The sequence below is a fragment of the Arachis ipaensis genome, chromosome B1 (genome assembly GCF_059453495.1).
Source record: "Arachis ipaensis isolate K30076 ecotype BB chromosome B1, ASM5945349v1, whole genome shotgun sequence".
Taxonomy (NCBI): Eukaryota; Viridiplantae; Streptophyta; class Magnoliopsida; order Fabales; family Fabaceae; genus Arachis; species Arachis ipaensis.
Window position 1 is genome coordinate 122,656,226 of NC_142436.1, and position 72,089 is coordinate 122,728,314.

Genomic DNA, 72,089 nt, shown 5'->3' on the forward strand with positions numbered 1-72,089 from the left:
AGTACCACTAACGTTGAAGTTAACGTGAACCATCTTGGGCTAGGAATGTTAGTGAAAAAGGTGATCGTCACTAACGTTCTCGAACCCACATTTTTACTTAACGTTAACGCCACTAACGTGCTAGCTAAAGTCCATGCCTACTTCACACTTTCTCTGCAAGTAAAGCTAAGCCCACTGAAGATTCCAAACTACTTCAAACTCAAGATCCAAAGGCCCATATCCAAAGACTTGAAGAGCCAACTAGAAGATCAGAAGAGTAGTATATATAGGAGTAGTTTTGAACTAGAGAGAGCTTTGGGGGGAATTGAGAGAACTACTCTCTGTATAATTTTACTTTCTCTACAACTTCTAGTTTTACTTTCAGAATGTATTTTCCATTTTTGCTTTCCATTCCCAGAGCCATGAACAACTAAACCCTTTTCATTGGGTTAGGGAGCTCTGTTGTAATTTGATGGATGATGAGACGCAGAAGCTGGTGAATTAAAAATTATTAAATGGTTACGTTGCAAGTATAGTTCTTAACTCACCGAAAATCTGCCTATCAATTTAGAAATATGTCACAGAGAATTAAATTAAAAATTACTGGGAGTTTTAAGTCCCAGGTCGTCTCCCAACGAGTTGCAGAAAAGTGTGCTACCTTATTAATCAGATGTTCCAAGAAGTTGAGCTAAGTAAATTGGAATGTAAATTGAGGAAATTTAAATAATATTAATAAAAGCCTTGACTGGGAGTTGATTGGTTGGAATTTCTACTATTGATGGAATGATTGTAAGATTAATTTATAATTAATGATTGTTCTGTTTGGTTATCCTTTACTAGGTAAGGGAAAGTCAAACAAGTTGGAATGCCAGATCTGTTCACAAGTTGCAACCCACTTAGTTCAAAGGGATTGGCGTTGGTGATAGGATAGCAATCTAACATTTAACCCAATTACAAATTTTTCCTTCAATCCTTCCAACTCAAGAGTTCCTTTTAATCAACTCCCCATCAAGTAAGGAAACTACTCACGCATTGTAAATAAAAAATCCATAGCGCATGAAAGGGAATTAAAAGAAGACATAATTATTGGAATTGAAATTGAATTAAAAAGAAATAATCCTTGCATTAAATAATCATAAAAGTATCTGAATGACAAAATTAAACGAGGCAAAGAACATGGAAGAATTAAACCAAGTTAAGAAAACAAACTAGAATGATGAAGTCTTGATGAGGAAAATAACTCTTCTCAATGTTCCAATGCTAAGACCAATTAAAATTCTAAAAACCTAGAGAGAAAAACCTAAGAGAGTAAAACTAAATCTAAAAACTGTCTCTAAATGAATGTGTTATTTGTTTCTGCATGTTCTCTGACTCTAGTCTGCTGTTCCGGGCCAAAAACTGGGCCGAAAAAGGGTCCAAAATCACCCCCAACGAATTCTGCAGATTATGCAGATCGCACATGTCACGCGATCGCGTCATCCATGCGGACGCGTCATTCGCGTTTTTTCCTTGCCACGCGTTCGCGTCGTCCACGCTACCGCGTCGCATGAGCTTTTCCAACCCGCGCGGCCGCGTGAGCCATGCGGCCGCGTCGCTGCAATTTGCTCTCCTTCGCGCGGTCGCATGAGCAATGCGACCGTGTCACTTCTCGCTGGTTATCTCCTCAAATTCTTGTATTCCTTCCATTTTTGCTAGCTTCCTTTCTAATCTCCAACTCATTTATGCCCTGTAAAGTCTGAAACACTCAACACACAGATCATGGCATCGAATGGAATAAAGGAGAATTAAAAATAAATAATTAAAGTCTCTAGGAAGCAGTTTTCAAACATGTAATAAATTCAGGAAGGAAATCTAAATGCATGCTAATTTAATGAATAAGTGGGTAAGGATCATGATAAAACCACACAATTAAACACAACATAAACCATAAAATAGTGGTTTATCAATGGATCAATAATAGTTTTCGTTATTCTTCTTCTTTCTTTTCTCTTGATTTTACTAGAAAGCTTTCAATCTTTATCCAATTGGATAGTTGTCTTGAAAAAGAATCTATTCATACTTGGATCTCTTCGGAACCTTGGAAGAGGAATGAAGAGATCATGCTAGAATTGCTTTCTCATGTTGGACCAAATTGGGGTTTGGATGGATATGGTGACATATAATCCTCCCAATACTTTGATTTGGAAATACATATAGTATAATCAGTGACCATACTTCATCTCTTCTCATGAGCAATTAGACCAAGGAATTGGCTATTGATCAAGGTTTGAGAGATTGGGTTGCCAAGGAATTGGAATCCAATCACTTAAGATTGCCAAGGAGATCAATGAATGCATTGATTGAGGAAGAGATGAGAATAAACTTGATCCGGAGAATACAACATCTCCTGAGCCCAATGAATTCCCTATTTCTGATCTTACCCATTCTCTTTACTTTTTGCCATTTACTTTCATGCTCATCTTCCCCATTCCCCATTTAAGATTCTGCAATTTACTTTCCGTCATTTACATTCAGTTCTTAATTTCCAGCAATTGCATTTTCTGCCATTTACTTTTCCGCCATTAAATTTCCTGCAATCCTCCAATTAAATTCTGCTTAGCTCAACTAGAACATTCCTCCAATTAAAGTTGCTTGACCAATCAATCCCTGTGGGATTCGACCTCACTCTATTGTGAGTTTTTACTTGATGACAATTCGGTATACTTGCCGAGGGAAAATTGTTGAGAGACAAGTTTCCGTGCATCAAGTTTATGGCGTCGTTGCCGGGGATTGATTTTGTATCAACAATAATTAAATTGGTGGATAACTAGATTGAGCATTTTTCTTTTGTTTGATTTAAATTCTGTTTGAGTAATTTACTTTCAGTTTTAGTTATTTCCTTCCCTTTACCCCTACCCGTTAGTGGTGTTCTCGTAGTTGTTACAATTTAGTTCACTAACCCACTAACTGTTTGATATATTGCATCACTCACACTAACAGCATTTTTTTTAACAAAGAATACTCTCTATCTCCCTTTTGCTTTGGCCTTGTTGGTTGTATGACAGGTAGAAGAAGTGGGGCTTCAACTTCTTTTGATTCTGAACCTGAGAGGACCTTCCTTAGATTAAGGAGGGAAGCAAGAGGAAAGAGAGTTGTTGGTGCTGAGGAAGAGGAAGAGTACTTTGAACCAGACATGGATGAGAATATGGAGAACCATCATGAAGAAGAGGCTCACAACCATGGCAGAGAAGGCCTAGTGCATCATGCTGGACAAGAGAGAAGAGTTCTAGGCTCTTATATCAATCCAAACCCAGGAAACTGTGGAAGTAGCATTCAAAAGCCAACCATACATGCCAATAACTTCGAATTAAAGCCACAGCTCATCACCCTTGTTCAGAACAACTGTTCATTCGGAGAAAGTGTCCAAGAAGACCCCAATCAACATCTAACCACATTCCTGAGGATATGTGATACTGTGAAGTCTAATGGTGTTCATTCTGACACCTATAGACTGCTTTTGTTTCCCTTCTCACTCAAGGACAAAACATCCAAATGGTTGGAATCCTTCCCGAAGGAGAGTTTAACAACCTGGGAAGATGTGGTAAACAAATTCTTGGCAAGATTCTATCCTCCTCAACGAATCAACAGGTTGAGAGCCGAGGTACAGACCTTCAGGCAACAAGATGGTGAGACTCTATATGAAGCATGGGAGAGGTTTAAGGACTCGACAAGAAGGTGCCCACCAGATATGTTCAACGAATGGGTGCAGTTACACATCTTCTATGAGGGTCTTTCTTACGAATCAAAGAAGGCAGTAGACCACTCATCTGGGGGATCTCTGAACAAGAAGAAGATCATTGAAGAAACCATAGATGTCATTGAGACTGTAGCCGAGAATGACTACTTCTATGCTTCTGAAAGAGGCAACACTAGAGGAGTAATAGAGCTGAATAATGTGGATGCACTGCTGGCCCAGAACAAGCTGATTGCCAAGCAGCTGGCTGACCTTACCAAAAAGATGGAGAGGAACTAAGTAGCAGCAATCACCACCTCATCAGCAACTCAAGAAGGAGTAACTGTAGAGGCAGAGGGTGATCAGGAACAAGCCAACTACATTGGAAACTCACCTAGGCAGACCCATGATCCATATTCCAAAACTTATAATCCTGGTTGGAGGAACCACCCAAACTTTGGGTGGAGAAATCAACAAGATCAAGGCCAAGATCAGAGACGCCACAACCCCAACAGCAATGCAGCTCACCAACATTCCACACAGAGATCATATCAGCACCCACCTAATAATACACCTCAACATCCATACCAAAGCCAAAATGGCCCTTCTCATCACTCCAACTCCAACTCATCAACGTCTGAGGATAGACTCTCAAGGATTGAGACCTTACTTGAAGGCATATGTAAGGAACTCTAAGAGAACAAGGTGTTCAAGGAGGAGGTGCGAGCTAATCTCAAAAACCAGGGAGACACCATTCAGAGGCTAGAATTTCAAGTGGGATACCTCTCTGAGAAGATTTCCAAACCCACTGACAGCTTCCCAAGTGACACAGAGAAAAACCCGAGAGGTGAAGCAAAGAAAGTAAGATGGGAAGACTGCAAGATGGTCACTACAAGTGATAAGGGGACTGAGGAAGAGCCGAACAAACCATTAGAACAACCTGGAGGTACCTCAGCAAAGAAACAAGAAGAGGGTCACCAAGAAACCAAAATTACACAAAAAGAGATGCTGAAACTCTATGCACCTTTTCCCCAAAAACTCAAGGGTGGTGTATTAAAGAGAATATACTCAAAGTTCCTTGATATGTTTGCATCTCTCCATGTGAACATACCATTCATCAAGGCTCTCCAACAAATGCCATCATACATTATGTGTATGAAAGAGCTGCTGACCAGGAAAGGCTCACTCAAAGGAGAGCAAACAATAGTGATGAATAAGGAGTGCAGTGCTCTCATTCAACCAGAGTTGCCTACAAAAAGAAAAGACCCAGGGAGTTTTCACATCTCCTGTGCCATAGGAGACACACTAATTGATAAGAGACTCTGTGATCTAGGAGCAAGCATCAACTTAATGCCTTTATCCCTTATGAAGAAGTTGCAGATCAATGAGCTAATGCCCACAGATGTAGTCATCAGGCTGGCTGACAAAACTCAAAAACAAGCAGTAGGAGTGGTGGAAAATGTGTTAGTAAAGGTTGGGAACTACTTTCTTCCTACAGACTTTGTCATATTGGAAATGGAAGAGAGTCACCTTCACCCAATCATATTGGGAAGACCATTCCTAGCTACAGCCAGAGTGCTCATAGATGTGGAGCGAGGAGAGCTAATACTGAGGATACATGACAAACAACTCGCATTCAATGTCTTCAAACCCTCACAAGAAGCAGATCAGGAAAACAAGAACCCAAGGGGAGAGCACAATAAAGCACTGGTGGAAGAAACAAGCATCGAAGCACAAGCTGTACACCTGGGAATCCCTTTGGTTGATGAACAAGACAGTCAGCAGTTGTCACAGCAAAAGGAAAACCAGGAGGAACCTAAACCACCAGAGTCATATGAGACCAGCAACAGAATTTCCTTGGAAAAAGAGGTCACAAAGAGCAGGGCAACATCAAAAGGAACAAAGAAGAAGGCACCAAGGAGGTGGAGGAACAAGAAGATCCCTACAGAGGACTTCTCTCCAGGAGATAAAGTGATCTCAGCTTATTTCCCAGTCTTCCCACCTCATCTCCCCACCATCCCATCTTAGCTACCTAAAGTTTTCACCATCAACAGAATTCTCTCCCTAGAACATGTAGAGATCCTTGATGAAGCCAATGGAGATAGATTTACTGCGAGGGGAGAAGATTTGAAGCATTACCAACAACCCTGACAAAGGAAGAACGTCAAGCTAGTGACGTTAAAGAAGCGCTTCATGGGAGGCAACCCATGTTTTATATGCTTTAAAGTAGTTAATAATGCAAGGTTCATGAATTCCAAATTAACATTGACATATACTTGACTGAATCCTTTTATGCAGCACATAGTGAAGAACAAGTTTGGTGTTCAAGGCATACTAAGAGCCTGAATGCAATTCATATCATGTCACTCTTAGAGCCTTGAACAAAACTTTGTATACCACATAGCCACAAACTAAGTTTGGTGTCACCAACGTTGCATACATGGACAATTAAATAGTCAGTTGGTTTGCATTCATGAATAGCACTTAATTAGTTAGAAACAAAAACTTTAAAAAGTAGTTATCCCAATTTTTTATTTTGCCGCCACTATCCACAATTTCATTAATCACATTCCTTGTGTTTTGTAGGAAAATTGATGGGGCAATTGAAGGAGGAAGGGTTCGGCCACTTCAAAAGAAGAGGACTATACACGTGTCTTCAAGGGGAATGCATTGGGAAATGTTGCCATGCAACATTGAAAGAATGACACGCTTGGAAATCGAACCAACCCCATCATAAATTTGATGATCCTTGTGCTCATCCCATGCTAAACCCCATCCGTTCATCATACACCCACTCCATCAATCCACACCTTTCATTCACTCACCACCTCCCTATATAAGGAGTTCCTAGTCCGTACTCCCCTTCACATTCCAACACCCACTTCTTCAAGCTTTTCACTCTCAAAACACAATTCTCCAAGCTACACCCTATCCAAACCCAATCAAATTTCACCAGCAACTCATACTCCTCACCACCTTTACATATCAACTCCTATTCATGGCATCATCAAGCTCTAAAAGAAGAAAGGGAAAGGAGCCTATGGAGCAACGCCCTTTCGATGAGAAGAAATTTAGAACCTTTCACCATGCATTACAATTCGGGTGGATGGTTGATAAGGAGATCATCTATGAGCTAGGCTTTCAAGTCAGAAAAATTGAGTGCCCCGAAATCACACAGAAGGTGGAAAAGAGGAGATGGGAGCTCCTCACTGATCCGGTCATAAAAGTAAATGCAACTCTTGTAAAAGAGTTTTATGCAAATGTAGTCAGGTATGATAAGGCTGATGAATCCTATACAAGCTTTGTAAGAGGGGTGATCGTGGATTTCAGTCCCATGAGCGTCATGAGGGCATTGAAACTACGAACCATACCATTTGCAGAAGAAAGCTATCACTCCAAAATAGATAGCAGTCCCAACTATGACTAGATTATGCAAGATATTTGCATACAAGGAGCTGATTGGGTACGAGATCCCCAGGGGAAGCCCAAGTTCATCAAGAGAGGGGACCTCACCTCTGAAGCGAAAAGGTGGTTCAAAATTGTAAGGAGATCCATCCTCCCTACCGGGAATAACTCAGAGATGAATCTTAAGAGAGCAACAATGGTGCAATGTATACTTAAAGGGGGAGAGATCAAGGTTCGTGAACTCATAGCCCAAGGCATTAGGAAGATGGCTGAGAAAAGTAATTCTGGAGGAAGGTTAGGCTACCCCAGCACCATTTTCCGTCTATGTGACAGGGCTGGGGTGGTGTTCAAGGATGAGGACCCTGAGTGGATAAAAGTAGGCATCCCAATTACTGTTTGACGGATGCATGCTGTTGCATCTCCCCTACCTCAACGGAAGCCAAGAAAGAGGCCAGCCCATCAAGTGGTAGAAGGACAAAACCTAGAGGAGCAAGCCCCTTTAGACATGCACCAACTACATGAAGCCATTGAGGGCTTATCTAGACAATACTTGGAAAATCAAGGGGCACAGAAAGAGCTGCAACTACAGTTGGTGGACCGTCAAGAAGAATCACTCTCTAGATGGATGAATCAACAGGGGGAGTGGCAAAAACAAATGATGGAGCAGCAATTGGAACAAGGGAAATAATGGGGTGAATCCTTCCACAGGATAGAGCAAAGGAAGGATCAACAACAAGAAGCCATCCAAAAGCTAATCAACATCCAAGCACATCAAGGTGCACACATACATGAAATGCATCAGAAACAATTGGAACAGGCAGAACTCTTTGACGACAGAGCATTTGCAGAGGGAGTTTACATGAACGAGACTGGACATCATGTAAACACTCAAGCCAGGCTCGGGTACTTAGTTAGACAACTGCCTGTACTACATCCGGAAATCACAAGATATGAAGAAGTAAAGGATGAATTAGCGCGAGAAGAAAGAGAGAGGATAGAAAAGAGTCATGAATCAGTAAGGAAGGCACTTGAGGAGTGGAAGAAAGCCAGACTGGCACGGATACAAGGAAGCACAAGTGGACACAAAGAGGACAAACAAGAGGGAGAGCATGAGCACTCCCATGAGTAAAAGGTGGTGAAGTTCCCTCTTTGTCCCATCTTTTTCAAGTTTTAAATAAGGAAAATCATGTATGAAATAGAACATGCTTCCATGGTAATTTAGGATTTTAAATTCTGGCTTTAAGTTTTTACTGCTTAGGTCTATGCTAGCTGTGCCAAATGATCTGCTGCATATTCACCTTGCTTACTTGTATGCTTGTCTTTTAAGTCAAATAAAAAGAGATGTTATGAAAGACCAGAGTGATGTTCAATTTGTGGATTAAAGTTCTTAAGCTTGTGGTGTAGTAATTACTTAGCTAAGTTGGTTCACCAACAAGGTAGGAAGGCAACTATCTGTCCTGAATCATATGCTTGAAACACACCCCATGAGACTAGCTAAATAACAATATCCTAATTAGAAAAAGAGAAAGAAAAAAATAAAAGTTGAGAAATAAAGAAAAAGAATAAGAAATAAGGCTAGGCACCAAGGGTTGAATTTTAAGGCATGTGTCTGTGGTGCTCTTGTGCAAAGGATATACTTGGATGAATAAGCTCTCAGGGGTGCCTTATCACTTGGTAACTTGGGTTAACTAACCTGGGATTATCAGCTCAAAGTCCACTATCAAGAGTAACCTTTGCTACAGAACGCTTAGTGACCCAAAGAGGTACTGGACACCAAGGTCTCAAGTAAGAAAATAACAAACCATGTGCCTGTGGTGTGTATGTATGGGGGAAAGAGACTTGAGGGAGTAAGTCCTTAGGGGTGTCTTAACACCCAGCACCTTGGACCAACTGGTTCGGGAGTGCTGGCTGAAAGCTTATCTTAAAGAGTCGCCCCCTTACAAAGCACCTAGTCTAAAGAACACAATTAAACCCTAAAAAGAAAAAGGGATCAATAAATAAAAGTCTCATAGGGTGCAATCAAGTGAGTATTCCAGGGCATGGTAAAGGTCTGAAAGCCAATAAAGGAATGAACCTAAGTTGCTATGCATGAAACCCCATAAAACCAAGGACATGACTTCCACAATAATGATTCATTTTTCTTGTCATTTCATTCATCATTCTTATGTTTCAGTACTTGCTTAGGGACAAACAAGCTTTAAGTTTGGTGTTGTGATGCCAGGGCATTTTGGCCAGTTTCACTGACCTTTTCTTTACTGTTTTAGGGTAGTTTCATACATTTTCTTAGTTAATAAGCAAGTCTTGGGTAGATAATCACTTACATCTTGATTCAACCAAACATTATGAATTTCATGTGATTTTATGAGAATTATGCATGAATTGAATGACAAATTGGATAATGCATGTCTCATAACTTGGATTAGAGCTTTGATGCACTTTATTTGCTTGATTTCAGGACAAAGGAAGCAAGGAAGAGTCACGTTAGCAGCCACGTTAATCTAATTAACGTGACCTCTAACATGGAATGGGAATAAACTTGCAATGTTAATGAGAAAAGTGATTCCCAATAACGCTTTCGAGACCATCATGGCCCACGTTAATTGTCACGTTAATTACATTAACGTGGTAGTTAACGTGGAGAAAAAGGGAGCACCAGCGTTAGTGGTAAAAGTAAACACCACTAACGCTCCAAATTGGCAATTAGCCACGTTAAGAGTCACGTTAACCTAGTTAACGTGAACTCTAACGTGGAAAGCAAAACCATGCCAACGTTAGCGACACTCACCTTTGTCACTAACATTGGACTAAGCCCAATTGGCCACGTTAAGAGTCACGTTAACTACATTAACGTGAACTCTAACGTGGAGGAGCAAGGAATCGCCAACGTTAGTGACACTCACCTTTGTCACTAACGTTGGACCAAGCCACTATGAGCCACGTTGGCTGCCACGTTAATTGCATTAACGTGGAAGCTAATGTGGAGGAAGGAATGATGAGCCAACGTTAGTGACACTCACCTTTGTCACTAACGTTGGAGATGGCTATCACCACAACGTTAGTGGCCACGTTAAGACAATTAACGTGAGGCACTAACGTGAGAAGGGGCGTTTGGAGCATTAGTGAGAAAGGTAAGTGTCACTAACGCTCTCGAGGCTAAGCCATGCCCACGTTAAGAGCCACGTTAGTTATACTAACGTGGACTCTAACGTGAGAAAAGGGGGGCTAAGAGCAACGTTATTGGAAAAGGTAAACACCAATAATGCTTGCGATGGACTAAGAGGCAACGTTAGTGGTCACGTTAGTGCTACTAACGTTGAAGTTAACGTGAACCATCTTGGGCTAGGAATGTTAGTGAAAAAGGTGATCGTCACTAACGTTCTTGAACCCACATTTTCACTTAACGTTAACGCCACTAACGTGCTAGCTAAAGTCCATGCCTACTTCACACTTTCTCTGCAAGTAAAGTTGAGCCCACTGAAGATTCCAAACTGCTTCAAACTCAAGATCCAAAGGCTCATATCCAAAGACTTGAAGAGCCAACTAGAAGATCAGAAGAGTAGTATATATAGGAGTAGTTTTGAACTAGAGAGAGAGCTTTGGGGGGAATTGAGAGAACTACTCTCTGTATAATTTTACTTTCTCTGCAACTTCTAGTTTTACTTTCAGAATGTATTTTTCATTTTTGCTTTCCATTCCCAGAGCCATGAACAACTAAACCCCTTTCATTGGGTTAGGGAGCTCTGTTGTAATTTGATGGATCAATAATAGTTTTCATTATTCTTCTTCTTTCTTTTCTCTTGATTTTACTAGAAAGCTTTCAATCTTCATCCAATTGGGTAGTTGTCTTGAAAAAGAATCTATTCATACTTGGATCTCTTCGGAACCTTGGAAGAGGAATGAAGAGATCATGCTAGAATTGCTTTCTCATGTTGGACCAAATTGGGGTGGATGGATATGGTGACATATAATCCTCCCAATACTTTGATTTGAAAATACATGTGGTATAATCAGTGACCATACTTCATCTCTTCTCATGAGCAATTAGACCAAGGAATTGGCTATTGATCAAGGTTTGAGAGATTGGGTTGCCAAGGAATTGGAATCCAATCACTTAAGATTCCCAAGGAGATCACTGAATGCATTGATTGAGGAATAGATGAGAATGAACTTGATCCGGAGAATACAACATCTCCTGAGCCCAATGAATTCCCCATTTCTGATCTTACCCATTCTCTTTACTTTTTGCCATTTACTTTCATGCTCATCTTCCCCATTCCCCATTTAAGATTCTGCAATTTACTTTCCGTCATTTACATTCAGTTCTTAATTTCCAGCAATTACATTTTCTGCCATTTACTTTCCCGCCATTAAATTTCCTGCAATCCTCCAATTAAATTTTGCTTAGCTCAACTAGAACATTCCTCCAATTAAAGTTTCTTGACCAATCAATCCTTGTGGGGTTCGACCTCACTCTATTGTGAGTTTTTACTTGACGACAATTCGGTATACTTGCCGAGGGAAAATTGTTGAGAGACAAGTTTCCGTGCATCAACAGTGCGACGAACAGAGGCGGCGGCTGTGCCAGGCTTCCAGCAACGGCAATGAGGATGTGCGGCGGTGGCTTCTCCTTCCCAGTCTTGGCCGCGCTTGTCACCCTCTCTCATGGCTCGTTTCGATCTCTCTCTCCCTCAACCTGATTCGGCGGCTTCATGGTGGCAGGGATGGCAGGACGCGACGGCGGCAGTGGCGCCAGGCCGGCGATGCCCTTCCTTCCTCTCCTTCCCTTGCGTGACAACCCTCAAGGCATGACACGACGGCGCGGCAAGATGGAACGGCGGCGTTGAGCTGGACGGCGGCGGTAGTGAGGCCCCAGCCATCATCGCCCCTCCTCTCTTCCCCACTTCTTTGTTCTGCTACTGTTTCTGTGTATTGGTTTGAGGAAAGGGAGAAGTGTTTGTGTTGCTGCTGCTGGGTTGGGTGAGAAAGGAACCGGGTCACTGGGTTTCAGGGTTAGGGTTTCATTTTCAAAAATTAGGGTTAGTGGCATTTTAGTAATTTCAAATAAAAATAAGAACAATATGGTAATGAAAACCCAAATTAAATCCAACACTAATTATATATAGAAAAATACTATTTGCTCATCAATTTTACAAATTATTTTCAATAAAATGTTTGAATCCAAAAATTAGAAATAATATACTTAATTTCTTTATTTTTCCAAAATAGTAGTATTAAATATTTAAAATATTAATTATTTAATCCAAATCATATAAAATCCTTATTATTCCACAACTTACCAACCTTATAATTTGAATATAGAAAATAATTCAATAATTGTAAAATTGGATAATAATCTTAATTTATTTCAAATTCAATTAATCGAAATTTGCTTTAATTTTTTTTAATAAAAATTTTCTGAAATTAAAACTACAGAATTACTGAATTTGAAATTAGTTCAAGATAGCATTTTTTCAAAAGTTCTGGGTCTTATAATTCGCCATTTTGATTATATTATTATTATTGTTAGTTAGTATTAAAAATAATACCAGTACTATTAATATTATTATATTATTATTAGATTATTATTATTAATATTTTTATTGTTGTTGTTATTATTATTATTATTAAAATGCAACGTGCGTTTTATATTGTTCAAAAACAAACAAAAAAATAAAAAATAAAAAAGCAAAACGTAATTTATAATTTATACTGATATTATAACAGTGTAAATACAGTATAAATATCTCTTTTATGGTGTAATATCAATAATTTTTTCATATATAAAAAAAAAAAAAACCTCAAAATGGGTGTAATGCAGCTGTATATGAGCCAGAAGGGTTTGGTGACTTTTATAGTTTTATAGACAGATTTTGAATTTTTAAAATTAATTTTTTTATTGCAAAAAAAATTGTAGTAAAAAAAATAGTAAATTAATATTATCCTGCACATTTCGCGAGACTAAATCCATCAAATCATTCTGATAAAATAATCTTCTTGTTTGGACAATTCATGACATTTTTTTTAGCTCTTTATGAAAAATTATGAAACACGAAAACTCTACTAAGTTATTATATGTGTATTGGATATATTTTAAATTCGATATTCATTTGACATTTGTGCAATATGCCTGTTTAATTATATTATATTAATAAAAAAAAATTTAAATTCGCTTAAACACACTTAAATAATATAACATGTATTATCAGTATATTTAGTTTTATTTTTAACATATATTTTTAAAATAAAATTATAAATATTATATAATTAAAAAATAAAAATTATTTTAAATAATTTATATAATTAAAAATACATTAAAAATATTTAAAAAATTAATTTATATTTTAATATTAATAAAATATTAAGATATTATTACAATTTGTCTAAATAATACTTTATATTTTATATATATTACATGTCTTTATGTCTTCATGTCATATTATATCCTATATTAAAATTATTTTTTATTAGGATCGAAAAGTCCTTAAAAAAAAATTTTCAAAATCTTCAGGTTTGGAATTGAGAAGTCCTTTAAAAAATAAAAAACCTTCTAAACTCATATACATTAATTGACCAAGCTCCATTTTGGGACTTATGTCAATTTTTTGGCCTAAAAGTATTTTAATTATTTTTTTTACAATTATTGGCTAATCAAAATATTTCTAAACATTTTTATATATAATTATTGACGAGAAAAAATATTTTTAAAGACACCTAATAATAGAATGAACGAATCTTTTACTAAATTAATGTGATTTAACAATTGTAAAAGATAAACTCGAATGAATAATAGGTTGGAGGTGATGAAGAACTCTCTATCACTATTGATCAATAAATTATTTTTCTCACATTTAGGAACCACTCATACATCATACAATAAGATTATCACTTTATTACGGCAGGACTAAATGACTTAATTAACACGTGTATATATATATATAGAATAAAACTTCGCAAGAAAATTAAGAACAAATGGAAGATTGGATGTTTTTCGTCAAAATTATTCAAAAACTCCTTATTATGCTTATATAATATTATTTTTGCTAGTTTTTTGTTTATCTGTTATTGTTTTTTTTTTTAGTAAATAATTATTTTGATTTTCGAAAGATTTTGATGTTGACAAAATGACCTTCTTAAATGATAATAATAAAATAATCTCAAAAAATATGTTCTATTTGATAAAATAATTCAAGTATTCATTCAATTGTTACAATTTTTGTAAAATTATTAAATTACACTTACTTTCTCTATAAAATTACTATCCTACTTTTTCTCTCTCTCCATTCTTTTTTTATCACCATCACCCATGGTCAATCCGTTCTCTCCCCCTTTATTTTATCATCACTCACCACAAATACTCGCCCCTTTTCATCACTATTATCTAATACCAATTTTGTCACCTCTAATCTATTCTATTCTGCTACCACTATCTCATTATCATCATTTTGCACCATAATCACCATTCTACAATCTTATCACGGCCACACCTCTTTAATTACTGTCATCACCTTCATTGAATACCACCTTTATCTTCATTTTAAAAAATTTTTGTTATTTTTCTTTATTTGTTTTGTCATTATTTTTTTTCTCTTAATCTTCAATTTGTTTTTTTTCTTTCGATTTCTATTTTTTGAATTTTTATTATTAATAATGATGATAATTTTGGATGTAGGACAGTGATGAAAGAGTTAGAGTTAAGTATTTCATAGTATAAATTGAAGGTGACGATAGTGGTGGGTGGGAGGCTGCGAGGGGGTACTCGCTCGAGTGGGATGTGATAATAATAAAGACAATAATAATGCCAATGGATGAAGGTGCGACAGGTGAGATGAATTGGTGACAATGGGATGGAGTGTGATGGTATTGGTAGTGGTAGTAATGATAAATGATGATAATGATTTCAATCGTGGGTGAGCGGTGGTGGATGGTAGGACCGTCAAAATAGGTTAAATTTATCGGACTAACCCGTTTACTCGTTTAAACGGAGGACCTTTGCCTCTGAAATTAAACTCGTTTAAATTTCATGCTAAACGGGTTGAGCCCAATTAAAATGACGTACTAAACGAGCAGTCCGTTTATTTTTTTTTACATTTTTTTTTAAAGTAGTACTTTTAGTCAATATTTTCCTTTATGCGATTTGAAAATCTGACTTATCAACTAAAAAAATACTGTTTATTTAAGATTTTTGACCTAAAAATAATTTTTTAAAAAAAAAGGCCAGCCCATTTAATTTATGGGATAGACCATAAGTAGTCTAAATTAAAAAATTATGGCCTATAAATAAAACAGAGTTAAACAAACCAACTCATTTAACCCACGTACTTAAACGAGTTGGACCTAATTATAATTATTAATTCATTAGTCCATTAACATTCATATATGTTCTAAATCTGATGTTTTATTATTCTAAAATAACTGAAAACACAACAAAATAGAGTACAATGTTAAAAAATAGTTTTTAATAACAAATTTTTACGACCACTGCTTTGTAATTATAAATTATTTAATTTTTTGTAATAAATATATTTATTATTATTATTATTATTATAAGCTATAAGACTTTTGTGATTATTAAAAAAATTTTACCGATTATAATTGTTACTAAAATTTCCTAACTGAAAAAATAAGATAATTAATATTTAATTACTGATAAATATATTAATAATTATTTTTATTACTAAAGGTAAAATAAATTACCACAATGCAAGTATCACTACAACAAACATCGTTAAAATCGACGGCTTAGCCGTCGATAATATTAAAAATCAACGGCAAAATGGACGGCGGTGGTGATCGCTATTAAGCTTGTCGATTTTTCAGAATTTGAATAAAATCGACAGCTAGCCTGGCCGTCGATAATAATTTAATAAAATCGACATTATTTCCGTCTATAATATGAGTTTGAAAATTTTAATTACTCACTAAAATCGACAACCCTGCCGTCGATATTATTATAAAAAATCGACGACATTTTTGTCGATATTTGATTCAATATAATCGACAACATTGCCATCGATATTATTATATAAAATCGACGCCGTTTCTGTTGATATTTGATTTAATAAAATCGACACAGTTGCCGTCGATTTAATTATTTAAATACCGACAAAAAGCGACAACGCTACCGTCGATTTTAATAGCTATATTTTTTAATTATTTTTTCTATTTAAAAAATAGTAATCAATTCATACAAACAAACTTTTAAATATAGAAATAAAATTTTTAGAATATTAGATAACAGGTTGATTGATCGAAACCAAGAGGAAACAAGGGTTCTTGTGAACTAACTCTATTGGTTGGTTGATCGAGCTGTTCGACACTTCGAATCTAAGTCACAAACATCAAACAAATGAAACACACACACACACAGAGTGCAGCATTGACATCACTGCTCCATCGCATTGTTGTCCTCTGATTGCCGTTGGGAAACAGAGACTTTGATCTTTTGTGGTAATGTAAGAGATGGGTCCTTCTGAAGGGCCAAAGGAGATTTGACCAACCTGATGCCCTGCTCCAACTCCTTTGCTGCCTCCTTTTGTATCTTTTCTTTCTTGCCCTTCATTCTATTAAAAATTTGACAAAATGTCAGCAAATAACAAAATGGGAGGGCATTGTAAGGCTTCCTCATACATGTAAAAGTGGAACTGATGAATTACCTATTCTTATGGTGCCTCTCCTCCCTGGTGAATCTGATCTTTTCAATCTTTGGAATGGCCTTGAGGACGTTCTCCGCAAGATTCCTGTCATATCTCTCTGGCCTGTTTTGCTTTCTCTCAAACTCAAAGGTTGAATCCTAAAGAAATATATAACAGACATGAAGCTCTTTCAAACCACAATTATGAACGACACATACACGTAGGCCAAAAGAAAGGAAATATAAAGTTTCATTTACCTGAGTCATATCCTTTCTATGCACTCGCCTATACGCCTTGGTCCATTTTACTTTCCGAGGATTCCTCTTCATTTTGAAGTTCTTGTGGCATTTAGATCTACAAAATTAGAAAATCTGCAAGAGAAGTTTGTCATAAATCTGCACCATATATAGCATGTAAACCGGGGCTATAAGCCTATAACCAACCATACATACCTACCTGTCACTCTAGAGCATTTCATGAGCAACCGATAGAGTATAAATCAATCTTAACTGCTATCATAAGTATAAGTATAGGACAATCCCTACTAGAAAACTAATGTCGAAACTTGGGAATAGATGGAGTAAATGAATTTCTAGATTTGTTAGTTAATGAAGCAATGAGCAAAGTAGTACTTCAGTATTGTTGAGAAGGCAACAAAGGTTCTCAGATTTTTAGAGGAAACAAAGTATGTCGAAAAAGCAGCAAAATTAATGGCTTACCAATGGTACTACTCCCACTACATCCATATCAAGTTTTGGTCCAACCTCCATACTGAAATCCAAGATCATCGGCATAAGTCCCAGCAACAAGGATTCTCTTTGCTTTCCTATCTAATGGAAGAAAGGGTTTGCTAATATCTTTTCCATTTTTCAACAGAACCAAGGACTTTCGAACTGCTTCGCGTGCTAGATCTCTATGTTGCTAAACAATGAGGGTAAACAGAGTTAGAACTAATTTTTTAACTATTTCTCACTTGACTTTATTTAAATATAGACATAGTTAAGCAGCAATAGTTTACACAATTACCTGCAATGATGTTGATATTTGAATCATGAAATAAAAATCAACTTAGAAAGGGTCAAAGAGATTATTTTCTTACCTTGCATCCAACCATATCTAGCAAAGATCTGTCACTAAAAGGAAATTCAAAAAGACCAGCGGCAAACTTCACTCTCAAAATTCGCTCAACAGCATCATCAATTCTGCTTATTGGTACTTCCCCAGATTTAACAAGAGAGGTCAAATCTTCAATAAATGGTTCAAATTGTAAACCCACCATTACCTGTATGTAATCTTAAATAAATGAACAATTTCAAGTCTTTAGATTTGTTTACATTAGAATATGTATGTTAGCATCTTAGTTTAAGTGGTTTTTTATTGGTAGATTAAAATAACTTCTGAGATCACTTATGCTGAGATAACAAACAATTTTATAGTGAATTCTATGGTTTTAAATGATAGTTTTTTTTTCTTTTAATAACTCAATTTTTTATTTTGAAAAATAGTTTTTTATATGCATTTATTAGCTTATGAAAAACTCATTCTTTCTTTTCAATCTATAAAACTTGCATTTATAGCTTGTGAAGAGTAAAAAAAATTAACTGATATTGACTGAAAACAATTGATTCTCTAATATTGAATAGAAAAATATTTTTTGAACATCTATTTATCTGTAGAGTGTAGACAGTAGTCTTAATACATAATATAATTGACTACTATTTTAATTTGGGGTAAAATCTTTGTTTTAATACTATTGTAATTATTCTTATTATTTCATTTTCTAGTCTTACGTTATGCAGATATATATTGCAACCCTATAAATTAAAAAGATGTGCCAATGAGGTTGGTTTAGTCTTACTCTATGGCTTGTTATTAACTAATTCTATTATGATGCGTACATGGTTTTATAAAGTTGATGACACATATATAGAGGATATTTAATGAATACATCTGGACAAATGAATGCAAAGTTTCTATTATGGTTTGGAATCCTTTAGTGAAGAGTAAAAAATAGTTTTAAGTAGATGACACTCAAGGAAAGAAAAATAAAGCATAATAAAATTCAGTAGTTATTTTACAATTGAATCTCTATATCACCTAAAATGAAGAAAATCACAAGGTTTGTTCTTCAGTATAGAAATGCCAAAGTAGAAATGAACTAGCAATGAAGTTACAGTGAACAAAAATAGAAATGCGAATATAAAACTGAGGAGGAATGATTTTATCATTTACCTTGATAACTTCGTCGAGCAGTTTGATATCCAAAATGTTTGGCATGAAACCTGCATCAAAAATTGGAATACAGTCAACAGCTGAGAAGAGAATCAATAGCTTGAAATTAATATAAAAAAGCAAAACAGTTAAAAAAAGAACGAGTGCATTTATGAACTTTGCAAAAGATTCATACCTGGATTGTCTCCTGAGATTATACTTCTGTCAGCAGGTTCCACACCAACCACCTAAGAAAGATATAATAAAGCATACTATAATGATAGGAGAAAGATGATAGAACAAACAATGAATTACTGGCACTGTTAAATGCAAGCAGCAGATTAACCATATGGCATAATTGTCTAAACATCTAACCAATGGATATAATTCAAGTCTTAATTTGGAAACATAATCAAAATTAATGGTTTAACCACACATGCAATTAGTTGTACAAATATTCTCTGTCTTCTTTCTAGTCCCATTTTTCCTTTCATAATCTTCTCTTTCTCTCCTCCAACATAAGAACACCAAAATCATAGAGCCTATTCCTTAGGGATTTAGAATATGAAAATGATAACGCACAAGTTATCATCATTTATGTATTTTATTATTCCAATTCAATAACAACTGCACCTAATTCCTTTCAAGTTATGAAATTGGAATTCAGGAGTCAGGACCCCGTGTTAGTTTAAAGTGGAAGTCAATGACACACCATCAATAAGTGTATTTCACTAAATTGAAATAACAAATAATTACATTCAAAGAAGTAATTGAACCTTTATGTTGGTGTTCATCATTTTTAGGTAACGTTCAGTGCCGGTGACAGTGCCACCAGTTCCAATACCGGCAACCAATATGTAACACCCTAATATGCAAATCCTTATGCTCGAGTCATAAGTCAATGATACTACAGTGGTATGACACTCAGGTGGATTTTTAATATATAGATATAGGTAAATTCGAAAGGAATATTAATCGAGAAGCCTGAAAAGAGTAGAAATAAAATCGCGAAGACATACCACTCACGTTTCGACAACAAAAAGATAAACAGTGAAGCCGAAAGCGATATACGAACAAGGCATAAAGGAGATTAAGAGATAGATAACAGATATATATATATATATAAGTAAATAGCCACTAGTCGCGATCCGTGAAGTTTAGGCCGGCTAGGGTACAGTATGAAAGTAGTTGACAACAGTATATCCTAATCTCTCCCAAAGAAAACACGAGAGCCTCTATAGGCCAGTTTAAAAGAGTTCAATACATAATATAATCTTTTCGAAACAAAGGTGGAGAGATTCTAAGCAAAACACAAAGTAGAGAAAATAAAGATCTTCGCCGTCTCTCAGACGACCCACAACTCACTTCTGAGCACCTGGACTTGTATCTGAAAAACAAGAGATATATACAGAATGAGAACCCCGGGCCTATGGGTTCCCAGTACGGTAAAAGTGTCAAATAAATACAATGCACTGCAATAAAAACTCATTAAGCATCCTAAACTCCTTTTCACCAAGTATCCAGCCTAGATTATCACTAATCCATGAATAGGCAACTGTCGTAAGGGGATACTAAATCTAGTTCATATCTCATATGATTCCCAACTCGCTGACCCTCCCACGAATCGGATTCAGAATCATAAACAAAACCATCATCAGTCGTCCTATCTCAGCAATTCTATATCAATACATCATACCCTCACCTGGAGCTAGTGAAATCACATCACTGCGTCTACCCAGGGAGCTCAAATCATCTCATCTAATGGTCATCATCATCATGCAATCGCATCATCAATTCATCTCATCAAGAACAGCCCTCAACCTCTACCGACACCAACATGAGGGGTCTCTCAGTTGTACAAACACAAGCAATACAGGCAAGTAATACACAATTAAGGTACAAGTAGAACATGTAGCACATAATCAGGTAACATAGCATATATAATGTAGAAATCCAAAACAAATAGGCAAACCCAAACAATTCAAACATATGCAAATGATGAGTGCCTGCCCTATGGCTGATGATATCATCTGTCGGTTATCAAGCCAACCCGACGTGTCCGGTAGCTAACCCGGGCACAGTCTCTCTGTTGCGCAATAATATCATTAGAGGGAATATGTGCCCTGTCACCATTAGAGGGTATCTGCGCCCTGTCGCCATTATAGGGTATCGGTGCCCTGTCACCCTTACAACCAGAGAGAAAACACAAGCATACTTACATTCAACATTTTCCATCATTATTCATTTATCATATTCGTTCATTTATCATATATGCATTTATACTCAGCCATAATCCATAATGGCTTTGCCGTAACCCGGCAATAACTCAGCCATCCGGCTCACAGTTCAATCCAGAACTAGCCAATTTATCAACATGGCTCCGCTGTATTCGGCAATAACTCAGCCACCCGGCTCATGGTTCAATCAAGAACCAGCCATTTATCAATAAATATAGCCCTTCGGCTCATGGCATACACAGTACTTCCACCGTCATCCTCCATATCTCATATAATCATCTTTGATCATCGTTTATCATAACTTTTCCCCTTGCTTCATTCGTAAGTTACCACATCCCCTAGCTCCTTTCTCATTGCTAGGCATATCGTAATGATTTAATACATAAGGGGTGAGATCGGAGGCTTAGAAGTATGAGGTTTGGCTTTTTAAACTCAAAAATTAACTTTGGCATGAAAACAGGGCCATGCGTACGCGTCCTCCACGCGCACGCGTGGATGGCCACAAAGCTCATCGACGTGTATGCGTCATACACACGGACGCGCGGGTTGAAACATAGCCAGACGACGCGTACGCGTCAGCCACGCGTACGCGTGGGTGCATTTGTGCCCCAGGCACAAAACTGGCACAACTCTGGCACAACTCTCGGGAAAATGGCTCGGCATTGGGTGCAACGCATCAACGCGCACGCGCGCACCATGCGCACGCGTGGATGGTGCCTTCTTGAAGAACGACGCGTACGCGCCAAGTGCGCCTACGCGTGGAGGGTCATTCTACTAAAATTTTCTAAGTTAAAAGCTGCAGAATTCACAGATTCAACCCCCAATCTTCCGACGGACATAACTTTCTCATTTTAAATCGTTTTTCGCCCGTTCTTCGAACAGCATGGACATCCTGGATCCAATTTCACTTCTAAATAAGTTTGGAACAAAACAAAAATCTGCAGTCCAAGTTATGTCCCATCAAAGTATGCCCAAAAACCATGTTTTCACACAAGACCACAAAGTGCCATTTTCAAAACAAGCCATTTTCAACCCTTTTCAAAATCAACCAAATCATGCCAATTTCAACCCCTTTTGAAATCAATCAAAATATACCAAAACCAACATCAAGCCTCCTCAACTCATACATTAACACTTTACCACAATTCACAAAACCGCCATATAACCGTTTTTACCCATTTCAAACAAATGGCTAAATTGCAAACACATTAACATGTCATACATCCTTCCTCATCCTAATTTCGAACAATATTATTTTCAATCAATCATCATTATACATAATCAATATCATACTCACTATCACGTGGTTTCACCCACTAATCAACCTTAATCATTCCTCAATCATATATCACAACATACATATCTCTCATGCATCATCATACCATCAAGGCATCATTAATCATAATCACATATATGACCACATAATATATCTCAACCAAAACTAAGCATACCTCATCTACATAATTTCACCCAAAATTACCAAATTCCACACTTCAACTCCTCAAACCTTATTATTCAATAACCAACCCAATTATTCATATATTCATTATCTGAAATTCATCCAATCACTTGTGTCATCATACAATGCACACATCAACTTACCTTCCTTACCTCTTTCAGGCCTTCGGCCCAAAATTCACGGCCTCTGGCCCAATTCATAATTTAAAAGCATAGACCTCAATTCAATACTCATTACCCAATACATACAATTCTCAATACACCAAGCATACAAGGCCACACAATTCTCAACCCAATCATTAATTCACATTACATACCAACTATGCATATTAGCACCAACCATTTACACAATCCAAACTTAATCCTAGGGGTATCTAGCCTAGGAATTCTCATCACACCATACGGTACTTAAATGAAACTTAAACCGTACCTCTTGTAGCCAAACCAATTGAGCCCCTTCTATGGAAGTCTCCACCAACCCTTAGCTCAAAGCCTCACCAAAGCTCCACAAGCAACACCAACCTCCCAATTGTGTTTCAAAATCACCAAGTACACTAACATAACCAATATCACATACATACATCAACCTAGGGCTCATAAATATGATAAATCACAAGGGTTGGAGGGTTTCTTACCTTAACCCACTGAAGTTTGTGATGAATATCACCCATGGCTCATACTAGAGCACTCCTAAACAACCAAAATCATAAGGTTTCCACAAAACCCAAACCAAATTCGAATTTGAAGAGGAAAATGAAAACTGGGCAGAGGACAGTGGATTACTCACCACAAAACTTAGATAGAATTGTAGAGAATGAAAAGAGCGATGCGTGGCCGCAAACGGCTCGTCAATCGGAGCTCCGTAGCTCAAGTTATGGTGGTTTGAAGATCAAAGAGAGTTAGGTTTTCTCTCTTCCCTCCTCTCTTCTCAATTCAGCGCCCCAACCCTTCCTTTTAGGGTAGAATGAGCTGAAATGCTCATAACTAATGTTTATATATATTAGGTCTTGGGCCCACTTAGGCCCGGTTTACTTATTTTTGTCCGTTAGCCCAATTTTGGGCCAAAACCTTTAAGATTAGCGCTCCAAATCGCATTTTAAATATTTCTACCTTCCCTAATTAAAATTCCTCCTTTCTTAACCTTATTTACTTATAATCAATTTTCTCAACTGCAGTACCAGACAGATCTCAGTCGGTACTGCCGGTCAAAATTTCACTGCGTGTTTTTACGCAGAAAACTATGTTTTCCGACTCGAAAAAATTCACTGAATCCAAATATCATATTTAAATGATCAAATTCCAATTGCCAAATCTTCCAACCATATTCGCTCCTATTTAATTTACTATTTAATTAATTTTCGTTAGACCGGGTATTACATTTTATCCCCTAACAGAAATTTTTGCCCTCGAAAATTCCATCCATCACTGCGAGTACGCGAGCATAGTCTGCCTTTATATCCAACGCATAACAGTTCCAAGGTCCTTTTACTCTGCGCGCTTCCATTGCCGCGCTCTGATTTTTCTATCTCCGAGGGTCTCGTTCATTCGTTCAACGCCAACCAACAGCCTCGTTCCTTACTTTTATCGTCTCATCAACTCACACCCTATTAAATCTCAAATCATGTCATCAATAAGATTGCCATCATCGTTAATCATAGCCATCATCCCACATCACTATAATCAATCAAAGATCATCACCACACCTTAATCATACTCCATCACTATCCTCTCTCTCTGCCAAGCCAATTCCTCTAATCATAGTTCAACTCCAAACATAACCTCCAAACTTACTTTCTTATTCTCAAACCCTTGAAGTTCTACATGACTTGCTGTTATGAAGTCTCTGACTTGTCAATCAAAAACCCCTTTCATTTCTAGAAATCAAATGAGTTTGAAATAACAATTTAACAAAATCATGAGAATCCGCTTTCCTTTAATAATCCATAAAAGCATTCGAGACACATCACTTTTGTTAGAGTTACTCATATCAAAAATCATCTTCAAAACCATAACCAACACTCTTTCAAATTCTTGGGAAAAAAAATTTTTTCAACAGTACCTCCCCAAAAATTGGAGTTTACCACCTGTCACGGGTTCCCTCAAACCAATCTCAGTACCGCATCAACATTTCAATTTAATGGTTTTCACATTCGTCTTTCAAAACTAACCATTATAAATCTCAATATAAATCCAAGGTCACTATGACCAATCATCATAGTACTCATCTCTCAAACATGACAACTTGCACCCTCTCATCATCTAAATCCAATTATGCATCAATGATAATTTTCTCATCCGCTTTAGAACCATCAAAGCTCGCAGCCGCAATCAATTCCAACTATTTGGGGATCATTACTTGCAGTAACCCGCTTAACCCTTCTAATATTCAAACTTAAGATATTATAGTAAACTTTTACAACTCCTATTCATAGCTATCTTGTGTTACTACTTCCGCAAGTTTCTGCTGCTTTATTCTGATCTCTCGTCTAGTACTAGCTCTATCACTTACTTCCTCAAGTACTCAACCACAACTTAGCATGACTGGCATTCACTAGATTTCTATCTATGATAGCCAAAAATACATACCAACTTAATCATACTTTTAACACCTTGTTACCGATCTTTCGCTTACCAATTCCCAAACCGTCAGATCTATCGGTATCACCCGTTGTTTTAGTGAACACACAACTTTGTTGTTGTCCCTTGGTAGTATTCCGGTTGACCTTCTTAGGACGTTTCCAGGACACGTGTCCAACTCCTCTATAACCATGGTAAAGTCCCAATCCATCTCGACACGGATTTACCGGATTATGGCTTTCACATCTCCCACAAGTCATCCCACTCTGAGGTTACTTTCCATAAAGGCCTACCTAATCATTATGCTCACCAAACCTTCTATTAAGATAACTTAGGGTTATCTAGAACAGATCATAATTTTTTATTCGACCATGTATTATGAGTGAATACCAGCCTTCAGCATTGTCTAAAGTGGTAAAGAATTAAGTTATCAGTTTTCTTATTACCTCAGGTACGAGAATCGGACCTAGCAGTCTCCCGGTCCTTCCGGTGTGGACAATCTCTGACCAAATGTCCTAGCTTTCCGCAATTGTAACACAAACCCGAACCATAACGACACGGTCTATTTGGGTGATGACCTCCACATCTCTGACAGCTCAAAACATCTGAAGCAGCCACTATCTGTTTTCTCCTACCTTTTCCTTAGGAATTCTTATTCGTCGCAAGGTCATTTCGCCCTTGGGGAAAACGTTGTGGGTATCCTCTTCTCTTAAACTCTTGACCCCTGTTGGGTATTCTTGATTGTGCTCCCTGCGGTGGGACTCCCGACGGTCATTCTTCGCCTCAACAGCCTTCCTCACACATTCTTCAGCAATACGGCTCTTGTTCACAAGTTCGGAGAAGACCCTAATCTCCATCGGTCCAACGGAGCTCAGGATTTCACTTCGAAGTCCTCCCTCATACTTAATATACTTCCATTCCTCGAAGTCTCCCGGGGTTCCTTGACACATACGAGAAACCTGAATAACTCCTCAAATTTATCCGTATACTAAGATACGAACATTGTACCCTGCTTCAGCTGCAGTAATTCAAGTTCCTTGGCCGTTCTAGTAGAATTCGGGAAGTCTACTCGGAAGGCACCCCAGGTGATAGGATTATTCCTCTGCTGCAAGAGATGTCGAGCCCCTTGCCACCAATGTGATGCTTCCCCCGTGAGCAGATAGGTAGCAAATTCAACACATTGCTCTTCAGGCACCAACTGCGCTTGCAGTGCTCGCTCCATGGCCTGAAACCAGGTGTCAGCTTCAGTCGGATTGGTGGTTCCCTTGAACTTAGGTGGATTAACCTTTAAGAAAGTTGCCAGTGTCATCGGGCCCTGAGCTCCACTTCCGCCATTGCCATTATTATTTATCTGTTGCCCAAGAGCCTCCGCAGTGGCCTGCATAGCAGCAGCCATATTCTCCAATACCGCCATAAGGTTTACCGGGTTATTCGGGTTGATTTTCGGTTCCTGAGTACTAGTACGATCTCTCTCACGTCCCCGACCGGGTCCACGAGGCGCCATCTGGTTCCTATACACACCAAACAATCGATATCAAGTTGATCAGTCTCAATATCGGAAGTATAGTGCTTCAAAGTACCAAAGGTACACTCATGGACTTCATGCTAGATGTATCGGTTAGATACCCTAACTAGCACAGGCACAGACTCAGAGTATGCACTTAAGCATAAGCAGTTCCATCCCTCAGGCTCACGACGACGAACTACTCTGATACCATAATGTAACACCCTAATATGCAAATCCTTATGCTCGAGTCATAAGTCAATGATACTACGGTGGTACGACACTCAGGTAGATTTTTAATATATAGATATAGGTAATTTCGAAAGGAATATTAATCGAGAAGCCTGAAAAGAGTAGAAATAAAATCGCGAAGACGTACCACTCACGTTTCGATAACAAAAAGATAAACATTGAAGCCGAAAGCGATATACGAACAAGGCATAAAGGAGATTAAGAGATAGATAACAGATAGATATATATAACATAAGTAAATAGCCACTAGTCGCGACCCGTGAAGTTTAGGCCGGCTAGGGTACAGTATAAAAGTAGTTGACAACAGTATATCCTAATCTCTCCCAAAGGAAACACGAGAGCCTCTATAGTCCAGTTTAAAAGAGTTCAATACATAATATAATCTTTTCGAAACAAAGGTGGAGAGATTCTAAGCAAAACACAAGGTAGAGAAAATAAAGATCTTCGCCGTCTCTCAGATAACCCACAACTCACTTCTGAGCACCTGGACCTGTACCTGAAAAACAAGAGATATATACGGAATGAGAACCCCGGGCCCATGGGTTCCCAGTACGGTAAAAGTGCCAAATAAATACAATGCACTGCAATAAAAACTCATTAAGCATCCTAAACTCCTTTTTACCAAGTATCCAGCCTAGATTATCACTAATCCATGAATAGGCAACTGTCGTAAGGGGATACTAAATCTAGTTCATATCTCATATGATTCCCAACTCGCTGACTCTCCCACGAATTGGATTCAGAATCATAAACAAAACCATCATCAGTCGTCCTGTCTCAGCAATTCTATATCAATACATCATACCCTCACCTGGAGCTAGTGAAATCACATCATTGCGTTTACCCAGGGAGCTCAAATCATCTCATCCAATGGTCATCATCATCATGCAATCGCATCATCAATTCATCTCATCAAGAACAGCTCTCAACCTCTACCGACACCAACATGAGGGGTCTCTCAGTTGTATAAACACAAGCAATACAGGCAAGTAATACACAATTAAGGTACAAGTAGAATACGTAGCACATAATCAGGTAACATAGCATATATAATGTAGAAATCCAAAACAAATAGGCAAACCCAAACAATTCAAACATATGCAAATGATGAGTGCCTGCCCTATGGCTGATGATATCATCTGTCGGTTATCAAGCCAACCCGACCTGTCTGGTAGCTAACTCGGGCACAGTCTCTCTGTTGTGCAATGATATCATTAGAGGGAATATGTGCCCTGTCACCATTAGAGGGTATCTGCGCCCTGTCGCCATTAGAGGGTATCGGCGCCCTGTCGCCATTAGAGGGTATCGGTGCCCTGTCACCCTTACAACCAGAGAGAAAACACAAGCATACTTACATTCAACATTTTCCATCATTATTCATTTATCATATTCGTTCATTTATCATATATGCATTTATACTCAGCCATAATCCATAATGGCTTTCCCGTAACTCGGTAATAACTCAGCCATCCGGCTCACAGTTCAATCCAGAACTAGCCAATTTATCAACATGGCTCTGCTGTATTCGGCAATAACTCAGCCACCCGGCTCATGGTTCAATCAAGAACCAGCCATTTATCAATAAATATAGCCCTTCGGCTCATGGCATACACAGTACTTCCACCGTCATCCTCCATATCTCATAAAATCATCTTTGATCATCGTTTATCATAACTTTTCCCCTTGCTTCATTTGCAAGTTACCACATCCCCTAGCTCCTTTCTCATTGCTAGGCATATCATAATGATTTAATACATAAGGGGTGAGATCGGAGGCTTAGAAGTATGAGGTTTGGCTTTTAAAACTCAAAAATTAACTTTGGCATGAAAACAGGGCCACGCGTACGCGTCCTCCACGCGCACGCGTGGATGGCCACAAAGCTCATCGACGCGTACGCGTCAGCCACGCGTACGCGTGGGTGCATTTGCGCCCCAGGCACAAAACTGGCACAACTCTGGCACAACTCTCGGGAAAATGGCTGGGCATTGGGTGCAACGCATCGACGCGCACGCGCACACCACGCGCACACGTGGATGGTGCCTTCTTGAAGAACGACGCGTACGCGCCAAGTGCGCCTACGCGTGGAGGGTCATTCTACTAAAATTTTCTAAGTTAAAAGCTGCAGAATTCACAGATTCAACCCCCAATCTTCCGACGGACATAACTTTCTCATTTTATATCGTTTTTCGCCCGTTCTTCGAACGGCATGGACATCCCGGATCCAATTTCACTTCTAAATAAGTTTGGCACAAAACAAAAATCTGCAGTCCAAGTTATGTCCTGTCAAAGTATGCCCAAAAACCATGTTTTCACACAAGACCACAAAGTGCCATTTTCAAAACAAGCCATTTTCAACCCTTTTCAAAATCAACCAAAGCATGCCAATTTCAACCCATTTTGAAATCAATCAAAATATACCAAAACCAACATCAAGCCTCCTCAACTCATACATTAACACTTTACCACAATTCACAAAACCGCCATATAACCGTTTTTACCCATTTCAAACAAATGGCTAAATTGCAAACACATTAACATGTCATACATCCTTCCTCGTCCTAATTTCCAACAATGCTAATTTCAATCAATCATCATTATACATAATCAATATCATACTCACTATCACGTGGTTTCACCCACTAATCAACCTTAATCATTCCTCAAGCATATATCACAACATACATATCTCTCATGCATCATCATACCATCAAGGCATCATTAATCATAATCACATATATGACCACATAATATATCTCAACCAAAACTAAACATACCTCATCTACATAATTTCACCCAAAATTACCAAATTCCACACTTCAACTCCTCAAACCTTATTATTCAATAACCAACCTGGTGCACGAAATTGTGATATCTGGTAATGAATTGTTGTTCGAAATTGATTCACTGGCAATGGCACCAAAAACGGATGCACAGAACCATGGTCTAAACATATCTTCACAACTTCGCATAACTAACCAGCAAGTGCACTGGGTCGTCCAAGTAATACCTTACGTTAGTAAGGGTCGAATCCCATGGAGATTGTTGGTATGAAGCAAGCTATGGTCACCTTGTAAATCTCAGTCAGGCGGATATAAAATAGTTATGTAGTTTTTGAAATCTAGTAATAAAAGAAGGATAGAAATACTTATGTAAATCACTGGTGAGAATTTCAGATAAGCGTATGGAGATGCATTCGTTCCTCTGAACCTCCGCTTTCCTGCTGTCTTCATCCAATCAGTCTTACTCCTTTCCATGGCTGGCTGTATGCAAGGGCATCACCATTGTCAGTGGCTACATCCCCTCCTCTTGTGAAAATAGTCCAAGATGCCCTATCACGGCACGGCTAATCATCTGAGATTCCCGATCATGCTGGAATAGGATTCACCCTCCTTTTGCGTCTGTCACTACGCCCAGCACTCGCGAGTTTGAAGCTCGTCACAGTCATTCAATTATTGAATCCTACTCGGAATACCACAGACAAGGTTTAGACTTTCCGGATTCTCTTGAATGCCACCATCATTCTAGCTTACAACACGAAGATTCCGGTTAAGAGATCTAAGAGACACTCATTCAATCTAAGGTAGAACGGAAGTGGTTGTCAAGCACACGTTCATAGGGAATGATGATGATTGTCACGTTCATCACATTCAGGTTGAAGTACGAATGAATATCTTAGAAGCAAAATAAGATGAATTGAATAGAAAACAGTAGTACTTTGCATTAATCTTTGAGGAACAGCAGAGCTCCACACCTTAATCTATGGAGTGTAGAAACTCTACCGTTAAAAATATATAAGTGAAAGGTCCAGGCATGGCCGAATAGCCAGCCCCCAAAACGAGATCACAGGATCAAAATACAATCCAGGATGTCTAATACAATAGTAAAAAGTCCTATTTATAATAAACTAGCTACTAGGGTTTACAGAAGTAAGTAATTGATGCATAAATCCACTTCCGGGGTCCACTTGGTGTGTGCTTGGGCTGAGCTTGAATGTTACACGTACAGAGGCTCTTTCTGGAGTTGAACGCCAGGTTGTAACGTATTTCTGGCGTTCAACTCTGGTTTGTGACTTGTTTCTGGCGTTTAACTCCAGACAGCAGCGTAGAACTGGCGTTCAACGCCCTTTTACGTCTTCTAAACTCGTTCAAAGTATGGACTATTATACATTTCTGGAAAGCCCTGGATGTCTAATTTTCAATACAATTGGAAGCGCGCCAATTTGAGTTCTGTATCTCCAGAAAATCCATTTTGAGTGCAGGGAGGTCAGAATCCAAAAGCATCAGCAGTCCTTCTTCAGCCTCTGAATCTGATTTTTTTCTCAAGTCCCTCAATTTCAGCCAGAAAATACCTGAAATCACAGAAAAAACACACAAACTCATAGTAAAGTCCAGAAATGTGAATTTAACATAAAAAACTAATGAAAACATCCCTAAAAGTAACTAGATCCTACTAAAAACATACTAAAAACAATGCCAAAAAGCGTCTAAATTATCCGCTCATCACAACACCAAACTTAAATTGTTGCTTGTCCCCAAGCAACTGAAAATCAAATAGGATAAAAAGAAGAGAATATACTATAAATTCCAAACTATCAATGAAACATAGCTTCAATCAGATGAGCGGGACTTGTAGCTTTTTACCTCTTGAATAGTTTTGGCATCTCACTTTATCCATTGAGGTTCAGAATGATTGGCATCTATAGGAACTCAGAGTTCAGATAGTGTTATTGATTCTCCTAGTTCAGTATGATGATTCTTGAACACAGCTTCTTTATGAGTCTTGGCCGTGGCCCTAAGCACTTTGTTTTCCAGTATTACCACCGGATACATAAATGCCACAGACACATAATTGGGTGAACCTTTTCAGATTGTGACTTAGCTTTGCTAAAGTCCCCAATTAGAGGTGTCCAGGGTTCTTAAGCACACTCTTTTTTTCCTTTGGACCTTGACTTTAACCGCTCAGTCTCAATTTTTCACTTGACACCTTCACGCCACAAGCACATGGTTAGGGACAGCTTGGTTTAGCCGCTTAGACCAGGATTTTATTTCTTTAGGCCCTCCTATCCACTGATGCTCAAAGCCTTGGGATCCTTTTTATTTGCCCTTGCCTTTTGATTTTAAGGGTTATTGGCTTTTTGCTCTTGCCTCTTGGTTTTAAGAGCTTTGGCTTTTTCTGCTTGCTTTTTCTTTTTCTTTTTTTTTTTGCCTTTTTTTTTTCTGCAAGCTTTGTTCTTTGCTGCTTTTTCTTGCTTCAAGAATCATTTTTATGATTTTTTAGATTATCAAATAACATGTCTCCTTGTCATCATTCTTTCAAGAGCTAATATATTTAACATTCTTAAACAACAACTTCAAAAGATATATGCACTGTTCAAGCATACATTCAGAAAACAAGAAGCATTGTCACCACATCAATATAATTAAGCTAAGTTCAAGGATAAATTCAAAACTCATGTACTTCTTGTTCTTTTGAATTAAAACAGTTTTCCTTTAAGAGAGGTGATGGATTCATAGGACATTCATAACTTTAAGACAAAGTTACTAACTACTAATGATCATGTAATGAAGACACAAACATAGATAAGCACTTAACATAGAAAATGAAAAACAGAAGAAATAAGAACAAGGAATGAATCCACCTTAGTGATGGTGGCGTTTCCTTCTTGAGGAACCAATGATGTCCTTGAGCTCTTCTATGTCTCTTCCTTGTCTTTGTTGCTCCTCCCTCATTGCTTTTTGATCTTCTCTAATTTCATGAAGGATGATGGAGTGCTCTTGATGTTCCACCCTTAATTGTCCCATGTTGGAGCTTAGTTCTCCTAAGGAGGTGTTGATTTGCTCCCAATAGTTTTGTGGAGGAAAATGTATTTGAGGCATCTCCGGGATCTCATGGTGATGAGCTTCATGCGCCTCTTGAGCTCCATGAATGGGCTCTCTTGCTTGCTCCATCTTTTTCTTAGTGATGGGCTTATCCTCTTTAATGAGGATATCTCCCTCTATGTCAATCCCAGCTGAATTGCATAGGTGGCAAATGAGATGAGGAAAGCCTAACCTTGCCATAGTGGAGGACTTGTCAGCCACCTTGTAGAGTTCTTGAGGTATAATCTCATGAACTTCCACCTCTTCTCCAATCATGATGCTATGGATCATGATAGCCCGGTCTATAGTAACTTCAGACCGGTTGCTAGTGGGAATGATTGAGCATTGAATGAACTCCAACCATCCTCTAGCTACAGGCTTGAGGTCCAGTCTTCTTAGTTGAACCGGTTTGCCTTTTGAGTCAGTCTTCCATTGAGCTCCTTCTACACATATGTCCATGAGGACTTGATCCAACCTTTGTTCAAAGTTGACTCTCCTTGTGTAGGGCGTGCGTTCTCTTCCATGTTTGGCAAGTTGAACGCCAACCTCACATTTTCCGGACTAAAATCTAAGTATTTCTCCCGAACCATGGTGAGATAATTCTTTGGGTTCGGGTTCTTACTTTGATTATGGTTCCTAGTGATCCATGCATTAGCATAGAACTCTTGAACCATTAGGATGCCGACTTGTTGGATGCGGTTTGTTAGAACTTCCCAACCTCTTCTTTGAATTTCATGTCGGATCTCCGGATACTCATTTCTTTTGAGTTTGAAAGAGACCTCGAGGATCACCTTCTTCTTGGCCACAACATCGTAGAAGTGGTCTTGATGGGCTTTGGAGATGAACCTTTCCATCTCCCATGACTCGGAGGTGGAAGCTTTTGTCTTCCCTTTCCCTTTTCTAGAGGATTCTCCGGTCTTAGGTGCCATCAATGGTAATGGAAAAATAAAAAGCTTATGCTTTTACCACACCAAACTTAGAATTTTGCTCGCCCTCGAGCAAGAGAAGAAAGAAAAGATGAAGAAGAAGAAGAAGAAAATATGGAGAGGAGGGGGAAGGTGTGTTTCGACCAAGAAGAGAAAAGAGGGTTGTGTTGTGTGAAAATGAGGAAGAATGGAGGGTTATATATAGGGAAGGGAGGAGGGGTAAGTTCGGCCATTTAGGGTGGGTTTGGGTGGGAAATTGGTTTTGAATTTTGAAGGTAGGTGGAGTTTATGAGGTAGGTTTATGGGGAAGAGTGGATGGATGTGAGTGGTGAAGAGGTGATGGGGAAGAGAGATTGAGGTGATTGGTGAAGGGTTTTGGGGAAGAGTGTTTATGGGATTGTGTGAAAGAGGGGTGAGAAGACATGAGTGGAGGTAGGTGGGGATCCTGTGGGGTCCACAGATCCTGAGGTGATCCTGTGGGGTCCACAGATCCTGATGTGTTTAAGGATTTACAACCTTGCACCAAATTGGGCATGCAGAATGCCCTTGCACACAACTCTGGGCGTTCAGCACCAGATTGGTGCTTGTTCTGGGCGTTCAGCGCCAGCTCTTCTCCAGGGTGCATTTCTGGCGTTCAAACGCCCAGATGCTACCCATTTCTGGCGTTCAGCGCCAGAACCATGCTCTGTTCTGGCGTTGAACGCCCAAAACATGCTTCTTACTGGTGTTTAAACGCCAGTAAGGTCTTCCTCCAGGGTGTGATTTTTCTTCTGCTGTTTTTGATTCCGTTTTCAATTTTTATATTTATTTTGTGACTCCACATGATCAAGAACCTAATAAAACATGAAAAACAAAAATAAAATTAGATAATTAAACATTGGGTTGCCTCCCAACAAGCGCTTCTTTAATGTCAATAGCTTGACAGTGAACTCTCATGGAGCCTCACAAATGTGCAGAGCTTTGTTGAAACCTCCCAACACCAAACTTAGAGTTTGGATATGGGGGTTTGACACCAAACTTAGAGTTTGGTTGTGGCCTCCCAACACCAAACTTAAAGTTTGACTGTGAGCGCTTTGGTTGACTCTGCTTTGAGAGAAGCTTTTTCTGCTTCCTCTCCATGGATGCAGAGAGAGATCCTTGAGTTGTAAACACAAGGTTGTCCTTATTTAATTGAAGGATCAATTCTCCTCTGTCCACATCAATCACAGCTCTTGCTGTGGCTAGGAAAGGTCTTCCTAGGATGATGGATTCATCCTCTTCCTTTCCAGTATCCAGGACTATGAAATCAGCAGGGATGTAAAGGCCTTCAACCTTTACTAACACGTCCTCTACTTGTCCATAAGCCTGTTTTCTTGAATTGTCTGCCATCTCTAATGAGATTTTAGCAGCTTGTACCCCATAGATTCCCAGTTTCTCTATTACAGAGAGGGACATAAGGTTTATTCCTGAACCGAGGTCACACATAGCCTTAAAGATCATGGTGCCTATGGTACAAGGTATTATGAACTTTCCAGGATCCTGTCTCTTCTGAGGCAATGTCAGTTGATCCAGATCACTTAGTTCATTGGTGAACAAGGGAGGTTCATCTTCCCAAGTTTCAATGCCAAATAATTTGGCATTCAGCTTCATGATTGCACCAAGGAACTTGGTAGCTTGCTCTTCAGTAACATCCTCATTCTCTTCAGAAGAGGAATACTCATCAGATCTCATGAATGGCCTAAGGAGGTTCAATGAGACCTCTATGGTCTCTAGATGAGCCTCAGAGTCCTTTGGTTCCTCAGAGAGAAGCTCCTTATTGATCACTGGACCTCCCAGGAGGTCTTCCTCCTTGGGATTCACGTCCTCTCCTTCCCTTACAGGTTCGGCCATGGTGCTTATGTCAATGGCCTTGCACTCTCCTTTTGGATTCTCTTCTGTATTGCTTGGGAGAGTACTAGGAGGGATTTCAGTGATCCTTTTACTCAGCTGGCCCACTTGTGCTTCCAAATTTCTAATGGAAGACCTTGTTTCATTCATGAAACTTACAGTGGCCTTGGATAGATCAGAGACTAAGTTTACTAAATTAGATGTATTTTGTTCAGAGTTCTCTGTCTGTTGCTGAGTGGATGATGGAAAAGGTTTATTATTGTTAAACCTGTTTCTTCCACCATTATTAAAGCCTTGTTGAGGCCTTTGATCCTTCCATGAGAGATTTGGATGATTTCTCCATGATGGATTATAGGTGTTTCCATATGGTTCACCCATGTAATTTACCTCTGCTATTGCAGGGTTCTCAGGATCATAAGCTTCTTCTTCATAAGAAGCCTCTTGAGTACTGTTGGATGCAGCTTGCATTCCATTCAGACTCTGAGAAATCATATTGACTTGCTGAGTCAATATTTTGTTCTGAGCCAATATGGCATTCAGAGTATCAACTTCAAGAACTCCCTTCTTCTGAGGCATCCCATTACTCACAGGATTCCTCTCAGAAGTGTACATGAACTGGTTATTAGCAACCATGTCAATAAGTTCTTGAGCTTCTGCAGGTGTTTTCTTTAGGTGAATGGATCCACCTGCAGAAGTGTCCAATGACATCTTTGATAGCTCAGATAAACCATCATAGAATGTATCCAGGATGGTCCATTCTGAAAGCATGTCAGAAGGACACTTTTTGGTCAACTGCTTGTATCTTTCCCAAGCTTCATAGAGGGATTCACCTTCTTTCTGTCTGAAGGTTTGAACATCCACTCTAAGCTTGCTCAACTTTTGAGGAGGAAAGAACTTGGCTAAGAAAGCCGTGACCAGCTTATCCCAAGAGTTTAGGCTATCTCTGGGTTGAGAGTCCAACCACACTCTAGCTCTGTCTCTTACAGCAAAAGGGAAAAGCATGAGCCTGTAGACTTCAGGATCTACTCCATTAGTCTTAACAGTATCACAAATCTGCAAGAATTCAGTTAAGAACTGAAAAGGATCTTCAGATGGAAGTCCATGAAACTTGCAGTTCTGCTGCATCAGAGAAACTAGCTGAGGTTTCAGCTCAAAATTGTTTGCTCCAATGGCAGGAATAGAGATGCTTCTTCCATGTAAATTGGAATTAGGTGCAGTAAAGTCACCAAGCATTCTCCTTGCATTATTGTTGTTGGGTTCGGCTGCCATCTCCTTTACTTGTTCGAAATTTTCAATAAGGTTGTCTCTGGTTTGTTGTAATTTAGCTTCTCTTAGTTTCCTCTTCAGAGTCCTTTCAGGTTCTGGATCAGCTTCAACAAGAATGCCTTTTTCTTTGTCCCTGCTCATAAGAAAGAGAAGAGAAAAAGAAAAGAAGAGGAATCCTCTATGTCACAGTAAAGAGGTTCCTTATTGTTAGTAGAAAAAGAAAAGAAGAAAAAAAATTCGAACACAGATAGAAGAGGGGGTTCGAATTTGGTGAGTGATGTGAGGAAGAGATGTTAGTAAAATAGAATAAGATGAGAGAGTGAGAGGATTTTCGAAAATAATTTTTGAAAAAGAGTTAGTAATTTTCGAAAATAGTTTTTGAAAAATGTTAGTAATTTTTGAAAATTAAGATTTAAAAATTGAAATAATTAGTTAATTAAAAAGAAATTTTGAGAAAGAGGGAAGATATTTTCGAAAATTAGAGAGAGAGAGTTAGTTAGGTGGTTTTGAAAAAGATAAGAAACAAACAAAAAGTTAGTTAGTTAGTTGAAACAAATTTTGAAAATCAATTTTGAAAAGATAAGAAGATAAGAAGTTAGAAGAGATATTTTGAAATCAAATTTTGAAAAAGATAAGATGAGAAGATATTTTTGAAAAGATATGATAGAAATTAGTTTTTGAAAAAGATTTGATTTTTAAAATCTCAATTAATAACTTGATTCACAAGAAATCACAAGATATGATTCTAGAACTTAAAGTTTGAATCTTTCTTAACAAGTAAGTAACAAACTTGAAATTTTTGAATCAAAACATTAATTGATGATGTTATTTTCGAAAATTATGGTATAAAATTAAGAAAAATATTTTTGAAAAATATTTTTATAATTTTCGAAAATAACTAAGAAAAATGAAAAAGATTTGGTTTTTGAAAAAGATTTTGATAAAGATAAGATTTTTAAATTGAAAATTTGATTTGACTCATAAAAATAACTAGATTTTAAAAATTTTTGAAAAAGTCAAATCTAATTTTCGAAATTTTAAGAGAGAAAAATGGAAAGATATTTTTTTTTATTTTTGAATTTTTATGATGAGAGAGAAAAACAAGAAAAATGATGCAATGCATGAAAGTTATGGATCAAAACAATGAATGCATGCAAGAATGCTATGAATGTCAAGATGAACACCAAGAACACTATGAAGATCATGATGAACATCAAGAACACATTTTTGAAAAAATTTTAATGCAAAGAAAACATGCAAGACACCAAACTTAGAAATCTTTGATGCTTAGACTCTATGGATGCAAGAATGCATATGAAAAACATCATACAACACAAAACAAGAAAACATCAAGATCAAGCAAGAAGACTTACCAAGAACAACTTGAAGATCATGAAGAACACTATGAATGCATGAATTTTTGAAAAATGCAAGATGAGTATGCAACTGACACCAAACTTATAACATGACACATGACTCAAACAAGAAATACAAAAATATTTTTTTTGATTTTTTATGATTTTCTAAATTTTTTTTTGGAATTTTTTTTCGAAAATTGATTTGAAAAAGAAAAATAAGGATTTCAAAATCTTTAATATGAATTCCAGGAATCTTGTACTCTTTAGTCTAAAGCTCCAATCTGAGGGTTAGACATGGCTTAATAGCCAGTCAAGCTTTAGAATGGATTTACATCCATTGAGGTGATTAGTTGAAGACCAATCCCAAAGGAGTTTGGGTATGGCTTTTCAGCCAGATAGGATTCAACATGTTACCATGAAACTCTAGAATTCATTCTTGAAAGTTTTGAAGCCATAGAATAATTTATTTTTGAAAACATTATTTTTATTTTAAAATTTTTTTTTTAAAATATTTTTTTTTTTGGAAAAAACGAAAAAAGAAGAAAATATTTTTGAAAATTTTTGAAAACTTTTTGAAAACAAAATAAGAAGAAAATTACCTAATCTGAGAAACAAGATGAACCTTCAGTTGTCCAAACTCGAACAATCCCTGGCAACGGCGCCAAAAACTTGGTGCATGAAATTGTGATCTCTGGTAATGAATTATTGTTCGAAATTGATTCCCTAGCAATGGCACCAAAAACGGATGCACAGAACCATGGTCTAAACATATCTTCACAACTTCGCATAACTAACCAGCAAGTGCACTGGGTCGTCCAAGTAATACCTTACGTGAGTAAGGGTCGAATCCCACGGAGATTGTTGGTATGAAGCAAGCTATGGTCACCTTGTAAATCTCAGTCAGGCGGATATAAAATAGTTATGTAGTTTTCGAAATCTAGTAATAAAAGAAGGATAGAAATACTTATGTAAATCACTGGTGAGAATTTCAGATAAGCGTATGGAGATGCATTCGTTCCTCTGAACCTCCGCTTTCCTGCTGTCTTCATCCAATCAGTCTTACTCCTTTCCATGGCTGGCTGTATGCAAGGGCATCACCGTTGTCAGTGGCTACATCCCCTCCTCTTGTGAAAATGGTCCAAGATGCCCTGTCACGGCACGGCTAATCATCTGAGGTTCCCGATCATGCTGGAATAGGATTCACCCTCCTTTTGCGTCTGTCACTACGCCCAGCACTCGCGAGTTTGAAGCTCGTCGTAGTCATTCAATCATTGAATCCTACTCGGAATACCACAGACAAGGTTTAGACTTTCCGGATTCTCTTGAATGCCGCCATCATTCTAGCTTACACCACGAAGATTCCAGTTAAGAGATCTAAGAGACACTCATTCAATCTAAGGTAGAATGGAAGTGGTTGTCAGGCACACGTTCATAGGGAATGATGATGATTGTCACGTTCATCACATTCAGGTTGAAGTACGAATGAATATCTTAGAAGCAAAATAAGATGAATTGAATAGAAAACAGTAGTACTTTGCATTAATCTTTGAGGAACAGCAGAGCTCCACACCTTAATCTATGGAGTGTAGAAACCCTACCGTTAAAAATACATAAGTGAAATGTCCAGGCATGGCCGAATGGCCAGCCCCCAAAACGAGATCACAGGATCAAAATACAATCCAGGATGTCTAATACAATAGTAAAAAGTCCTATTTATAATAAACTAGCTACTAGGGTTTACAGAAGTAAGTAATTGATGCATAAATCCACTTCTGGGGCCCACTTGATGTGTGCTTGGGCTGAGCTTGAATGTTACACGTGCAGAGGCTCTTTCTGGAGTTGAACGCCAGGTTGTAACATATTTCTGGCGTTTAACTCTGGTTTGTGACTTGTTTCTGGCGTTTAACTCCAGACAGCAGCATAGAACTGGCGTTCAACGCCCTTTTACGTCGTTTAAAGTCGTTCAAAGTATGGACTATTATACATTTCTAAAAAGCGCTGGATGTCTACTTTCCAATGCAATTAGAAGCGCACCATTTTGAGTTCTGTATCTCCAGAAAATCCATTTTGAGTGCAGGGAGGTCAGAATCCAATAGCATCAGCAGTCCTTCTTCAGTCTCTGAATCTGATTTTTTGCTCAAGTCCCTCAATTTCAGCCAGAAAATACCTGAAATCACAGAAAAAACACACAAACTCATAGTAAAGTCCAGAAATGTGAATTTAACATAAAAACTAATGAAAACATCCCTAAAAGTAACTAGATCCTACTAAAAACATACTAAAAACAATGCCAAAAAGCGTATAAATTATCCGCTCATCACAACACCAAACTTAAATTGTTGCTTGTCCCCAAGCAACTGAAAATCAAATAGGATAAAAAGAAGAGAATATACTATAAATTCCAAACTATCAATGAAACATAGCTTCAATCAGATGAGCGGGACTTGTAGCTTTTTGCCTCTTGAATAGTTTTGGCATCTCACTTTATCCATTGAGGTTCAGAATGATTGGCATCTATAGGAACTCAGAGTTCAGATAGTGTTATTGATTCTCCTAGTTCAGTATGATGATTCTTGAACACAGCTTCTTTATGAGTCTTGGCCGTGGCCCTAAGCACTTTGTTTTCCAGTATTACCACCGGATACATAAATGCCACAGACACATAATTGGGTGAACCTTTTCAGATTGTGACTTAGCTTTGCTAAAGTCCCCAATTAGAGGTGTCTAGGGTTCTTAAGCACACTCTTTTTTTGCTTTGGACCTTGACTTTAACCGCTCAGTCTCAAGTTTTCACTTGACACCTTCACGCCACAAGCACATGGTTAGGGACAGCTTGGTTTAGCCGCTTAGACCAGGATTTTATTCCTTTAGGCCCTCCTATCCACTGATGCTCAAAGCCTTGGGATCCTTTTTATTTGCGCTTGCCTTTTGGTTTTAAGGGTTATTGGCTTTTTTCTCTTGCCTCTTAGTTTTAAGAGCTTTGGCTTTTTCTGCTTGCTTTTTCTTTTTCTTTTTTTTTGCCTTTTTTTTTCTGCAAGCTTTGTTCTTTGCTGCTTTTTCTTGCTTCAAGAATCATTTTTATGATTTTTCAGATTATCAAATAACATGTCTCCTTGTCATCATTCTTTCAAGAGCCAATATATTTAACATTCTTAAACAACAACTTCAAAAGACATATGCACTGTTCAAGCATACATTCAGAAAACAAGAAGCATTGTCACCACATCAATATAATTAAGCTAAGTTCAAGGATAAATTCAAAACTCATGTACTTCTTGTTCTTTTGAATTAAAACAGTTTTCCTTTAAGAGAGGTGATGGATTCATAGGACATTCATAACTTTAAGACAAAGTTACTAACTACTAATGATCATGTAATGAAGACACAAACATAGATAAGCACTTAACATAGAAAATGAAAAACAGAAGAAATAAGAACAAGGAATGAATCCACCTTAGTGATGGTGGCGTTTCCTTCTTGAGGAACCAATTATGTCCTTGAGCTCTTCTATGTCTCTTCCTTGTCTTTGTTGCTCCTCCCTCATTGCTTTTTGATCTTCTCTAATTTCATGAAGGATGATGGAGTGCTCTTGATGTTCCACCCTTAATTGTCCCATGTTGGAGCTTAGTTCTCCTAAGGAGGTGTTGATTTGCTCCCAATAGTTTTGTGGAGGAAAATGCATTTGAGGCATCTCCGGGATCTCATGGTGATGAGCTTCATACGCCTCTTGAACTCCATGAATGGGCTTTCTTGCTTGCTCCATCTTTTTCTTAGTGATGGGCTTGTCCTCTTTAATGAGGATATCTCCCTCTATGTCAATCCCAGCCGAATTGCATAAGTGGCAAATGAGGTGAGGAAAGGCTAACCTTGCCATAGTGGAGGACTTGTCAGCCACCTTGTAGAGTTCTTGAGGTATAATATCATGAACTTCCACCTCTTCTCCAATCATGATGCTATGGATCATGATGGCCCGGTCTATAGTAACTTCAGACCGGTTGCTAGTGGGAATGATTGAGCATTGAATGAACTCCAACCATCCTCTAGCTAAAGGCTTGAGGTCCAGTCTTCTTAGTTGAACCAATTTGCCTTTTGAGTCAGTCTTCCATTGAGCTCCTTCTACAATAGTAAAATGTCCTATTTATAATAAACTAGCTACTAGGGTTTACAGAAGTAAGTAATTGATGCATAAATCCACTTCCGGGGCCCACTTGGTGTGTGCTTAGGCTGAGCTTGAATGTTACACGTGCAGAGGCTCTTTCTGGAGTTGAACGCCAGGTTGTAACATATTTCTGGCGTTCAACTCTGGTTTGTGACTTGTTTCTGGCGTTTAACTCCAGACAGCAGCGTAGAACTGGCGTTCAATGCCCTTTTACGTCGTCTAAACTCGTTCAAAGTATGGACTATTATATATTGCTGGAAAGCCCTGGATGTCTACTTTCCAATGCAATTGGAAGAGCGCCATTTTGAGTTCTGTAGCACAAGAAAATCCATTTTGAGTGCAGGGAGGTCAGAATCCAACAGCATCAGCAGTCCTTCTTCAGCCTCTGAATCTGATTTTTTGCTCAAGTCCCTCAATTTCAGCCAGAAAATACCTGAAATCACAGAAAAAATACAAAAACTCATAGTAAAGTCCAGAAATGTGAATTTAACATAAAAACTAATGAAAACATCCCTAAAAGTAACTAGATCCTACTAAAAACAATGCCAAAAAGCGTATAAATTATCCGCTCATCACAACCCAATTATTCATATATTCATTATCTGAAATTCATCCAATCACTTGTGTCATCATACAATGCACACATCAACTTACCTTCCTTACCTCTTTCTGGCCTCCGGCCCAAAATTCACGGCCTCTGGCCCAATTCATAATTTAAAAGCATAGACCACAATTCAATACTCATTACCCAATACATACAATTCTCAATACACCAAGCATACAAGGCCACACAATTCTCAACCCAATCATTAATTCACATTACATACCAACTATGCATATTAGCACCAACCATTTACACAATCCAAACTTAATCCTAGGGGTATCTAGCCTAGAAATTCTCATCACACCACACGGTACTTAAATAAAACTTAAACCGTACCTCTTGTAGCCAAACCAATTGAGCCCTTTCTATGGAAGTTTCCACCAACCCTTAGCTCCAAGCCTCACCAAAGCTCCACAAGCAACACCAACCTCCCAATTGTGTATCAAAATCCCCAAGTACACTAACATAACCAATATCACATACATACATCAACCTAGGGCTCATAAATATGATAAATCACAAGGGTTGGAGGGTTTCTTACCTTAACCCACTGAAGTTTGTGATGAATATCACCCATGGCTCATACTAGAGCACTCCTAAACAACCAAAATCATAAGGTTTCCTCAAAACCCAAACCAAATTCGAATTTGAAGAGGAAAATGAAAACTGAGCAGAGGACAGTGGATTACTCACCACAAAACTTAGATAGAATTGTAGAGGATGAAAAGAGCGACGCGTGGCCGCAAACGACTCGTCAATCGGAGCTCCGTAGCTCAAGTTATGGTGGTTTGAAGATCAAAGAGAGTTAGGTTTTCTCTCTTCCCTCCTCTCTTCTCAATTCAGCGCCCCAACCCTTCCTTTTTGGGTAGAATGAGCTGAAATGCTCATAACTAATGCTTATATATATTAGGTCTTGGGCCCACTTAGGCCCGGTTACTTATTTTTGTCCGTTAGCCCAATTTTGGGCCAAAACCTTTAAGATTAGCGCTCCAAATCGCATTTTAAATATTTCTACCTTCCCTAATTAAAATTCCTCCTTTCTTAACCTTATTTACTTATAATCAATTTTCTCAACTGCAGTACCAGACAGATCTCAGTCGGTACTGCCGGTCAAAATTTCACTACGGGTTTTTACGCAGAAAACTATGTTTTCTGACTCGGAAAAATTCACTGAATCCAAATATCATATTTAAATGATCAAATTCCAATTGCCAAATCTTCCAACCATATTCGCTTCTATTTAATTTACTATTTAATTAATTTCCGTTAGACTGGGTATTACACAATACATCAATATTACCAATGGTATCCTCCCATATCTCTGGTCCTCTAGTTTCGAAGTGGATCTGTAATTTGTGCACATAAAGCTTAACAACATGTATCTTAATTTCAGAAATGTACCAAACAAGAGATAATCGAGGGGGAAAAGGGGAATTTAGGGTTTCGGGGATAATGGAAGAGCAGAGGGGTTATCGGCGTGGAGAGGATAAAGGGGATTAGGAATTTCCAAATGAAATTGAAGGGGATACCAGAGCAGCGACAGTGGCGGCGCGAGCAAACGGAGTGATGGTGGCGCAACCGTGACGCCGGTTGCAGAGAATGAGGGTTGGTGAGAAAATTAACAATATTGTTTCCCGTAAGCTCGAATGCGAAAAAGAAAAGGATAAACTTGTGTTTTTGAACTTGGAGCGGGAAGTGGGCGCGGGATTGGTGTTTTTAGCAATAAAAATCGACGATAGGTTTGTCAATTTTAATTTGAAAAAAAGCAACACCTTTAGTGTCTATTTTATACATTAAATCCACACCATTTATTTGGTTTAAGAAAGCAATCTGGACTGTTAAATTTATCGACGGAAAGGTTGTCGATATTTTAAATATAAAAATAGACGCCATGTCTGTCGATTTTAAAATAAAAGCATTTTCGTCTTCTGGTTCGTCAACAATATGACGATAGTTAAAAGAGATTTAATGCATCATAAAAAAAATCGACGAAAAGGCCGTCAATTTTATTATTTTATTTTTAATTATTTTTTTTAAAATATCGATAGCAAGCCGTCGAAAAATATCGACGGGAGAGATAGCCGTCGATTTTTTGCGTCGATAAATACTCTTTCTCTTGTAGTGTATTATTTTTCTTATAACGTGGTAACAAATTATCTCTTGTATATTAATTTGAATGTAAGGGTATATTTTTTTAGGATAATTTACCGCTATAAACCAAAACAACTTTAAAATTATCTGAATTTCTCAAACCCCAAAATGTTACTTAATTGTCTTTGTTTACATTTTTATGTAAATCAAATTCAATGAATTCGAATTAGGGGTTTTAATAGTAAATCGAATCTATAAAATTCGAATTACTTGATCATATGTAATACTAATCGAATGAAGAAGACTTGATTTAGCTAAATCCATAGTAAATCGAATTTGTTGAATTCGATTTACAATGGGCTGATATAAATTTAAATTTTTTCCATAGTAAATCGACTGAAACAGTTTCGATTTAGGACCAATAGTAAATCAAATGCAAAAGCTTCGATATACTAACATCAATTCCCTCTACTAAATCGGATTAAATAGATTCAATTTACCTTTGCGTGCCTATAAATATAATTCGAATTCAGTTCATTCACAACTAGAAAATGGATTAATACAGACAGATTTACAGACAGATTTAGTCTTTATTACAGATGAATTTTTGGTTACCGATGGATTTTGTCCCTCTGTAAAAGCCTCGTCGAAAATTATTTACCGACGGATTTTCCCTCTGTAAATTCTCCATCCATTTCCCGAAGGCGACGAACTTTCCAACGAATTTTCCATTGGTAATTACAAACGAATTTTCCGACAGATTTTTCGTCTGTAATTTGAACCTTGGAAAATCATCTGACACTCTGATTACAGATAGAAAATCCATCTGTAAATCCGTCAATAAGTTAAAATAGAATTTTTTTTATTTTTATAATTACAAAATAAACTTGTTTTCATACAAAATAAATATAAATTTAATACATATTTTTATCTAATTTGTATTCAAATATTTATAATATTTTAAAAATAAACAAATTCATCATATTTATCAAGCAAGTCAATATAATTCAAAACATAAACAAAATGTATTGATACATTAACTATAATCCTCAGTGTATTGTTCAACCATACTAAATTTATCAACTATAATTCATAACATTGTATTATATGAGAAAAATTACATTATGCAAATCTCTACAAGCCAATCAACCAGTATCCTGCACATGCTTTGAGTAATGTCGTGTTGTTTTATATCTCTTAATGCAATTGGAAAAGGGATACACTTCTTGGCTGCAAAAACTTCAAAGTATTATGTCAGTAAAAGTACACAGCAGAGAAAAATACATGAAAAAATATCAATAGTAAAAGTTATTCACTTTGTTATGGCACAAAAAACTCATTACTCAACATCCTTGATAAAAATTATGTCAATTGAAAGCATAAGAACTAACTATGATCTGTACAATATGAAAATATTTCAATATATAATTTATTAACTCTTAGAAATAAAAGACCAAACAAACAAGTTTTATGGAAAGAAAAGGCCAATGAGCAAAATTTCAAATTAACTTTCCAAGGTTAAAAGTCTATATAGAAAGAGACATTGTCAAAATCCATATGCATGCAAATATCCAAACATGCATAGATGCATAGATGTATGCCCTGTAATTAGTTACCTAAAGATGATAGCCAGCAAAAAAGTAATTGTCGGAGTCAAGTTGCTCATAGCTGATCCAAGAGTGTGAGAGTTGTAGCTTATGCTAGTGAAAACAAAATTCTGCATCATAGTTATGCTGCAATGTATATCTCAGCAACAAAAGGTATCATCACTAAATGAGAAACCAAAGATATAAGAACAATTCCCAAAAATATTATATTTTAGCTACTTTTGGGGCATACCCAACAAGGGCAAGGAGGAAGAATTTGCAAAGAAGTATGATAGATAAGTTTGACATACCAACAGTTTGAGCTGTAATAGGTTGATATACTTGTCCTCTTCTTCCTCCTGCATTGCTGGGAGGGAATGTTTGCATATTTTCTAAAGGGGCTGCATCCATTATCAGGGGAACCAAGCTTTAACGCAAGGCATTACAATAATACACAGCTCCAATTGAAAAAATTTAAAAAAATTAATGCTATAGTTACATACCATCTTGTTTCGTAGTACTCTTTTCTCCAGCTGTGACAGCCTGATTCTCAAACAAAAATAGTTCATTACTAATTAGATCAGAAAAGTTCATTGGCATCAAATAACTTAATAAAATTTAATTCCAAATTATATAAAACCACTTCAACTGCTAGGAAGAGGAGAAGGAGGACTCACTGGAATAGAACTGGCCAAATGGCTGGTGGGGAGGCCGGTGGTGTATGACTCTTCCATGGAACGCAAACTCACAGCAGCAACGTCTCGCAGCTCAGTCTCACAGTGAAAGCACCAATCATTGGGGGGAAACAAAAAATGCAAATTGTGAGGATGATTGGTTTTGGATCAGAATTCTGAATCCCTAGATTCGGATTTGGGATTATTCTATTGCACTTGAAAAAAAAGTCAAAAGCTCATAAAATCGTTGCTTTTTAACGGTCAACGTCTCTAACTGAAAACTAACTCGAATCATAAAAGGAAAAGAATTCAACCTAAGGTTCAAAATCTTATGCATTAGGCCTTAGACAGATATAAGATGAGAAAAACTATTACCATTCCAGTAAAACTTGTGATAAGGAGACTTTTCCTTCCTTGTTTGTCCATCAAGGATAAAGCGATTACAGTGCCTGCAACAAAATCAAACACCAGCAGGAAATAACTTCTTCACCTTTGTTTACATTATCCAGTTTTTCAGGACAAAAATAATGATACTAATGTAACTTGAAGGGAACAATATAATGATAGAGACAAGAAAGACAATATAACTTGAAGGGAATAAACTAATGTGCACATTACAACACCGAATTTGCATATGAAGCATTAAGCATTGAAATTGATCAGAATCTAGGTGAACAAGGTTTTCAAACTCTCCAGCTACCTTATACGAGTTTTACTAGCTTAGGTCTTGAAATCATATAATTTAAACCAACCTGTAACGTGGCAATGACATTATACTTGGGCAGCACTAAACAGAAGCATTTATTTGTGAAAAATGGGAAAATGTGGAGTCATGATCAGAATGGACAGCACTGAAATGGAATAAATTGGATCTTTTGCTTCTTTTGACAAATATCTTTTGACTTAGGCATCTTTACAGGGCTTCCCATCCATTCCCAATTTTAACCTAAAATTTTCCAAAACAAATAAGAGAATAACTTTGAGAATCACTTTTGAATCATTGATAAACTGCATAAACAATCTACCCATTTTTATATTTTATGACACTATCTTATTTTACAATTTACATTATACAATACATTTTTAAATATGGTAGCATATGGTTTTACTTACACAGGGAATGCAAAAGAAACATTACTGCCTTCAGATCGGTTAGAATTACTTAATTCAGAATACAATATTCCAAACTCATCAATTCCTTCTCGGATTTGCTCCCTTTCCATCGCTTTTATCTCTTCCTACAAAGTAATAAAAGAAGATATAAATCAATAAGAAACTAATAGTTTGGTGATAACACTAAAGAAGAATAATCCATGTAAATTGTAAAGAAACATCTAGTTAGACACAAAGAACCTCACCTACCATGTCACTAGACCCTTCATGTAGCCAAGAAGACATTCAAATTCTGTTTCCAATATCCTTATAAGAGAGCTGGAAGGTTCAGGTGACTCTAAATTCTCCTTGTTTGCCTCTAAATTTAGTTTAAAAATAATACATAAAAAAATCTCTTTGTGGCTTATGGTGGGATTTGAAGTATTGAAGCAAGAAAGAAAACTATTACCATCAGATAATAAATTCCTCCCCTCAAATGCCACTATTCTGTCTACCACAGGTTGCTGCTGCTGCTTAAACTCTTGTTGCCTGTTCAACCATTGCTCAGGAAATGAGAAACTTGCAGCAATCATCTACAAAAAAAGTTTTGTTTTCATGAAATCAACATCAACATGACCACAACACCAGATCAAGTGACATCCCTTTTAACCAGAAAATGAAGAATATTGAAACTAAAATATATGCATGAAATTCTCACAACCAACAAGAATGCTAATGGAGGCAAGTGGCATATCAGTATCACTAACCTCCAGATGCCAACGTGGCCATACAAGCATCTGAGAGTCCAAGTTATTTCAAACTCATAGATTCATCAAATATGAAGAGAACTAGATTAAGGGACAGACACCAATAAAATCAAACGGGATGAAAATATCATATCGTCATCTAATCTTTTCAGTTTTCATAGCTTTAATATAGAATTTCTGAAAACAAAGTACAGAAATAAATCAAATGGATGAAAAATGTAAAACACAATCATATGTGAATTGATTTTGGTATCATTCAGGGTGGCAGATCAACATAATTTCACTATTTCATCTACAGAATTTTTTATTTTTATTTTTTTCAGTTCTATGTTAAAAATTGTTCAGCAGCCAAAAATTGGAGAAGGATACAAATCATCTTCATTGAAGCTAGAATCCAGCACAGGAGCTAAAATCTCTCCTTCTTCTTCTTCTTCTTCCCCGTCCTCTTCATCCTCAAAATCTGGAGCTAATTGCTCAATCCAACAAAACAAAGGAAGGAAAAAATTCAAAGTAAAAATGGAAAGAGGAGCGAGAAGAGGAAGTAAAAATGGAACGTAGCCGTAGCTACTGTTGAGACGATCTTCGAGTTCAAGTAAATCGGAGTGGTTTTTCTTGAAACTACTAGATTTGCCATAAAAAATGATTCCTTGATTATTTTAAAGTAGGGTACAGAACACAGCAAGAAGCAATTTCAACAAATTAAATAAATAATTCAATTCCAAACTCTCTGCACAAATTTAGTTCAGAATCTTAAAAATTAATTGGAAAAAATGAAAATGAAGAAGCATTGGCTTACCGGAGAGATAGCAAGATGATAAAGTGAGGAGCAGAGAATTAGAAACGGCGAGGAGCAGAGAATCAGAAATGACACACGGCGAGGAGGGGAGGAACCCTTCGCGACGGTGACGCCACGAGCTCAACTTAGAACTTCGTGCGACGGCGAGGAGAGGAGGAACGATGCGAAGAGGGCCGAGTAGAGCTTCCACAGATGACGAAGTCACCCACAGTCTGTCTCCGCCGGCGGCGACAGCACCTTCTATTGGAGGAGAAGAGTTCGACGACAACTTTGAAGAGGGATGAGGGTGATGAGCGGATAATTTATACGCTTTTTGGCATTGTTTTTAGTATGTTTTTAGTAGAATCTAGTTACTTTTTGGGATGTTTTCATTAGTTTTTATGTTAAATTCACATTTCTGGACTTTACTATGAGTTTGTGTGTTTTTCTGTGATTTCAGGTATTTTTTAGCTGAAATTGAGGGACTTGAGCAAAAATCAGATTCAGAGGTTGAAGAAGGACTGCTGATGCTGTTGGATTCTGACCTCCCTGCACTCAAAATGGATTTTCTAGAGCTACAGAACTCAATATGGCGCGCTTCCAATTGCATTGGAAAGTAGACATCCAGGGCTTTCCAGCAATATATAATAGTCCATACTTTGCCCAAGTTTAGATGACGCAAACTGGCATTCAACGGCAGCTCTCTACCCAATTTTGGCATCCAGCGCCAGAAACAAGTTGCAAAGTGGAGTTCAACGCCCAAACTGGCACCAAAACTGGCGTTCAACTCCAGGAATGACCTCTACACGTGTAACACTCAAGCTCAGCCCAAGCACACACCAAGTGGGCCCCGGAAGTGGATTTATGCATCAATTACTTACTTCTGTAAACCCTAGTGACTAGTTTATTATAAATAGAACTTTTTATCATTGTATTCGAGTCTTGGTTACTCCGGTTCCCCTCTGGGGCCGAGACCAATGAACTCCATTATCACTTATGTATTTTCAACGATAGAGTTTCTGCACTCCATAGATTAAGGTGTGGAGCTCTGCTGTTCCTCAAAGATTAATGCAAAGTACTACTGTTTTCTATTCAATTCAACTTATTCCACTTCTAAGATATTCATTCGCACTTCAACCTGAATGTGATGAACGTGACAATCATCATCATTCCCTATGAACGCGTGCCTGACAACCACTCCCGTTCTACCTTCGATTGAACGAGTATCTCTTAGATTACTAATACAGGGGACCGAGTCCGAGATATTGGGATCTTTGTGGTATAAGCTAGATTGATGGTGGCATTCATGAGAATCCGAAAAGTCTAAACCTTGTCCGTGGTATTTCGAGTAGGATTCTGGGATTGAATGACTGTGACGAGATTCAAACTCGCGAGTGCTGGGCGTAGTGACAGACACAAAAGGATAGTAAATCCTATTCCAGTATGATCGAGAACCTCCAGATGATTAGCCATGCAGTGACAGCGCATCAGACCATTTTCACAAGGAGGAATAGGATGCAACCAACGACAAAGGTGATACCTCCAGACGATTAGCAGTGCTGTGACAGAGCATTTGGATCATTTTCCCGAGAGAGATCGAAAGTAGCCATTGGCACCGGTGACATCCTTACATAAAGCTAGCCATAGAAAGGAGTAAGATTGATTGGATGAAGGTAGCAGGAAAGCAGAGGTTCAAAGGAACGAAAGCATCTCTACACGCTTATCTGAAATTCTAACCAATGAATTACATAAGTATTTCTATCTTTATTTTAGTAGTATTTTCAAAAACCCCATTACTGTTTTATATCTGCCTGACTGAGATTTACAAGGTGACTATAGCTTGCTTCATACCAACAATCTCCGTGGGATTCGACCCTTACTCACGTAAGGTATTACTTGGACGACCCAGTGCACTTGCTGGTTAGTTGTGCGAAGTTGTGAACCATGGTATTGGCATCATGTTTTTGGCGCTATTACCAGGGAAAGAAAGAGCAATGAATTTTACATAATCAAGGTGTAATCACAATTTCGTCCACCAAGTTTTTGGCGCTGTTGCCGGGGATTGTTCGAGTTTGGACAACTGACGGTTCATCTTGTTGCTCAGATTAGGTAATTTTCTTTTTTTTTTATTTTCAAAAATTCTTCAAAAATCTTTCAAAAATTTCTCATCTGTTTTCGAAAAAAAAATGTGTTTTCAAAAATATATTTTTCTTCAGAATTTTTAAGAATGAATTCTAGTGTTTCATGAAGCATGTAAAGCCATGTCTAAATTCATTTGGACTGAGACTTCCAATTTGTTATCAAGAGCAAGCTAGTTGTTGCTAATCCACCTGCTACTGTTCCTGATTTACATACTAAAGCTTGGCTGGCTATTAAGCCATGCCTGACCCTTTGATTGGAGCTTTAGACTAAAGAGCATAAAGATTCCTGGAATTCATATTAAAGATTTTGGAATCCTTATTTTTCTTTTTCAAAAAGATTTTCGAAAAAAATTAAAAGAAAATACAAAAAAAATCATAAGATCATAAAAATCAAAAAAATATTTTTGTGTTTGAGTCTTGAGTCATGTTATAAGTTTGGTGTCAATTGCATGTGCATCTTGCATTTTTTTTGAAAATAATCATGCATTCATAGTGTTCTTCATGATCTTCAAGTTGTTCTTGGTAAGTCTTCTTGTTTGATCTTTGCATTTGCATGTTTTGTGTCTTTTCTTGTTTTTCATATGCATTCTTGAATTCTTAGTGTTTAAGCATTAAAGAATTCGAAGTTTGGTGTCTTGCATGTTTTCTTTGCATTAAAAATTTTTCAAAAATATGTTCTTGATATTCATCTTGATCTTCATAGTGTTCTTGGTGTTCATCTTGACATTCATAGCATTCTTGCATGCATCACATGTTTTGATCTAAAAATCTCATGCATTGCATCATTTTCATGTTTTTCTCTCTCATCATTCAAAATTCAAAAATCAAAAAAATATCTTCCCTCTTTTCTCTCATAATTTCGAAAATTAGATTTGACTTTTTCAAAAAATTTTAAAATCTAGTTGTTTTTATGAGTCAAATCAAATTTTCAATTTAAAAATCTTATCTTTTTCAAAATCTTTTTCAAAAATCAAATATTTTTCATTTTTCTTAGTTATTTTCGAAAATTATAAAAATGTTTTTCAAAAATCTTTTTCTTAATTTTATCTCATAATTTTCGAAAATAACATCATCAATTAATGTTTTGATTCAAAAATTTTAAGTTTGTTACTTGCTTGTTAAGAAAGATTCAAACTTTAAGTTCTAGAATCATATCTCATGATTTCTTGTGAATCAAGTCATTAATTGTAATTTAAAAAAAAAATCAAACCTTTTTCAAAACCAATTTCAATCATATCTTTTCAAAAATATCTTCTTATCTTATCTTTTTCAAAAATATAATTTCAAAATATCTTTTCTAACTTCCTAACTTCTTATCTTTTCAAAATTTGTTTCAACTAACTAACTAACTTTTTGTGTGTTTCTTATCTTTTTCAAAACCACCTAACTAACTCTCTCTCTCTCTAATTTTCGAAAACATCTTCCCTCTTTTTCAAAATTTCTTTTTAATTAATTAATTATTTTAATTCTTAATTTTAATTTTCGAAAATTACTAACCTTTTTCAAAAACTATTTTCGAAAATCACTAACTCTTTTTCAAAAATAATTTTCGAAAATCCTTCTCCCTCATCTCCTTCTAATTATTTATTCATCTCTTCATCTCACATCACTGCTCCTATCCTTACCCTTGTGTTTGGATTCTTCATTCTTCTTCACCCCTATTTCTTTTCTTTTTCTCTTCTCTTTCTTATGAGCAGGGACAAAGAAAAAGGCATTCTTGTTGAAGCTGATCCAGAACCTAAAAGGACTCTGAAGAGGAAACTAAGAGAAGCTAAATTACAACAATCCAAAGACAACCTTATTGAAAATTTCGAACAAGTAAAGGAGATGGCAGCCGAACCCAACAACAATAATGCAAGGAGAATGCTTGGTGACTTTACTGCACCTAATTCCAATTTACATGGAAGAAGCATCTCCATTCCTGCCATTGGAGCAAACAACTTTGAGCTGAAACCTCAGCTAGTTTCTCTGATGCAGCAGAACTGCAAGTTTCATGGACTTCCATCTGAAGATCCTTTTCAGTTCTTAACTGAATTCTTGCAGATATGTGATACTGTTAAGACTAATGGAGTAGATCCTGAAGTCTACAGGCTCATGCTTTTCCCTTTTGCTGTAAGAGACAGAGCTAGAGTATGGTTGGACTCTCAACCTAAGGATAGCCTGAACTCTTGGGATAAGCTGGTCAAGGCTTTCCTAGCCAAGTTCTTTCCTCCTCAAAAGCTGAGCAAGCTTAGAGTGGATGTTCAAACCTTCAGACAGAAAGAAGGTGAATCCCTCTATGAAGCTTGGGAGAGATACAAAGGACTGACCAAAAAGTGTCCTTTTGACATGCTTTCAGAATGGACCATCCTGGATATATTCTATGATGGTCTGTCTGAGTTATCTAAGATGTCATTGGATACCTCTGCAGGTGGATCCATTCACCTAAAGAAAATGCCTGCAGAAGCTCAAGAACTCATTGACATGGTTACAAATAACCAGTTCATGTACACTTCTGAAAGGAATCCTGTGAATAATGGGACGCCTATGAAGAAGGGAGTTCTTGAGATTGATACTCTGAATGCCATATTGGCTCAGAACAAAATATTGACTCAGCAAGTCAATATGATTTCTCAGAGTCTGAATGGAATGTGGTGCACGAAATTGTGATGTCCAGGCTCGAACAATCCCTGGCAACGTGAGCAACTTGGTACGCGTAATCGTGATTACACTTTAATTATCTAAAGTTCATGGCTCTTTCTTTCCCTGGCAGTGGCGCCAAGAATATGGTGCCAATACCATGGTTCACAACTTCGATACAACTAACCAGCAAGTGCACTGGGTCGTCCAAGTAATACCTTACGTGAGTAAGGGTCGAATCCCACGGAGATTGTTGGTATGAAGCAAGCTATGGTCACCTTGTAAATCTCAGTCAGGCAGATATGAAGTGATAATGGTGTTTTCGAATATTATATAATAAGATAGGGATAGAGGTACTTATGTAAATCATTGGTAGGAATTTCAGATAAGCGAATGGAGATGCTTTTCGTTCCTCTGAACCTCTGCTTTCCTGCTATCTTCATCCAATCGGTCTTACTCCTTTCCATGGCTGGCTGTATGCAAGGGCATCACCGTTGTCAGTGGCTACATCCCCTCCTCTCAGTGAATAATATGCTCACGCACCCTGTCACGGCACGGCTATTCATCTGTCGGTTCTCGATCATGCTGGAATAGGATTCACCCTCCTTTTGCGTCTGTCACTAACGCCCAACAATCGCGAGTTTGAAGCTCGTCACAGTCATTCAATCATTGAATCCTACTCAGAATACCACAGACAAGGTTTAGACCTTCCGGATTCTCTTGAATGCCGCCATCATTCTAGCTTACGCCACGAAGATTCTGGTTAGGAGATCTAAGAGATATTCATTCTAGCTTATTTCATGTAGAACAGAAGTGTTTGTCAGGCACGCGTTCATAAAAGAGAAGGATGATGAGCGTCACACATAATCATCACCTTCATCACGTTCTTGGGTGTGAATGGATATCTTAGAAGAGAAATAAGAAGAATTGAATAGAAAACAGTAGTACTTTGCATTAATCTTTGAGGAACAGCAGAGCTCCACACCTTAATCTATGGAGTGTAGAAACTCTACCGTTAAAAATACATAAGTGAAAGGTCCAGGCATGGCCGAGATGGCCAGCCCCCTAAAGCGTGATCAAAGGATCATAAGGTAATCCAAAGATGGTCAAAAAGACGTCTAATACAATAGTAAGAGGTCCTATTTATAATAAACTAGTCACTAGGGTTTACATGAGTAAGTAATTGATGAATAAATCCACTTCCGGGGCCCACTTGGTGTGTGTTTGGGCTGAGCCTAAGTGTTGCACGTGCAGAGGCCATTTGTGGAGTTGAACGCCAGTATTTGTGCCAGTTTGGGCGTTTAACTCTGGTTTTGGATCCTTTTCTGGCGCTGGACGCCAGATTTGGGCAGAAGGCTGGCGTTGAACGCCAGTTTACGTCGTCAATTCTTGGCCAAAGTATGGACTATTATATATTGCTGGAAAGCCCTGGATGTCTACTTTCCAACGCAATTGGAAGCGAGCCGATTCGAGTTCTGTAGCTCCAGAAAATCCACTTTGAGTGCAGGGAGGTCAGAATCCAACAGCATCAGCAGTCCTTCTTCAACCTCTGAATCTGATTTTTGCTCAAGTCCCTCAATTTCAGCCAGAAAATACCTGAAATCACAGAAAAACACACAAACTCGTAGTAAAGTTCAGAAATGTGAATTTAACATAAAAACTAATGAAAACATCCCTAAAAGTAACTAGATCCTACTAAAAACATACTAAAAACAGTGTCAAAAAGCGTATAAATTATCCGCTCATCACAACACCAAACTTAAATTGTTGCTTGTCCCCAAGCAACTGAAAATCAAAATAGGATAAAAAGAAGAGAATATACTATAAATTCCAAACTATCAATGAAACATAGCTTCAATCAAATGAGCGGGACTTATAGCTTTTTGCCTCTTGAATAGTTTTGGCATCTCACTTTATCCATTGAGGTTCAGAATGATTGGCATCTATAGGAACTCAGAGTTCAGATAGTGTTATTGATTCTCCTAGTTCAGTATAATGATTCTTGAACACAGCTTCTTTATGAGTCTTGGCCGTGGCCCTAAGCACTTTGTTTTCCAGTATTACCACCGGATACATAAATGCCACAGACACATAATTGGGTGAACCTTTTCAGATTGTGACTCAGCTTTGCTAGAGTCCCCAATTAGAGGTATCCAGGGTTCTTAAGCACACTCTTTTTTTGCTTTGGACCTTGACTTTAACCGCTCAGTCTCAAGTTTTCACTTGACACCTACACGCCACAAGCACATGGTTAGGGACAGCTTGGTTTAGCCGCTTAGACCAGGATTTTATTCCTTTAAGCCCTCCTATCCACTGATGCTCAAAGCCTTGGGATCCTTTTTATTTGCCCTTGCCTTTTGGTTTTAAGGGTTATTGGCTTTTTGCTTTTGCCTCTTGGTTTTAAGAGCTTTGGCTTTTTCTGCTTGCTTTTTCTTTTTCTTATTTTTTTTTCGCCTATTTTTTTTTTCTGCAAGCTTTGTTCTTTGCTGCTTTTTCTTGCTTCAAGAATCATTTTTATGATTTTTCAGATTATCAAATAACATGTCTCCTAGTCATCATTCTTTCAAGAGCCAACATATTTAACATTCATGAACAACAACTTCAAAAGACATATGCACTGTTCAAGCATACATTCAGAACAAGAAGCATTGCCACCACATCAACATAATTAAGCTAAGTTCAAGGATAAATTCGAAACTCATGTACTTCTTGTTCTTTTGATTTAAAACATTTTTCATTTAAGAGAGGTGATGGATTCATAGGACATTCATAACTTTAAGACATAGTTACTAACTACTAATGATCATGTAATGAAAACACAGATAAGCACATAACATAGAAAACGAAAAACAGAAGAAATAAGAACAAGGAATGAATCCACCTTAGTAATGGTGGTGTTTCCTTCTTGAGGAACCAATGATGTCCTTGAGCTCTTCTATGTCTCTTCCTTGTCTTTGTTGCTCCTCCTTCATTGCTTTTAGATCTTCTCTGATTTCATGAAGGATGATGGAGTGCTCTTGATGTTCCACCCTTAGTTGCTTCCAATAATTGTGTGGAAGAAAATGTATCCCGTGAGGTATCTCAGGGATCTCTTGATTTGCAGTCAAATGTTCTACCGCTGAGCTATATACCCTTGATGGAAGCTTTTGTCTTCCCTTTCCTCTTTCTAGAGGTTTCTCTGGCCTTAGGTGCCATCAATGGTTATGGAAAAAAACAAAAAAGTTATGCTTTTACCACACCAAACTTAGAATGTTGCTCGCCCTCGAGCAAAAAAAGAAAGAATAGAAGAAGAAGAGGATATGGAGGAGATGGATGGCTGTGTGTATTCGGCCATATGGGTGGGATTGGGTGGGGAAGAGATGTTGAATTTTTGAAGGTAAGTGGGTGTATGGGTGTGAGTGGTAAAGGTTTAATAGGGAAGAGTGTTTATTGGGAATAGAGGATGATTGAGAAGAGAGAAGAGAGTGAGTGGAGGTAGGTGGGGATCCTGTGGGGTACACAGATCTTGAGGTGTCAAGGCATTTACATCCCTGCACCAATTTAGGCATGCAAAATGCCTTTGCACACAACTCTGGGCGTTCAGCGCCAGGTTGGTGCCCATTTTGGGCGTTCAACGCCCATTTGCTGCCTTTTCTGGCGTTGAACGCCAGAACCATGCTTGTTCTGGGCGTTCAGCGCCAGGATGCTGCCCATTTTGGGCGTTCAACGCCAGAACTATGCTCTGTTCTGGCGTTTGAACGCCAGACAGATGCTCCTCTAGGGTGTGATTTTTCTTCTGCTGTTTTTGATTCCGTTTTTAATTTTTATATTTATTTTGTGACTCCTCATGATCATGAACCTATAAAGACACATAACTAAGAAAAATATAGTTAGATAAATAAACATTGGGTTGCCTCCCAACAAGCGCTTCTTTAATGTCAATAGCTTGACAGTGGGCTCTCATGGAGCCTCACAGATGTGCAGAGCTTTGTTGAGACTCTCCAACACCAAACTTAGAGTTTGGATATGGGAGTTCAACACCAAACTTAGAGTTTGGTTGTGGCCTCCCAACACCAAACTTAGAGTTTGACTGTGGGGGCGCTGGTTGACTCTGCTTTGAGAGAAGCTTTTCAAGCTTCCTCTCCATGGTTGCAGAGGGAGATCCTTGAGTTTTGAATACAAGGGAGTTCTCATTCCATTGAAGGACTATTTCACCTCTGTCAACATCAATCACAGCTCTTGCTGTGGCCAGGAAAGGTCTTCCTAGGATGATGGATTCATCCTCTTCCTTTCCAGTATCCAAGACTATGAAATCAGCAGGGATGTAAAGGCCCTCAACCTTTACTAATACATCTTCTACTTACCCATAAGCCTATTTTCTTGAGCTGTCTGCCATCTCTAGTGAGATTTTAGCAGCTTGCACCCCATAGATTCTCAGTTTCTCTATTACAGAGAGTGGCATGAGGTTTATTCCTGAACCAAGGTCACACAGAGCCTTAAAGATCATGGTGCCTATGGTGCAGGGTATTATGAACTTTCCAGGATCCTGTCTCTTCTGAGGCAATGTCAGTTGATCCAGATCACTTAGTTCATTGATGAACAAGGGAGGTTCAACTTCCCAAGTATCAATGCCAAATAATTTGGCATTCAGCTTCATGATTGCACCAAGAAACTTGGCAGTTTGCTCTTCAGTAACATCCTCATTCTCTTCAGAAGAGGAATACTCATCAGAGCTCATGAAGGGCATAAGGAGGTTCAATGGAATCTCTATGGTCACTAGATGAGCCTCAGAGTCCTTTGGTTCCTCAGAGGGAAGCTCCTTATTGACCACTGGACGTCCCAGGAGGTCTTCCTCCTTGGGATTCACGTCCTCTCCTCTCCTCACAGGTTCGGCCATGGCGCTTATGTCAATGGCCTTGCACTCTCCTTTTGGATTCTCTTCTGTATTGCTTGGGAGAGTACTAGGAGGGATTTCAGTGATCCTTTTACTCAGCTGGCCCACTTGTGCTTCCAGATTTCTAATGGAAGATCTTGTTTCATTCATGAAACTTACAGTGGCCTTAGATAGATCAGAGACTAGATTTGCTAAATTAGAAGCATTTTGTTCAGAGTTCTCTGTCTGTTGCTGAGTTGATGATGGAAAAGGCTTGCTATTGCTAAACCTGTTTCTTCCACCATTATTAAAGCCTTGTTGGGGCTTTTGATCCTTCCATGAGAAATTTGGATGATTTCTCCATGTTGAGTTATAGGTGTTTCCATAAGGTTCACCTAAGTAATTCACCTCTGCTATTGCAGGGTTCTCAGGATCATAGGCTTCTTTTTTAGAAGATGCCTCTTGAGTACTGTTGGATGCAGCTTGCATTCCATGCAGACTCTGAAAGATCATATTGACTTGCTGAGTCAATATTTTATTCTGAGCCAATATGGCATTCAGAGTATCAACTTCAAGAACTCCCTTCTTCATAGGCGTCCCATTATTCACAGGATTCCTTTCTGAAGTGTACATGAACTGGTTATTAGCAACCATGTCAATGAGTTCTTGAGCTTCTGCAGGCGTTTTCTTTAGGTGAATGGATCCACCTGCAGAAGTATCCAATGACATCTTTGATAACTCAGACAGACCATCATAGAATATATCCAGGATGGTCCATTCTGAAAGCATGTTAGAAGGACACTTTTTGGTCAACTGTTTGTATCTTTCCCAAGCTTCATAGAGGAATTCACCTTCTTTCTGTCTGAAGGTTTGAACATCAGCTCTAAGCTTGCTCAGCTTTTGAGGAGGAAAGTACTTGGCTAAGAAAGCCATGACCAGCTTATCCCAAGAGTTCAGGCTGTCTTTGGGTTGAGAATCCAACCATAATCTAGCTCTGTCTCTTACAGCAAAAGGGAAAAGCATGAGCCTGTAGACTTCAGGATCTACTCCATTAGTCTTGACAGTATCACATATCTGCAAGAATTCAGTTAAGAACTGAAAAGGATCTTCAGATGGAAGTCCATGAAACTTGCAGTTCTGCTGCATCAGAGAAACTAATTGAGGTTTCAGCTCAAAGTTGTTTGCTCCAATGGCAGGAATGGAGATGCTTCTTCCATGTAAATTGGAATTAGGTGCAGTAAAGTCACCAAGCATCTTCCTTACATTATTATTATTTTCGGCTGCCATCTCCTCTTCCTGTTCGAAAATTTCTGAAAGGTTATCTCTGGATTGTTGTAATTTAGCTTCTCTTAATTTTCTCTTCAGAGTCCTTTCAGGTTCTGGATCTGCTTCCACAAGAATGTTCTTATCCTTGCTCCTGCTCATATGACAAAGAAGAAGGCACAGAAAAATAATAATAATAATAATAATAGAGATCCTTTATATCTCAGTATAGGGATCCCTTTGTGAGTGGAAGAAAAGAGGGGGAGACAAGGAATGTAATGTAATGGAAGAAACACAACTGTGAGGAGGCTTTGAGATGTGAGATGAGATGTTGGTAGATGAATAAATAAATAGAATGAGATGAGAGAGGGAGAATTTTCGAAAAATATTTTTGAAAAAGAGTTAGTGATTTTCGAAAATGGTTTTTGAAAAATGTTAGTATTTTTCAAAAATTTTTAAAATCAAAAATAAAAATAATTAGTTGATTAAAAAGAAATTTTTTTGAAAAAGAGGGAAGAGATTTTCGAAAATGAGAGAGAGAGAGTTAGTTAGGTGGTTTTGAAAAAGTTAAGAAACAAACAACAAGTTAGTTAGTTAGTTGAAACAAATTTTGAAAAGATAAGAAGTTAGGAAGTTAGAAAAGATATTTTGAAAAGATATTTTTGAAAAAGATAAGATAAGAAGATATTTTTGAAAAGATATGATAGAAATTAGTTTTGAAAAAGATTTGATTTTTAAAATCTCAATTAATGACTTGATTCATAAGAAATCACAAGATATGATTCTAGAACTTAAAGTTTGAATCTTTCTTAACAAGCAAGTAACAAACTTCAAATTTTTGAATCAAAACATTAATTGATTATGTTATTTTCGAAAATTTGGTATAAAAATAAGAAAAATATTTTTGAAAATTATTTTTTTTTTGAATTTTCGAAAATAACTAATAATTTTGAAAAAGATTTGATTTTTGAAAAAGATTTTGAAAAAGATAAGATTTTCAAATTGAAAATTTGATTTGACTCATAAGAAACAACTTGATTTTAAAAAATTTTTGAAAAAGTCAATCCAAATTTTCGAATTTGATGAGAGAAAAAGGGAAAGATATTTTTTTTATTTTTGAATTTTTATGATGCAAGAGAAAAACACTAAAAGGATGCAATGCATGAAAATTTTTAGATCAAGACAATGAATGCATGCAAGAATGCTATGAATGTCAAGATGAACACCAAGAACACTTTGAATGTCATGATGAACATCAAGAACATATTTTTGAAAAATTTTTAATACAAAGAAAACATGCAAGACACCAAACTTAGAATTCTTTAATGCTTAGACACTAAGAATTCAAGAATGCATATGATAAACATGAAAAGACACAAAACAAAAAAATCATCAAGATCAAACAAGAAGACTTACCAAGAACAACTTGAAGATCATGAAGAACACTATGAATGCATGATATTTTCGAAAAAATGTAAGATGCATATGCAATTGACACCAAACTTATAATATGACTCAAGACTCAAACAAGAAACACAAAATATTTTTTATTTTTATGATTTTCTGATTTTTTTGGATTTTTTTTTCGAAAATTATATGAAAAAGAAAAAATAAGGATTCCAAAATTTTTAATATGAATTCCAGGAATCTTGCATTCTTAGTCTAAAGCTTCAGTCCAGGAATTAGACATGGCTCACTAGCCAGCCAAGCTTTCAAAGAAAGCTCCAGTCCAAAACACTAGACATGGCCAATGGCCAGCCAAGCTTCAGCAGGTGATCATGGATCAGCAGTAGGTGGATGAGCAACAACTAATTTGCTCTTGATAACAAATTGCAAGCCTCAGTCCAAATGAATTTAGACATGGCTTTACAGCCAGCCAGGCTTCACATGCTTCATGAAACACTAGAATTCATTCTTAAAAATTTTGAATAAATTTTTGAAAACATTTTTTTTTTCGAAAACAAAAGAAGAGTTTTTGAAAGATTTTTGAAAACTTTTTGAAAAGAAAACGAAAAGAAAGTTACCCAATCTGAGCAACAAGATGAACCGTCAGTTGTCCAAACTCAAACAATCCCCGGCAACGGCGCCAAAAACTTGGTGCTGTTGCCGGATCAAAAGGGAATCTGGCACTGATGTTACCGGACCAAAAGCTTGCCGAAAACTCAAACAATCCCCGGCAACGGCGCCAAAAACTTGGTGCACGAAATTGTGATGTCCAGGCTCGAACAATCCCTACCAACGTGAGCAACTTGGTACGCGTAATCGTGATTACACTTTAATTATTTAAAGTTCATGGCTCTTTCTTTCCCTGGCAGTGGCACCAAGAATATGGTGCCAATACCATGGTTCGCAACTTCGATACAACTAACCAGCAAGTGCACTGGGTCGTCCAAGTAATACCTTACGTGAGTAAGGGTCGAATCCCACGGAGATTGTTGGTATGAAGCAAGCTATGGTCACCTTGTAAATCTCAGTCAGGCAGATATGAAGTGATAATGGTGTTTTCGAATATTATATAATAAGATAGGGATAGAGGTACTTATGTAAATCATTGGTAGGAATTTCAGATAAGCGAATGGAGATGCTTTTTGTTCCTCTGAACCTCTGCTTTCCTGCTATCTTCATCCAATCGGTCTTACTCCTTTCCATGGCTAGCTGTATGCAAGGGCATCACCGTTGTCAGTGGCTACATCCCCTCCTCTCAGTGAATAATATGCTCACGCACCCTGTCACGACACGGCTATTCATCTGTCGGTTCTCGATCATGCTGGAATAGGATTCACCCTCCTTTTGCGTCTGTCACTAACGCCCAACAATCGCGAGTTTGAAGCTCGTCACAGTCATTCAATCATTGAATCCTACTCAGAATACCACAGACAAGGTTTAGACCTTCCGGATTCTCTTGAATGCCGCCATCATTCTAGCTTACGCCACGAAGATTCTGGTTAGGAGATCTAAGAGATATTCATTCTAGCTTATTTCATGTAGAACAGAAGTGTTTGTCAGGCACGCGTTCATAAAGGAGAAGGATGATGAGCGTCACACATAATCATCACCTTCATCACGTTCTTGGGTGCGAATGGATATCTTAGAAGAGAAATAAGAAGAATTGAATAGAAAACAGTAGTACTTTGCATTAATCTTTGAGGAACAGCAGAGCTCCACACCTTAATCTATGGAGTGTAGAAACTCTACCATTAAAAATACATAAGTGAAAGGTCCAGGCATGGCCGAGATGGCCAGCCCCCTAAAGCGTGATCAAAGGATCATAAGGTAATCCAAAGATGGTCAAAAAGACGTCTAATACAATAGTAAGAGGTCCTATTTATAATAAACTAGTCACTAGGGTTTACATGAGTAAGTAATTGATGAATAAATCCACTTCCGGGATCCACTTGGTGTGTGTTTGGGCTGAGCCTAAGTGTTGCACGTGCAGAGGCCATTTGTGGAGTTGAACGCCAGTATTTGTGCCAGTTTGGGCGTTTAACTCTGGTTTTGGATCCTTTTCTGGCGCTGGACGCCAGATTTGGGCAGAAGGCTGGCGTTGAACGCCAGTTTACGTCGTGAATTCTTGGCCAAAGTATGGACTATTATATATTGCTGGAAAGCCCTGGATGTCTACTTTCCAACGCAATTGGAAGAGCGCCATTTCGAGTTCTGTAGCTCCAGAAAATCCACTTTGAGTGAAGGGAGGTCAGAATCCAACAGCATCAGCAGTCCTTCTTCAACCTCTGAATCTGATTTTTGCTCAAGTCCCTCAATTTCAGCCAGAAAATACCTGAAATCATAGAAAAACACACAAACTCGTAGTAAAGTCCAGAAATGTGAATTTAACATAAAAACTAATGAAAACATCCCTAAAAGTAACTAGATCCTACTAAAAACATACTAAAAGCAGTGTCAAATAGCGTATAAATTATCCGCTCATCAGAATGCAAGCTGCATCCAACAGTACTCAAGAGGCTTCTTATGCAGAAGAAGCTTATGATCCTGAGAACCCTGCAATAGCAGAGGTAAATTACATGGGTGAACCATATGGAAACACCTATAATCCCTCATGGAGAAATCACCCAAATCTCTCATGGAAGGATCAACAAAAGCCTCAACAAGGCTTTAATAATGGTGGAAGAAATAGGTTTAACAATAGTAAACCTTTTTCATCATCCACTCAGCAACAGACAGAGAACTCTGAACAAAATACCTCTAATTTAGCAAACTTAGTCTCTGATCTATCTAAGGCCACTGTAAGTTTCATGAATGAAACAAGGTCTTACATTAGAAATTTGGAAGCACAAGTGGGCCAGCTGAGTAAAAGGATCACTGAAATCCCTCCTAGTACTCTCCCAAGCAATACAGAAGAAAATCCAAAATGAGAGTGCAAGGCCATTGACATAAGCACCATGGCCGAACCTGTAAGGGAAGGAGAGGACGTGAATCCCAAGGAAGAAGACCTCCTGGGACGTCCAGTGATCAATAAGGAGCTTCCTTTTGAGGAACCAAAGGAATCTGAGACTCATCTAGAGACCATAGAGATTCCATTAAACCTCCTTATGCCATTCATGAGCTCTGATAAGTATTCATCTTCTAAAGAGATTGAGGATGTTACTGAAGAGCAAGCTGCCAAGTTTCTTGGTGCAATCATGAAGCTGAATGCCAAATTATTTGGTATTGAAACTTAGAAAGATGAACCTCCCTTGTTCACCAATGAACTAAGTGATCTGGATCAACTGACATTGCCTCAGAAGAGACAGGATCCTGGAAAGTTCATAATACCTTGTACCATAGGCACCATGATCTTTAAGGCTCTGTGTGACCTTGGTTCAGGAATAAACCTCATGCCCCTCTCTGTAATAGAGAAACTGGGAATCTATGGGATGCAAGCTGCTAAAATCTCATTAGAGATGGCAGACAATTCAAGAAAATAGGCTTATGGACAAATAGAGGACGTGTTAGTAAAGGTTGAAGGCCTTTACATCCCTACTGATTTCATAGTCTTGGATACTGGAAAGGAAGAGGATGAATCCATCATCCTAGGAAGACCTTTCCTAGCCACAGCAAGAGCTGTGATTGATGTGGACAGAGGAGAATTGATCCTTCAATTGAATGAGGACAACCTTGTGTTTACAACTCAAGGATCTCTCTCTGCATCCATGGAGAGGAAGCAGAAAAAGCTTCTCTCAAAGCAGAGTCAACCAAAGCCCCCACAGTCAAACTCTAAGTTTGGTGTTGGGAGGCCACAACCAAACTCTAAGTTTGGTGTCAAACCCCCATATCCAAACTCTAAGTTTGGTGTTGGGAGGTTTCAACAAAGCTCTGCACATCTGTGAGGCTCCATGAGATCCCACTGTCAAGATATTGACATTAAAGAAGCGCTTGTTGGGAGGCAACCCAATGTTTATTTAGCTAATTTTATTTTTGTTTTTCATGTTTTATTAGGTTCATGATCATGTGGAGTCACAAAATAAATATAAAAATTGAAAACGGAATCAAAAACAGCAGAAGAAAAATCACACCCTGGAGGAAGGCCTTACTGGCATTTAAACGCCAGTAAGAAGCATGTTTTGGGCGTTCAACGCCAGAACAGAACATGGTTCTGGCGCTAAACGCCAGAAATGCACCCTGGAGAAGAGATGGCGCTGAACGCCCAGAACAAGCATGGATCTGGCATTCAACGCCAGAAATGGGCAACAAATGGGCGTTGAACGCCTAAAATGGGCACCAACCTGGCGCTGAACGCCCAGAGTTGTGTGCAAGGGCATTTTTGCATGCCCAATTTGGTGCAAGGTTGTAAATCCCTGAACACCTCAGGATCTGTGGATCCCACAGGATCACCTCAGGATCTGTGGACCCCACAGGATCCCCACCTACCTTCACTCACTTCTTCTCACCCCTCTTTCACACAATCCCATAAACACTCTTCCCCAAAACCCTTCACCAATTACCTCAATCTCTCTTCCCCATCACCTCTTCACCATTCACATCCATCCACTCTTCCCCATAAACCTACCTCATAAACTTCACCTACCTTCAAAATTCAAAATCAATTTTCCACCCAAACCCACCCTAAATGGCCGAACCTTCACCCCCCTCCCATCCCTATATATAACCCTCCATTCTTCCTCATTTTCACACAACACAACCCTCTCTTCTCTTCTTGGCCGAAACACAACCCCTTCTCCCTCTCCTCCATTTCTTCTTCTTCTTCATCTTTTCTTTCTTCTCTTGCTCGAGGGCGAGCAAAATTCTAAGTTTGGTGTGGTAAAAGCATAAGATTTTTGTTTTTCCATTACCATTGATGGCACCTAAGACCGGAGAATCCTCTAGAAAAGGAAAAGGGAAGACAAAAGCTTCCACCTCCAAGTCATGGGAGATGGAAAGGTTCTTCTCCAAAGCCCATCAAGACCACTTCTATGATGTTGTGGCCAAGAAGAAGGTGATCCCCGAGGTCCCTTTCAAACTCAAAAGAAATGAGTATCCGGAGATCCGACATGAAATTCAAAGAAGAGGTTGGGAAGTTCTAACAAAACCCATCTAACAAGTCGGCATCCTAATGGTTCAAGAGTTCTATGCCAATGCATGGATCACCAAGAACCATGATCAAAGTAAGAACCCGGATCCAAAGAACTATGTTACAATGGTTCGGGGGAAATACTTAGATTTTAGTCCGAAAAATGTGAGGTTGGCGTTCAACTTGCCAAACATGGAAGAGAACGCACGCCCCTACACAAGGAGAGTCAACTTTGATCAAAGGTTAGACCAAGTCCTTATGGAAAATTGACTCAAAAGGCAAACCGGTTTAACTAAGAAGACTGGACCTTAAGCCTGTAGCTAAAGGATGGTTGGAGTTCATTCAATGCTCAATCATTCCCACTAGCAACCGGTCTGAAGTTACTATAGACCGGGCCATCATGATCCATAGCATCATGATTGGAGAAGAGGTAGAAGTTCATGAGATTATACCTCAAGAACTCTACAAGGTGGCTGACAAGTCCTCCACTATAGCAAGGTTAGCCTTTCCTCACCTCATTTGTCACCTGTGCAATTCGGCTGGGATTGACATAGAGGGAGACATCCTCATTAAAGAGGATAAGCCCATCACTAAGAAAAAGATGGAGCAAGCAAGAGAGCTCATTCATGGAGCTCAAGAGGCGCAGGAAGCTCATCACCATGAGATCCTGAAGATGCCTCAAATGCATTTACCTCCACAAAACTATTGGGAGCAAATCAACACCTCCCTGGGAGAATTGAGTTCCAATATGGGACAACTAAGGGTGGAACATCAAGAGCACTCCATCATCCTTCATGAAATAAGAGAAGATCAAAAAGCAATGAGGGAGGAGCAACAAAGACAAGGAAGAGACATAGAAGAGCTCAAGGACATCATTGGTTCCTCAAGAAGGAAACGCCACCATCACTAAGGTGGATTCATTCCTTGTTCTTATTTCTTCTGTTTTTCGTTTTCTATGTTATGTGCTTATCTATGTTTGTGTCTTCATTACATGATCATTAGTAGTTAGTAACTATGTCTTAAAGTTATTAATGTCCTATGAATCTATCACCTCTCTTAAATGAAAAATGTTTTAATTCAAAAGAACAAGAAGTACATGAGTTTTGAATTTATCCTTGAACTTAGTTTAAATTATATTGATGTGGTGACAATGCTTCTTATTTTCTGACTGAATGCTTGAACAGTGCATATGTCTTTTGAAGTTGTTGTTTAAGAATGTTAAATATGTTGGCTCTTGAAGGAATGATGACAAGGAGACATGTTATTTGATAATCTGAAAAATCATAAAAATGATTCTTGAAGCAAGAAAAAGCAGCAAAGAACAAAGCTTGCAGAAAAAAAAATAGGCGAAAAGAAAAAAAAATAGAAAGAAAAAGAAAAAGCAAGCAGAAAAAGCCAAAGCTCTTAAAACCAAGAGGCAAGAGCAAAAAGCCAATAACCCTTAAAACCAAAAGGCAAGGGCAAATAAAGAGGATCCCAAGGCTTTGAGCATCAGTGGATAGGAGGGCCTACAAGAATACAATCCTGGCCTAAGCGGCTAAACTAAGCTGTCCCTAACCATGTGCTTGTGGCGTGAAGGTGTCAAGTGAAAACTTGAGACTGAGCGGTTAAAGTCAAGGTCCAAAGCAAAAAAAAAAGAGTGTGCTTAAGAACCCTGGACACCTCTAATTGGGGACTTTAGCAAAGCTGAGTCACAATCTGAAAAGGTTCACCCAATTATGTGTCTGTGGCATTTATGTATCCGGTGGTAATAGTGGAAAACAAAGTGCTTAAGGCCACGGCCAAGACTCATAAAATAGATGTGTTCAAGAATCATCATACTGAACTAGGAGAATCAATAACACTATCTGAACTCTGAGTTCCTATAGATGCCAATCATTCTAAACCTCAATGGATAAAGTGAGATGCCAAAACTATTCAAGAGGCAAAAAGCTACAAGTCCCGCTCATCTGATTGGAGCTATGTTTCATTGATAGTTTGGAATTTATAGTATATTCTCTTCTTTTTATCCTATTTGATTTTCAGTTGCTTGGGGACAAGCAACAATTTAAGTTTGGTGTTGTGATGAGCGGATAATTTATACGCTTTTTGGCATTGTTTTTAGTATATTTTTAGTAGAATCTAGTTACTTTTTGGGATGTTTTCATTAGTCTTTATGTTAAATTCACATTTCTTAACTTTACTATGAGTTTGTGTGTTTTTCTGTGATTTCAGGTATTTTCTGGCTAAAATTGAGGGACTTGAGCAAAAATCAGATTCAGAGGTTGAAGAAGGACTGCTGATGCTGTTGGATTCTGACCTCCCTGCACTCAAAATGGATTTTCTGGAGCTACAGAACTCAAAATGGCGCGCTTCCAATTGCATTGGAAAGTAGACATCCAGGGCTTTCCAGAAATATATAATAGTTCATACGTTGCCCAAGTTTAGATGACGCAAACTGGCGTTCAACGCCAGCTCTCTACCCAATTCTGGCATCCAGCGCCAGAAACAAGTTGCAAAGTGGAGTTCAACGCCCAAACTGGCACCAAATCTGGTGTTCAACTCCAGAAATGACCTCTACACGTGTCACACTCAAGCTCAGCCCAAGCACACACCAAGTGGGCCCCGGAAGTGGATTTATGTATCAATTACTTACTTTTGTAAACCCTAGTGACTAGTTTATTATAAATAGAACTTTTTATCATTGTATTCGAGTCTTGGTTACTCCGGTTCCCCTCTGGGGCCGAGACTAATGAACTCCATTATCACTTATGTATTTTCAACGGTAGAGTTTCTGCACTCCATAGATTAAGGTGTGGAGCTCTGCTGTTCCTCAAAGATTAATGTAAAGTACTACTGTTTTCTATTCAATTCAACTTATTCCACTTCTAAGATATTCATTCGCACTTCAACCTGAATGTGATGAACGTGACAATCATCATCATTCCCTATGAACGCGTGCCTGACAACCACTCCCGTTCTACCTTCGATTGAACGAGTATCTCTTAGATTACTAATACAGGGGACCGAGTCCGAGATATTGGGATCTTCGTGGTATAAGCTAGATTGATGGCGGCATTCATGAGAATCCGGAAAGTCTAAACCTTGTCCATGGTATTCTGAGTAGGATTCTGGGATTGAATGACTGTGACGAGCTTCAAACTCGCGAGTGCTGGGCATAGTGACAGACGCAAAAGGATAGTAAATCCTATTCCAGTATGATCGAGAACCTCCAGATGATTAGCCATGCAGTGACAGCGCATCGGACCATTTTCACAAGGAGGAATAGGATGCAACCAACGACAAAGGTGATGCCTCCAGACGATTAGCCGTGCTGTGACAGAGCATTTGGATCATTTTCCCGAGAGAGATCGAAAGTAGCCATTGGCACCGGTGACATCCTTACATAAAGCTAGCCATAGAAAGGAGTAAGATTGATTGGATGAAGGTAGCAGGAAAGCAGAGGTTCAGAGGAACGAAAGCATCTCTACACGCTTATCTGAAATTCTAACCAATGAATTACATAAGTATTTCTATCCTTATTTTAGTAGTATTTTCGAAAACCCCATTACTGTTTTATATCTGCCTGACTGAGATTTACAAGGTGACTATAGCTTGCTTCATACCAACAATCTACGTGGGATTCGACCCTTACTCACGTAAGGTATTACTTGGACGACCCAGTGCACTTGTTGGTTAGTTGTGCGAAGTTGTGAACCATGGTATTGGCATCATGTTTTTGGCGCCATTACCAGGGAAAGAAAGAGCAATGAATTTTACATAATCAAGGTGTAATCACAATTTCGTCCACCAGAGGGCTGCTGGCAACGTTTGAAGAAGGTTTAGGTTAGGAGTGTGAATGGAGTGTGAATGGAACTCTAAAGGGTAGAATCTAAGTTAGGGTTAATTCAATATTTCTCACAGAAAATTTTAAATTACAAACGGATTTTTTGTTTGTAATAATTTAATAAAATGCAGCATTTTGTCTATTTAACTATAGACGAATTTTTTGTCTGTAACAATTTTTCACGAAAAAAAATAATTTTACCGACAGAATTATCGACGGATTCTATTTTTCGTCTGTAATTTATGCTAATTCATTTTTTTATTTTCTGACAAAAAAATTCCTCTGAAATTCCGTCTGTACTTCCGTGGGATAAAATTCGTCGGAAATATCTGTCTGTAATAACTAGTTTTCTAGTAGTGATTCGAATTAGAAACCAACATTCCTGCCCCACGATAATTAGCTGTTATAGTAGTTGTTTAAAGTAGTTGTTTAAAGTCGATAATTAGGAATTAAAAAATTAATTTTTACAATATAATCGTTAGGTAGAAGTAGTAATCTGTTAGTTAGTTAGTTAAAATTTGAGAACTCGATAATTAGATTTTTTATGTTATTATTTTTATATTCAGCAAGATTTAGTTTAGGATTAGGGTTCAATATATGTTTTTTTATATATTTTTGATACATTAAAGATAAAAAAATTTTTAGAGTTGTGACGCACTTAAAAATTAGAGCGTGCAATGTTTCGCGTTTTTAGAATTTTATGAATCGAACACTGTTTTATTATGGTTGTGATAAAAAAATTTTCTATAATTGTCTAGTGATGCACGGAATTGTGATCACACTTTTCACAACTCCGGTACAACTAACCAGCAAGTGCATTGGGTCGTCCAAGTAATAAAATCTTACGCGAGTAAGGGTCGATCCCACAGAGATTTCCATCTTGAAGCAAGC

At 37.9% G+C, this 72,089-nt stretch overlaps 1 long non-coding RNA gene, 4 other non-coding genes and 1 pseudogene across 5 annotated transcripts; 2 read left to right on the forward strand and 4 right to left on the reverse strand.

The window, feature by feature from the left end:
* Window positions 1-3,604: 3,604 nt before the first annotated feature.
* Window positions 3,605-3,711, reverse strand: LOC148578200 (small nucleolar RNA R71). Its single transcript, XR_015904127.1, has one exon. It is a non-coding gene; the product is annotated as a small nucleolar RNA R71 (small nucleolar RNA).
* A 12,767-nt stretch (window positions 3,712-16,478) lies between these two features.
* LOC107610926 (putative ribosome biogenesis protein RLP24) lies at window positions 16,479-17,474 on the reverse strand (annotated as a pseudogene).
* Window positions 17,475-18,958: 1,484 nt separating this feature from the next.
* On the reverse strand, window positions 18,959-19,738 carry LOC148578201 (uncharacterized). The gene is made up of 3 exons (XR_015902654.1): window positions 19,716-19,738; window positions 19,136-19,187; window positions 18,959-19,010 (listed from the first exon to the last, which is right to left on the reverse strand). It is a non-coding gene; the product is annotated as an uncharacterized LOC148578201 (long non-coding RNA).
* Window positions 19,739-36,379: 16,641 nt separating this feature from the next.
* On the forward strand, window positions 36,380-36,487 carry LOC148578202 (small nucleolar RNA R71). The gene has a single exon (XR_015903096.1). It is a non-coding gene; the product is annotated as a small nucleolar RNA R71 (small nucleolar RNA).
* Window positions 36,488-54,356: 17,869 nt separating this feature from the next.
* LOC148578203 (small nucleolar RNA R71) lies at window positions 54,357-54,464 on the reverse strand. The gene has a single exon (XR_015904451.1). It is a non-coding gene; the product is annotated as a small nucleolar RNA R71 (small nucleolar RNA).
* A 5,920-nt stretch (window positions 54,465-60,384) lies between these two features.
* Window positions 60,385-60,492, forward strand: LOC148578204 (small nucleolar RNA R71). The gene has a single exon (XR_015903022.1). It is a non-coding gene; the product is annotated as a small nucleolar RNA R71 (small nucleolar RNA).
* The last annotated feature ends 11,597 nt before the right edge of the window (window positions 60,493-72,089 follow it).